At 38.0% G+C, this 72,089-nt stretch overlaps 1 protein-coding gene across 4 annotated transcripts; it reads right to left on the reverse strand.

The window, feature by feature from the left end:
- Nucleotides 1-24,990: 24,990 nt before the first annotated feature.
- Nucleotides 24,991-50,024, reverse strand: LOC132145523 (CYFIP-related Rac1 interactor A-like). 4 transcript variants are annotated; one of them, XM_059556623.1, is made up of 13 exons: nucleotides 49,710-50,024; nucleotides 39,610-39,702; nucleotides 36,486-36,566; nucleotides 36,019-36,098; nucleotides 33,620-33,741; nucleotides 31,956-32,061; nucleotides 30,214-30,350; nucleotides 30,002-30,079; nucleotides 29,411-29,527; nucleotides 28,848-28,927; nucleotides 28,600-28,726; nucleotides 26,921-26,991; nucleotides 24,991-26,823 (listed from the first exon to the last, which is right to left on the reverse strand). In XM_059556623.1, exons 4-13 carry the CDS (start codon nucleotides 36,089-36,091, stop codon nucleotides 26,760-26,762), a joined length of 975 nt encoding a protein of 324 aa, XP_059412606.1. In that variant the 5' UTR covers nucleotides 36,092-36,098; nucleotides 36,486-36,566; nucleotides 39,610-39,702; nucleotides 49,710-50,024; the 3' UTR covers nucleotides 24,991-26,759. The 4 variants fall into 4 exon arrangements, with proteins under 4 accessions (XP_059412606.1, XP_059412607.1, XP_059412608.1 ...); XM_059556624.1 differs by lacking the exon at nucleotides 36,486-36,566; XM_059556625.1 differs by lacking the exon at nucleotides 36,019-36,098 and having other exon boundaries at nucleotides 24,992-26,823; nucleotides 49,710-50,022.
- Nucleotides 50,025-72,089: the final 22,065 nt, after the last annotated feature.

Raw genomic sequence — 72,089 nt, forward strand, 5'->3', positions numbered from 1 at the left:
TATGTAATGTAAGTCTCTGGTGTCACCAGAATGTGTCTGTATTAAGTTTCAGCTCAAAATACCCCACAGATCATTTATTATATCGTTTAGAAAAACCTATTTTGAGTGGACGCTGTTTTGGGGCCTGTGTCTTGAACCTGTTAACCATACCCCCCATTATAGGACTCACAGCTGAAAGTGCCCTACCTAACTTTTAACAGTTCCTTACTTCAGTGTGTTACACACATAATTTTAGTGTCTTTGAAAAGAAGACCCTTTGGGCTTTACTTTTTATCAACCAGAGTTGATAATGCTCAAAAATATTAAAAGTTATAGACACTGAAGTGCCTTTAAATTGATTGATTTATTTATTTTATTTTATATAAAAATACATACATGAAATACACAATACATGAAATCAGTCCTGGAGCATTCTAGAAAAGTAATGGGTTGAAAGTCAAATGCATCATGAGTTTATATTTCAAATCTGAAGAAGATACCATGAAAAATTTGGTTCCTATAACCATTTTTCTGAGACTGTATAGTCCCCCCCCCCACCCCCCAAAAATAAAAAATATTTGCCAACTGTATTGAAGGGTTCTATTTTACCATTTTACTCATTACTCATTAAACATACCACTGCATAGTTTTTCAATTATAAAACAATAGACAGAAACGTAGACATCATATAAGTGATTTATTTGAGCACTAGAAAAATACAATAAGAATAATTTAAGAAAAATAATAAAGATTTTAACTTAGTATGCCAATTACAGAACATCCTGAGATTGCTATAAATGCAGCATTTACAATGAATTCTGAATTCGCGTAACAAGCCGTCATGAGAGAGCACCAGAATTCAAATAAACAATCTTCTGCCTATCTTTCACTTTTTTTAGTGGATAGTCTCATTCTGTTTGACACTGTACGCTACAAAACCATGCCGTTTTTTTACTACCAAGACGCAGTTTCTGAGCGTGAGTTATTCCATAACGGACACAAACAATACTGTCCCTGAAGAACTGAGACATAAACAAAGGTATTATCATCCATATTACAACGCTATTGCTTCGTTGGACTAAACGTGCTCCATTTGATTTCGTTCAGTGGACCTTTACCTTCCTAACTAAACCGGGATTTACAGCTGTGGATGTGTTTATGACTCGTTATAACGACGAATCTGGTATGTACTGTGTTTTGATTCTTCATGTTTTGATGTGTACTGCTTACACAAATCTAGCAAATACATTCTTTATAAGCTTTCCATTTGAAAAACAGCGATCTATTGCAATGATGTATAGTTTGTCAAGATTAAATTTGTCCCATTTCATTTAATCTATTTGTAAATATTGACACATGCAAACAATGAGAGTTCAGTGCGCCCGTGTTTGGGTGTGGCTTAACAGGTTAAATGCAAATGAGCTACTGCTCCCCGCCCCCTTTTCCAGAATAGAGCTGCAAGTTTGTCGTCAAGTTTGATGACTCCTCACTGGAGGAATCTTCCAGCATCATCCTGCTGCGCTTCACACAAGGCGGTGTACTTGAGTGTCTGAAGATGCTTGGCAAAGGCTACTCTGTGAGTGCTGTGGGCCCTTCTCCACAGATGGTGGATTCTGCTGGGGGACTACTGGGCCGTTGCTCAGCCTCAAAGAAGCTGGGCTTATCGCGAGTCCTGGTATCAGTGACATTGCCATCTGAGGGTGAATAGGAATCAATATCGATCAGAGGTTCCTTAAATGTTTTTTTTTTTGTATTACTACAAATGTTTACCAAGCATAACAATAAGGATGGGAGCGTAGAGATCGTCTTTTTGCACAATATATATATATATATATTTTTTTTTTTCCTATTCAACATTTTTCATTCACGTGTGCATGTATGTGAATGTGGCAGTATCTGTATAATTACCATCTGAATGACTTATAATCAGCGTGTGATTACTGACTATGATAAATAAATTATTCTTTAAACTTTTTAAACTGAAATTTAGATTGGATTATGTGCTTTTCTTTTTTTTTGTGTGTGGCTCTAAAAACCTGCAGCTGGGTCAGGATCCATTGCTGTCTGCCAGTCTGTCTTCTGAGCTCCACTGCTTCCTAAAGGTGCAAGTTTTTTGTATCTCATATACTGGGTTCGAAGAGAATCCCTCCTTTTCCAGAGCTCTTTCTCTGAAAGATAAAGTTTAATTTTACTATGTTGATTTTACATTTGCTGTACCAACAAGAGTTTTTTTCGGTTTTATTTGTTTTATTTATTTATTTTATTTGTGGATCTAGACGCTAGTACATAAAGCAACTGCCTGTGTAATAAACCAAAATAAGTCTTTCATGATTTTTGGAAAGCACACACACAAAATGCTATGTACTATGCACATGCGATCAGAGCAAAATTAATAAATTTCTGCTCAAGACATAAAAGCTCAAAAGTATTCTTACCTGATATAACAAGCTTGTTTTCGATCTCACGCCATGAGTTTGCTTTCGCCACTCGGTTTGCATATCGTTTTTCGGCGATGTCGTTCAGAGCTGGCCTCTCCTGAATCGAGCTGATCAGTTCATCTTCAACTGCCTTGTTACACAGTCATGTCGTTTGCAAATATTTAATGAGAAATGCAAAGAAATGACAGCCAACTTCTTTGTGGTCCCTCTTGACTTAATTTGCTTGGTTTCGCCACTTCCGTTTTTCTCCTCATGCTTTGATTCGCTAGCTGAACCATAGCTTAACAGTCAATAAGAACTCGCTCTCTCGCTGAATCGGGCAGACATGAGCCCGTCGAGAGCCGACGAGTGGAACAAACCAAACAAACTAGCACGACTGTCGCTCGCTGTTGGCCCTAAATTGAAAAACGGCCGACCGTCGGTTTGGTGGTTTCCGGGCTTTACAGCTCGGACCTGCTAAAAACATCTATTTTGGCTCTGATTATCATGTTTATTGTGCTGAAATCATGCGTTTTAACCATATTAGTTAAACTATATTAGTTTAAGCTTATATAGGGTCTTCTGAGAGCACACATCCAAAGCACACAGACAGAAAGCGTCTGTCACAGCATATGAGTACACTAATAAAAATACTGGGTTGTTTCAACCCAACCCAACAAATATGGACTAACCCAACTTTTGGGTTATAAATGTAATTTAAAAAATTATCCCAATAGTTGGGTTAGTCCATATTTAACCCAAAGTTGTGTTGAAACAACCCATATTTTTTAGAGTATACTAATACTAATACTAATACTAATAGTATACTAAGCCAAGATCTCATTTACACACAAGTTTGTTAAAAACACGAGTTACAAAAACAGTCGGTTATGTCTGTGAAGGTTTTAGATTTGTGTGGCCGCAGCAATAAACAGCAATTAAATCAATAAATCCACTGCTCTGTTGTCTCTTCTGAGGCTGGGACTCTAAACCGTGTTGTGTTCTCGTCTGTGCAGCCAAAAACAGAACTGTTAGCATGTTTTGCTCAAGCTTTTGCCATGGCATTAGAACTGCCAACTGTTGTCGCTTCCAAGATAAAATGACAGCACTGTGGGTGGAAGCTTACAGATTTAGGGGTGGTAACATTATAATGAGATCCCTTTGCCACGTCACCAAGGGAGCAAAATTAGACGCACTTACCAAAACAAAGTTACTGGGTTAACCTGCAAAACTGCATTTATTTTTTGAATTTCCTGGAGAGAAAAAAATTGACACTATTTGAAAGATTTTAGTTTATCAAAAGTAACAATATTTAAAACCAGAAGTTTCCAATAAAGTTAAAAGTATTTAAAACATTGCTGTATTTATTCGGTACACATGCATAATGAACCAAAAGATTTTGGGATGAATACGTGTACCATTTTACCCCTAGTAAAAACCCAAGTATACTTTGGGCTTTTGAAGGCTGCTGTCTATGTAGGGAGCAGAGCAGATTCGTAGTTTTGCCTGAATTGTGGTCTAGTCTTCTATATATCATCCTCTTTGTCGGAGTAGTTTGGATTAGATCTGGGTAGTCAGAAGCAGTATGATCGCTCTTATGGTCGTCTAGCAAATCTACAAAATAATCCTAATCCACTTAGACTAAACACCAGACCATCTGGAGCTAATATACACGCTACAGCCAGTCAGGCACAGATGCTGATAGTAACCTAACACGCAACCAACACAATACTACAGACATCTGAGCATTTGTGGAAAACTGCAGTGTTTAATAGTGAACACTATTAAACTATAAGCCCTCATAATGAATACTGAAGAGTGGATCATTCCTTGTTTTTACCCAGAATGGTGTGAAAGTGTGAATAATATTTACCAGAAGTTAGAGTAAGGGTAGCAGTAAAGTTGTGGCAAGGTTTTGACACAAACATTGCAGTTTGTAATCGCTTGTTTTTACCATAAACTTACTTGAGAGCCCGTAATACGGGACTGTGTTGACATTCAAAATATCCCTTACTTCAGCACTAGCACTTGTTTTTAACACCGTAACGGTGCTGTCAACTGGAAAACACATCATTTCCTGGCAGAAGACATCATGTTATCTTCATTAGAGAGCTAGGAGATATTTCTCAGATTCAGCCCTAACCCAAACACACAGGACTAATGCCACACTTTGGTGAAGGCCAGGTTCGCTATCTTTTCACATTCATGCTCTCAAGGTTGTAATTTGTGGCATTTCTTCACATTTTTCTTGGCCGGATTCCTGATGGCTATTTAGTCTGGTTTTAATGTTTATTGCATTGTTGTTTCTCAGCCGAATGAGTCTGGAGTGAGTTCAGTTTGGACGGAAATGAGGGAAACCCATCAGTATTGTCTGGACTGTGTAACCTATCTCAATTAAGCGTACATTTAAACCATTGTTCAGTTCCTCTGTGCATATGTGGTGGTTGGGACGACCCGTTTCCTTGTTTGATTTGGCTCCCAGCCTGTCTGCTACTTTGTGCCCCCATTTGACCTCGATCTATAGGTGTCCTGCCACTTAACAATACATTTACGTCTGTAACGCTCTCGCTCTACAATTCCCTAAACGCTTTATGGATCTTGTTTTTCCAACCCGTAGAATCTTCATCAGAAAGCCTCAGGGTATTGTTATCTGAACTTGAATTCCACACATCTCTCAGCGTGAATGTCATGCAAAATAAGCAGAAAGACTCATATTTATGAAGCTTGTAGCTCATTCCTGTGGTGAGGGAAGGACCTTGCCTGGTAATGTCTCAATAACTGTGGATTGGACACACTGTTGTGGCATAACGTGCTCTGTTGGATAAGAGACCGTCAGTTCGCAATAACAACCTTTACCAGCATCACTGCAGGGAACCATCTTGGCCATGGTTTTGGAGCAGCATGTTCCCTTCTAAACACCTAGTGGTTTTTCTCTGTATCTTCCTCTCTATCTCTTCCTCTCTGTATCTTGTCTGGGGTGGTTTTTCTCTCCATCAGCACTTCCTCAGCATAAATCCTTACAGTCTTGTTCTTATGACCACAGTGTGTGGTTCGTTGAACCAGGTGATAGTCCCCAAGCCGATTCCCTGGTCTGGAGGCCTCAAATTTGCATGTACCTCATTACAACCATAAAGTAATAACAGTTAACTGACTTCCCAGGAATAAACACACCCTGTACACGTTTGAGATATGAGATGAGATGAGAAGAGATAGCCTGGGCTGCATTTTATTATGTTTTATTGATATATTTTTTTGTATGTTTTTGTTTGTGAACACTCTTATGCTCACCAAGGCTACATTTAGTTTATCAAAACCAGTAAAAACTAATATTGTGAAATATTATATTATATATTAATTTACAAACTTGTTGCCCCCCCCAGGATTCTTGAATAGGTAAAAAGTAAAAAAAAAAAAAAAAAAAACAGCGTTTATTTAAAAAAATATTTTGTAAAATTATTCATTATAAATGCATTGTCAATTGTTATGCATTCTATCTTATCTATCTGCACAAACTTTATATTTAGATACAAATTTACAGTCTTATTATTATTATATGATATTATAGTATTCATTTATTTGTTCTACAACCCGAATTCCGGAAAGGTTGGGACGTTTTTTAAATTTTAATAAAATGAAAACTAAAGGAATTTCAAATCACATGAGCCAATATTTTATTCACAATAGAACATAGATAACGTAGCAAATGTTTAAACTGAGAAATTTTACACTTTTATCCACTTAATTAGCTCATTTAAAATTTAATGCCTGCTACAGGTCTCAAAAAAGTTGGCACGGGGGCAACAAATGGCTAAAAAAGCAAGCAGTTTTGAAAAGATTCAGCTGGGAGAACATCTAGTGATTAATTAAGTTAATTGATATCAGGTCTGTAACATGATTAGCTATAAAAGCTTTGTCTTAGAGAAGCTGAGTCTCTCAGAAGTAAAGATGGGCAGAGGCTCTCCAATCTGTGAAAGACTGTTTTTAAAGTTTTCCACAATTTTTTTACGCAATGTTCCTCAACGTCAAATTGCAAAGGCTTTGCAAATCTCATCATCTACAGTGCATAACATCATCAAAAGATTCAGAGAAACTGAAGAAATCTCTGTGCGTAAGGGACAAGGCCGGAGACCTTTATTGGATGCCCGTGGTCTTCGGGCTCTCAGACGACACTGCATCACTCATCGGCATGATTGTGTCAATGACATTACTAAATGGGCCCAGGAATACTTTCAGAAACCACTGTCGGTAAACACAATCCGCCGTGCCATCAGCAGATGCCAACTAAAGCTCTATCATGCAAAAAGGAAGCCATATGTGAACATGGTCCAGAAGCGCCGTCGTGTCCTGTGGGCCAAGGCTCATTTAAAATGGACTATTTCAAAGTGGAATAGTGTTTTATGGTCAGACGAGTCCAAATTTGACATTCTTGTTGGAAATCACGGACGCCGTGTCCTCTGGTCTAGAGAGGAGGGAGACCTTCCAGCATGTTATCAGCGTTCAGTTCAAAAGCCAGCATCTCTGATGGTATGGGGGTGCATAAGTGCATACGGTATGGGCAGCTTGCATGTTTTGGAAGGCTCTGTGAATGCTGAAAGGTATATAAAGGTTTTAGAGCAACATATGCTTCCCTCCAAACAACGTCTATTTCAGGGAAGGCCTTGTTTATTTCAGCAGGACAATGCAAAACCACATACTGCAGCTATAACAACAGCATGGCTTCGTCGTAAAAGAGTCCGAGTGCTAACCTGGCCTGCCTTCAGTCCAGATCTTTCACCTATAGAGAACATTTGGCGCATCATTAAACGAAAAATACGTCAAAGACGACCACGAACTCTTCAGCAGCTGGAAATCTATATAAGGCAAGAATGGGACCAAATTCCAACAGCAAAACTCCAGCAACTCATAGCCTCAATGCCCAGACGTCTTCAAACTGTTTTGAAAAGAAAAGGAGATGCTACACCATGGTAAACATGCCCCGTCCCAACTATTTTGAGACCTGTAGCAGAAATCAAAATTGAAATGAGCTCATTTTGTGCATAAAATTGTAAACTTTCTCAGTTTAAACATTTGCTATGTTATCTATGTTCTATTGTGAATAAAATATTGGCTCATGTGATTTGAAAGTCTTTTAGTTTTCATTTTATTAAAATTTAAAAAACGTCCCAACTTTTCCGGAATTCGGGTTGTAATCTATTATTTTCCATTTCATTCTGCTTCATAAAGACTGGGAGGAATCCAATTTGTTTTATTTTGTAATGTGCAGGTTTATACATTTAACAGAACTAGATAAAAAATATTTCTGAAATATTTCTGTAAAATTTTATAGCAAATAAAATAGTTCATATATAGTATTCTATTATGCATTGTATATAACATTTCTGCATCATGTTTGTTCTGTTATCTATTTATTCATTTAGCTTCTTTATACATGAAAATCTGTAGCTGCCTTCATGTTTTAAGAACAGATTCCTTCACAGAGGAATCATCATGTTTGTGTGTCCGTGGCATGACATGTTTGAAAACCCCTGGACTAGGTTACATGCAGCTGTGACTAAGTGAAGATGAAAAGTAGCTTTTTCAGGACACATTTCTTGGCAGGAGTAGAATAACAAAAAGCTGCTTTATGTAACTGTACTCTGTTAAAATCGAGCATAGCTACTCTCCCACAACCTTCATTTGTACTTGTTCCTTTTTCTGGCCACTGTTTGTGTCCTTTGGTCAGTTTATGTGGTTGAGAAAGTCTGCCGGTTTAATGCAGGATATCTCTGGACGTGTGTTTGTTGTCAGAAGCCCTCTCAGGCTTACGGGAAGCAACCACCTGTTAAACACTGCTGACTTACTCTGGTTTAGTTTGAAAGGAGAAACTGCACGCATATGTTCTCATCCATACTTACTGCCAACTGGCTAGGCATTAGAGATTCTCAACTCTCACACTGAAGATGGACTTGAATATTTTTTTTTTTTTTTACATCTCGCTCTCTCCCTCCCTCACTTCCTTCCTGCCTTTAGAGAACTGAAGAACGAGTCTGTTCAGCAGAGGTGGGTGTAAACTAGACTGATCTCGGCCTTGGATGTTTCACTAATTTCTTAGCTCTTTTCTTTGCAAGAATGAATCTGCGTCTTCACTTCTGTTCCTCCCAAGCTCCCACTCACACACTCACTGTCTCTCACAATCAAAAAAAAAACAAAAAAAACTCCATCACAGATTTTCATAATTTTCGCCTCATGAGCAAGTTGCATTCTCACATAACTCGCTTACGTCAATGTGCTTCACATTTTCTGTTGTGTTTTTGCTGTTAATTATGCAGGAAGGAAGTTGCACTGACTAAAAGTATGATTTTAAGATATTTATCATTTCATTAGAATAAGCATTAACATTATTTAGCCTGTACTGTGTATTTGAAAGTGTTACAATTTAAAATAAGTTTTCTGTTTGGATTTATATTAAAATAAATGTCATTTTATTCCTGCAATGACAAAACTGAATTTTCAGCATCATTACTCCAGTCTTGGCACATGATCCTTCAGAAATCATTGTAATCTACCCCAGACCTTAAATTCCCATTTACACGAAGAATGATAACTTTAAAGATAACGTATTTGGTTACTAACGTAACCTCGGTTCTCTCTAGAAGAGGGAACGAGTACTGCGTTCTCTGCCGTGCGTACGATTCACTCTGGTTCTGGTTTTTTGTAAAGTGCATTTGCTGCAGCACACAGCCATAGGCGAGACTGCTCGCTCGCTCATTGGCTGCTCTGCGGCAACTGCACAGCCTATCGAGCGCAGGCTGATGCAACATCAGACCAATAAGTGCGCTTCGCGCCCTTCATGCCACTTCCCGCCGAAACGGGTGTGGCCCAACCCTATAAAAGGAGCTCGAAAAGGCTGACTAACCTGATTTATTTCATCGCCGCAGCGAACCAGAGTGAATCGTACGCACAGCAGAGAACGCAGTACTCGTTCCCTCTTCTAGAGAGAACCGTGGTTACGTTAGTAACCGAGTACGTTCTCTTACGAGAGTTCTCTCGTACTGCGTCTTAGCTAAGACGCTACGGGAACCCCATGTAAAGCGCCGTGCGCGCAGGGATCACACACCAATAAACCTGGACGCAACGCCCAGGATTTACAGTGCACAGTCACCCGAGGGACTCACAGAGAGTCCAGGACAGGAGGGGGGGGGGACCCTCCGTCCCATATCTAGCAGCACCCGTAGATGCGGCAATATGACATCACACAGTCGAGGCAAGGCCTGACCAATGTGGCAATGCGGGTCTTACGCAATACTGCCCATATAACAGTCGGCAGCGCATAACGCTCGCGATCTCAGAGTTCCAATCAGGGCCCTGATTCGACTATACCGACAGCAGCCTTGCTTGCAAGGCGGGAACCTCCAGGTTATAGAACCTGATAAATGTAGACGGCGAGGCCCAACCTGCCGCCATACATATATCCTGCAAGGAGATCCCCGTAGACCACGCCCACGACGAGGCGACGCCCCTTGTGGAGTGTGCTCTGATGCCCAGTGGGCACTGAAGGCCCCTGGAAGCGTAAGCTAACGCTATGGCGTCAACTATCCATCTGGATAGAGTCTGTCTCGAAACAGCCATTCCCTTGGAACGTCCACTGAACAAGACAAACAGCTGCTCAGTCTGTCTAAAGACAGCGGAGCGAGACACATAAGCTCTTAAAGCCCTAACAGGGCAAAGAAGACTCGAGCCTCCATCCTCTCCTGACACCGACAGGGCAGACAGGGCAATAACCTGAGCCTGAAACAGCGTGTTGAGGGATTTCGGCACATAACCGTGCCTAGGTTTGAGTATGACCCTTGAGTCATTAGTCCCAAACTCCAAGCACGACTGGCTCACCGAGAGCGTGTGCAGGTCACCCACATGCTTCACTGAAGCGAGAGCCAACAAGAACACTGTCTTGAATGACAGATGATGGAGGCTAATTGTTTGGATAGGCTCAAAAGGGGGACCCTTCATGGCCTCCAAAACCGTCGCGAGGTCCCATATAGGGACTGACGGGGGTCTGGGAGGATTCAGCCTCCAAGCTCCTCCAAGGAAGCGGAGAACACCGACCACTTCGATGCATACAGCCGTCGTGTCGTCGGAGCTCTAGCCTGAGCCCCTGGTCTGCGAGAGGAGGTCCCTCCTCAACGGCACTGGCCACGGGGCGGTGTCTGCTTACTGCATCAAATCTGGGAACCATGGTTGGTTCTTCCAAAATGGTGCTACAAGCAGTATTGAACATCTCGTTTCTCTCACCCGTTTTATCACCTGCGGAAGGAGGGAGACAGGGGGAAAGCATAAAGCGGGCACCACGGCCATCTCCGTGATAGCGCGCTTTCGTTCTTGGAAAAGAACGCGGGGCAGTGAGCGTTTTCGTGGGACGCGAAGAGGTCCACCTCTGCCCTGCCAAATCTCTCCCACAACAGCCGGACTGTTTGCGGGTGTAGAGACCATTCGCCCGTGGGAATGTTGTTTCTGGACAGCCTGTCTGGACCCAGATTCTGTAGCCCAGGTACATGAACTGCCCTCAGCGAGCGCAAGTTGCGCTGAGCCCAAACCAGGAGGCGTTCTGCCAACCTGCACAGGTTTCGGGACCCGAGACCGCCCTGGCGATTTATGTAGGACACCACAGACATGTTGTCCGAACGGACTAAGACGTGGTGGCCCTTGATTTGGGGACAAAAGCGCGTCAGCGCGTTCTCCACTGCCAGCATTTCCAGACAGTTGATATGTTGGAGCTTTTCCCGTTCTGACCACAGGCCAAAGGACGGTCTGCCCTCGAGCAGCGCTCCCCATCCCGAAGTGGAGGCGTCAGTCGACACCATCTTCACTTTCAAGGAAGTCCCCAGGCTTACACCTGATTGGTACCAGTCGTTCGCTGTCCAGGGTTTTAGGGCTGTAACGCAGCTCTGATTGACCCTGAGACGCAGCCGACCAGATACCCACGCTCCGCGCGGTACCCGCGCTTTCAGCCAGAACTGCAGGGGGCGCATGCGGAGCAGGCCCAACTGAAGAACTGGAGATGCTGAGGCCATGAGACCCAGCATCCTCTGAAATTCTCTGAGCGAAACGGTCGCGCCGCAGTGGAGAGAACTCCTTCTGTTTTTACAGAAACCACACGCGTGTGACATAGTGTTTGTGGGCACTGAGGAGTGGGCACGTTTACTATGAACTGCGCGCGATCGACTTGAGTCGCTTTTATGGGCGCGAGCCCTGTGTGAAGGGCTGTGCTTATATGTGGAGATGGGCACTGAGCAGTGGACATCGTCACTACATTTATAGCACCATCGGCCGTGGCCGGGACACCAGAAATTACACCTTTTTCGGGAAATATCTGGGTAGCCGTGATAACGGTTTTTGTGTGCAGGCAAGCGGGCAACCGTACAGGCTTGCGCATTGCAAAAGACGCTAAAACAGTCACAATCCCTGGAACAGAAACAGCGGCGCGCTTGGGTGAGAGTTTGGCCGCGGCGACTCGTACACCGGCGCTTTCCTAGGATGGCTTCGGGGCTTCCGGCCTCACCGTAATCCTCTGCCGTGGTCCCCGCGGCGCGGGGCGACGGCCGGTAGAGCGAGAACGGGGTCTCGAGCTGCGTTGCTGAAGCTGTTGTGATAACGGCTTTTGTGTGCAGGCAAGCGGGCAACTGTGCAGGCTTGCGCGTTGCAGAAAACGCTGAGACAGTCAGAATTCCTGGAACTGAAACAGCGGCATGCTTGGGTGAGAGCTCGGCCACAGCAGAGCTCGTACACCGGCGCTTCGATGAAGCAGCAGGAGGCAGGGGGTGTGGCTGAGAGCTTTGCGAGGCCGGTCTAGCACGACTCACTGCAGAACCGGAGCGCTTGCCATGTCTGAGAGCGTCAGCCCTAGATGCCTCTCAGCCACCGTAGCGGAAGCCATAACTCGTCCCATGGCTTGTGCAGCGGATTTAGTAGCGAAGCACTCCTAAAATCCGCGAGACAGATAGCCTCAGGTCCCATCTCGTCCAGTTTACAGAGGAGATCACCCTGGAATATCTGCAGCCATCGTGTGTAGTGCAGACGCAGCCTGCTCAGCAGCAGAAAAGATTCGCGTGAGCAGAGATGACGTCATGCGGCAGGCTTTAGATGGCAACACCGCTTTCGTCCGCCGTCCAGCAGAGGGTGGGCAAAGGTGCGTCGCTATCGCCTGTTCCACCGGCGGAAGTGACTGGTAGTTCCTGTTTTTAGCATCATCCAGTCTGGAGAATGCTAGTGAGACAGACGAACGAGTTCGCGCTGAATATGGAGCGTTCCAAGCCTTTGCCACCTCTTCGTGAAGCTCAGGAAGAAATAAAAAGGGGCGGGCTTTGAGAAGTACGCTCATCCGAAAGGAAACTACCATCCAGCCGGGAACGAGAGGAGGGGCGCTGGTGCAACCCACTCGAGGCCGAGACTCGTCGCGGCCAGCGTGAGCACTCGCCTCGGCTCCTTCTCGATGTCAGCTCGTTTGCTGGGCTTCTGAACAGAAAGCGCGAGATCCCCGGAGCTCGCCCAGCCCTCACTGCCCGAAGCTAGCAGAGAGCACGTGTCCTCTTCCCCCGCTGCGGCCCTGAGATCGACTTCCTCTGACGACGCGGCGGCAGACAGCGGGCGCTGCCCATCGGGAAGCGATGCAGGGGTGACCGGTGAAGCAGTGTGAACCGGTGAGCTCGGTTGAGCTGGAGGCGGTTCCGGTAAACGCTGGGAGCGGCGCTTTTTACGGCGCAGCGGAGGATGCAGGCTCGGAGAAGAATGCCAGGCGAGTCCTCAGTCACCATTGGCAACAGCTCGCAGTGAGGGCATCTGCCGTCAGCGAGCGTGAGCGCTGCATGATCCTCACCCAGGCAGGAGACTCAGATGACGTACCGGTCTCCCTCGCTGACTGGGGCTCTGAGGAGCCGCAGGAAGGCATCTTAAAAAAGACGCAAGCTCTTTTACGAGTGTGTGTTGCAGGGCGAACACACACAAGGATATAAAAGGATATAGGCGCCGGAGAGCGCAGCAGGAACGGCAGTGGAAGGCGGCGAAGGCCAGCAGCTTCAGAAGTGGCTCGTCCCGCTGAGATGCTTATCTGACGGCGCTTGCTTCCTTCGTGATCCAACGATGCGTGAGCTTCGCTGAAGAGATGAAAAATCAGGTGAGTCAGCCTTTTCGAGCTCCTTTTATAGGGTTGGGCCACACCCGTTTCGGCGGGAAGTGGCATTGGTCTGATGTTGCATCAGCCTGCGCTCGATAGGCTGTGCAGTTGCCGCTGAGCAGCCAATGAGCGAGCGAGCCGTCTCGTCTATGGCTGTTTGCTGCTGCAAATGCGCTTTACAAAAATTCAAAATTAAGGATAATTTTGTGCTTCAGTATTTCGTGAAAAGTGACTTTTCCCGTAGCGTCTTAGCTAAGACGCAGTACGAGAGAACTCTCGTAAGAGAACTATAAAGATAACGATATTAGTGATCAAACCAGCGAGCGATATTGTCTTTGAGCGCATGCTCGTCTGCTGCTTCAAATTCTCAAGCTCTTGATCGCAGGATCTGATTCTGATTGGGTGTCAATGTTTGTATCATTCATCATATATATATGAAAATACTTAAGTAATTATTTAATAATCATATGAGAAGTGCATGATTTTAGCAGTCATTACATAAAGCACTTTAACAGAGTGCTACGATTGACCAATTAGAAGCAAGCATCCCAGCTCTTTTCAAACTTTGCTGCATGTTGTTGCAGTTTTGATGATTGTGGTGGTGTGATGGCTTTAAGTAGCTCAGAGGTGTGCAGAAACCTGCTTTAATAAGTCATGTAAATGCAAGCATTTTCTGGAGGTGTCCAACCATTCCGCTCTCTGATTGGATGAAGCAGATGCGGGCAATGCAAAGTGGAATGCTTCATTTTCCAGCTAGGTCAGAGAGGACGCATGCCGCTGATCTGATGTGAGAGGCCTGCAGGGAGACATCTGAGGTTCTGCTGTCTGCTTTATGTGTGCGTGTTTGTCCTTGTGTGAATGCTGCCGTTATTAGGAGGAAACTGAAGGCAAAGAGTGCAGTTTAGAAGCATTTATTAATTACCTTGTGTTTGCACACTTAAAAAAATGTCTTGGTGGGGAACAGTATGAACCCAAACAGTTTTTAGGAGCCGATTTGCATACTAATGTTGTGTAAGAGCGTGCGTGTGCATCCAGATGCTGATTTTGTGTGACTTTTGCGTAGACTGTTACAGCTCTGCAGATTTCCTGCCGTGTTATGTAATCCGAGGGCAGTGGGTTTTTTTCCTGCGCTTTTTTTCCCTTTCCTTGAGCAGAGCAGCTCTCTCCTTCAAAACTTCCTGTTTTCCTGTTCAGTGGCCCACTGAACCCTTTCCCAGAGAAAGGATGAGAGGCACTCAGCTAGAAGATACGCCCACAGTGACTAACAGAAAGCTGGTTTTTCACCAGTTCCCCAGAGTATTACTCTGCCTTTCTGCTCGTATTAAAAATAATGTGCTTCATAAACACTCAGGATATCATAACCAGAATATGCCCTGTGCTTTGGATTCTGCTGTTTTTTTTTTTTTTTTTTTTTTGGTAATGTAGTACTGAGGTGAGCATCACTATTGTTATTCCTCATACTGTATGTAGGGATACACAGTATCCTCCTATTCAGGCTTTTAAATTGAGCAGGCATTTTATTATCAGTATAAGACATTTGTGGCCATGGACCATTGATAATTACCATTTGTAGCAACAGCCAAAAATACACTGTGTCAAAATGATAATTTTTTCTTTTATGCTAAACTTCATTCGGACAACTTTTTTTTTTTTGCATTCTCAGATTCCAGATTCAAGTAGATTCAAGTAGTTGTATCTCGGCCGAATATTTTGCTATCATAACAAACCATACATCAATGGAAAGCTTATTTATTCAGCTTTCGGCTATAATTTATAACAAAAACGTACCCTTGTGACTGGTTTTGTGCTCCAGGGTCAGAACTATAGAAAGTTTTTTTTGTTTTTTTTTTCATTTACAGTTCCATGAAGAACCTTTAACATCAATTAATTATGATGTTATTGGAAAGTTCCATTGATTCAATGGAAACTTTCCATTCTGCAAAATGTTCTTTATAGATTGAGATCTTCATGCTAAGAAAAAAAAAATTAAGAACTGTTGACTGAGTGGCTCTTTCAGGAGACAAAAAATGTTTTGTTCTTTGGTATTACTGCAAAAAAATCCTTTTGGGACTTTATAAAGCAGGGTTATTCAAATCCTAATCAATCACACCTGAGCCTGTTAATCAATGTCTTTGGGATCATTAGAAAATCACAGGTAGGTGGGTTTGATCAGGGTTGGAGCTAAACTCTGCAGTGCACTGGCCCTCCAGGGCAAGATTTGAATAACCCTGTTATGGAGTGTATAAACATTTAATAGGACAGATGGTGTGTGTGTGTGTGTGTGTGTGTGTGTGTGTTTGTGTGTTGAATGGAGACTAGATGAAGTAGGTGTGGCGGTTGGTCTTGTTGTGATTGTTGGCCCTGCAGCTTGAAAGTGTGGGAAAGAGAGCTGAAGGAATGGCTGCACTTCTCTGTATCCAGTCATGTTCCCTTCATACCACAACACTGTTCAGTCATTCCTACTACGCAGTTTGTTTTGCAGTTCCCAATCGTGTATGTATTTTTTTATAGCGTAAAGTATATTAGTTGTCTTATCTCATTGGTTTAATTGTAGCATTTTGGTTCACTATCATGCTATCATATAGAAAGTGATTACAATGAAATAATTTCCTTTGTTATTGTTATAGTGGTCTGGACTTTACTATTCCTTTACATTTAGAATAATTTTTAAAACTATAGACATGATTGTTCTCTGTCTTCCGTTTTTATTTCCACAGCGTGATGGTAAGGTTGTGTGAATTTATGAACCACTCCTTATAAAATCTTCCTGGTTTGTTAACAGTTATGACATTCGCTTCGAATATTACAATGTTTATGATAATTTTCCGTTAACTCTACAATATGTAAATCCACTTCACCAGCTTATTACTCTTCAACAGTGATTCTAAAGATCTTTCTGCACACTACTTTCTCCAACACTAAATATAGACCTTATGCATCATATTTATCATCCTTGGTGTAATTGGACATTAAATAATGACAGAAATTTCATTTTGGGTGTATAATCCCTTTAACACATAACACCAGGGTGTATTTCTTTCTTTTAAATGTAATTCATTTGTTCTCAATATCACTTTCTGTACTCTTTGTCTTTTATAAAGTCCTGTTAACAAAAGCCAAGTACTACATCATGTCATCATCCACCAGGAAGTAACATCACTGTGCAAACATCAGTAAGTATAGAGTTAAACTGTCAGGTTCTGGAAGTAAAAATTCAAGTCTTTTTTTTTTTTCTTTTTTTTTTTCATTAGGTGAATTCATTTTAATGATAATGTATAAACCTTTAAGCACAGCCTGACTGTGAGCTATAAGGTTGTAGCCAATGATATATTCCATATCATTAAAGGTGTAAATATTCATTTTAAATATTTTAAAACAATTTTATGAAAAAGCAATACAAAAATCTAACATTAATTACAATTGAAACATTTACACATTTATATAAAAAAAAAAATATATATATATATATATGTGTGTAAAAGTTAAGTGTGTATAATAAAATTCATTACTTGGCCTACATGACATATTTTGCATGACTAATGGGGTTATAAATATTTTATACTATTTTTAAGTATTTTATATGCACGATGTTCTCATTTAAATATTTAAAATACTTCAATAAATTCCTTTTTCAGCAGGTGAATTGTTTTTAACAATGATTTATAAACCTTTAAACACTGAGTGACTACAAGGTTGTAGCCAATTATATATTAGAAAGTTGAAACCCATCAGCATTTTTTTTTACTGTCATGTATAACAGCAGTTATTCTGAAACTCAGTTTCATGCTGTTGTGTAAATATAATTAAAAACTCTGAGCCTGAGTAGATCATATTTCTGGAACTACCCTTTTATAGAAGCACTTCCTTAAATTACAAACCATACACATTATTAATAAGTTACACCGTGTACAGTGGTCTACACCGGACTCCAGCAGCGCGATAATCAGTGACGCTGTCTACACTGGATACGGCGCGACCATAGACTGTATGGGTGCAACACGACAAATCCCTGACAGAAAACTGCTGCTGCGTTCTATTTATGACGTATTGAAACACATTTCAAATAATTTTCAACGGTCGCGTCCAGTGTAGACAGACGTTAGCTGTTACGGCGTGGTGCGATTACGCCGCCTTCACACTGGCAGTTGAAATCAGCTCCGTAATACGCAATACTCCCCCAGTGGACGTCGTACTACACCGCTGAAAGGCATCTGAAAGCTTCGGAAGCGAGTAGAACAAAAATGGCGGAGAGATTAGAACGATTGATATTGTCTGTATCCGAATGTGCATGTCAGGTCAGCTAAATGTGATATAGTGGTATATAGGGCTGCAACAACCCTGCACTCGAGCGAGAGAGACCGAGTGTGTCCGAGAGCGGGGGCCACAATATTTAATTATTCATTTTAATTGTATTAACTGCCCTTATAATGTTAGAAAGTCATGAAAATAAGAAAATGACATGACAACTTATCGTTATAAAATCATTTATTTTATTAAAAGTTACGAATTCAGGTTTGTTTATCAGTACCATAGCAACGCCAACTTCCGCTGGAATTGTCAGATAGGAACCGTCCATAGCCTTTCGCAAGAGTTAAATTTTTTGAACGCATCCGGATGACCAACGGACACGATTTTTTTCGCACCGCACTCGTTCGGACCTGGTTCGTAGCCATTCGCATGCGGTCTGCGAATCTCCATAGGAAATGAATGACTTCCGGTCGTTTCGTAGCCGTATTGGAGCTGATTTCAACTGCCAGTGTGAAGGCGGCGTTACTGTCGCGCAGGGCCGGCTTTGCCGACAGGCGACACAGGCGGCAGCCTGGGGCGCCATCTGCTGGACGGGGCGCAAAATTGCAGAATTAAAAAAAAAAGTTAATTAAATGTATGTATCGTATTTATATTTAAATCGTATTCCAAAGGTTGGAATCGATTCCATCAAGGGGAATCGACTCCTCTTTCAGAGTATTTTTCAGTTCAACCAAGCTTATATAGGGGAGTCTCTCTAACGGAAGGCTACATCCGACAAAGGCTGCACACATTTAAATTCACGAAAATAAACAGAAAGAAAATGAGCCGGCTCTGATCATTTGAATTTTAGGATGTAGCCTTTCGTTTCAGAAGCACAATTCACCTAAGCCATAATTACAACAGTTGTGAGATAAAAGATTATTTTCAATTTTATACCATCTGTCATCTGATTGACAGAGCTCTATCAGTCATTAATGTTCTGGTTATTTTGTTTCAGTGTACGGTTTATTAATATTGTGCAAAGTATACAAAGTAAACTTCATCATTCAGCTGAACTGTGCACATTTATTTTAGACACTTCATGTCTTATTAAATTAATGCGATAAACGCATGTCCCTGCTGAGCTGGGCTATGACTAATTTCACGGGCAAAGCTGAAAAAACTAAAATTTTCATATCATCAATTTTTTATTTTTTTTTCAGCTTCATATTATAGGAAGGATACATTATACGACCTAACCTGCAGTCATCATGGTGAGATTAGGTTCCTTTTAATCAAAAAAAAAAAAAAAAAAAAGAATTGGAAAAGAATCGAAAACAATAGTGAGGAGTCGATTCCGGTCGATTCCAGGACCAGGAATCGGAATCGATTCCAAAAATTGTGGAATCGAACAGCCCTAGCGTCCGGTTTAGACACCGTGTAACGCAGCTCAAATGGCACCGCATAACTGGAATGACTCGTTTATTAAAGACTATGCGCGCGCGCACAGACTCAATCCGGGAAAAATCCCGCCAAAAACCTCCCCGTACAGATACACAGTGTATTGCAGGAATAGTTGAGGGAAAAACAGTTTTTCCTCAGCCTTGAGGTTGAAGATATCAGTTTTTTTTCTGTGTAATTGTTTACCTGAACAGTCTTTCCTCACCGTCTGTTTAGTTTTGTCAATATATGGGTCAATATGCAGTAAAAGGCACGTGTGTGTGTGTGTGTTGGTAGCATCTGTCTTAACAGCTCTGCAGTAGTTTTTGTGCCCTGCATTCTCTTCCCCTCTTTAATAAAAAAAACTTTATTTTTCACCCTTTTTCGCGCCAAAACCAAGGACAAAACAATGTGGACGTTTATCATTTCCCTTTAACCCCTACAGCGCTGTGTGTGTGTGTTTCTGATATGTGTGGCATTACTGTCTACTGTACAAGTCTTTACACGGGGTGTGTTTGTTCAACGCTATCTCCTTCCTCAAGCCGTGTACGATAGTGTCTGTGGGTTTTCAGATCAAGGCTGAATGTTTTCACCCGTTGCCTGGGTACAGCGGGGCCGTTGGCCCCCGGTTGCCGCGGGAGACGGGGATGGGCGTGGCCAGAGCTGGTCTACTGCAGTTTAGCTCGCTCTCTTTGCCGCCACCAGTTCCCGCCATGAGGGAGGGGCTTTGGCACAAAGACAGAGAGGAGGATTTCCCGCCAAATGCCTCATATGTAAATAAGCCCGGGTGGGAGGGGCATTCAGCTGTGGCACGGTTAACTCTTTCAGTGCTGGAATGAAGCCTACATAACCCCTAAGCTCATAAAGATGACTTATATAACCACACCGTCTCGCCTTATGTTCCATGTTATGTAACTTACGAACCGAGCTCTCACAGCATGTATGTGTCTGTGAACTTCTAATGTAATTAACAAAGAACTTGTGTGAGATTAATGACTACCCTGTCTGGAAATGTATTCTTATTTCTGGGCTTACATGTAAGGGTGTTATGGTCTTTATTGCATATTAGTGCAGGAAATTAACATGCAGAGCTCTTAAGGTTTTGTGTAGTTGTAAGTTTGTCTGCTGGGTTTTGATCTGAATGACTTTTCCATTACTATTAAGTTGATTTCTAAAGTTAAGGTTGTGTGAATGTTTTGTGTTGGCTCTGAGAGACTGTCTTTGTTGTAGACTTCTCAATGTCCTGCTGCGTTACCTCAGGGAAAGCCTCATCTTTTCTGTTTGCAGAATGAGTTCCTGTGCTTTAACACTAGAATGAGATCTGAACAGTCACAGACCCACAGGAAATAAAGGAATGTTTCACCCAAAAATTAACATTTTCAAGTAACTAACTTTTCATTTTTGAAGAACCAGCAGACTGCCTTTTACAGACTGCTTTTTTCCGTAAATAATGAATGTAAGTTGTGAATACAACAATTCATGATTAGGAAAAGTGTGTGTAATGAGGCTTATCAGCAATGCAATTAAAAATGTTTGTAATTTTTAAATGCTAAAAAATTATGCGTACATCAAATTAAACAATGCTATGAATGTGTTTTATTATTATATATTATAATAACTTATAATATTATAAGTATTTGACTTTATAAATACTTAAATATATTAGAATACAAATAATTTGTAAGAAATTATGTAAAGGTTTAACTATTCATTTTAAATTGTTAGAAAATGAAATGTAAAAACAAAAATGCCATTTTAATTTGAATTGAAACATTTACACATTTATACAAAAATAATTTTATATCATAAAATTTTGTATGAATGTGTACATTTGAATGGTATAAAATGTATGCATTATATTTGTACATTATAACTGAAAATGTTTCAATTGCATATATATATATATATATATATATAGTTTTAGCGTAGTCATTTTTAAATACTTAATCATCTTTAAATATTTAAAATGACTTTTACCTTGCTTCCTTGGCTCTGGTGCGCTGTGTAACCCCTCTGTTGTTACAGTTGGTGTGGGTGTGGACAGGGCAGGTGGAGGTGATGACGGTTGGGAAATAACCGCACTACATTAAAGCCCCGTGCCAAGAGTTCCCTCAAACAATAGAAAAAGGATACACACAACAACTACATTGTTACCTAGACTGGGAGTTATGGGAGTGTACTGATAATGCAGACTAATCAAACGCAGTTAAATATTACAGACGCACGCTTCCATCAACCCCTAAGGGCCCCTGTCGTAAAAAAACACAGCCGGTAACTGTCACAGGGTCCATGCCCTCCAGATAGAATATCTCACACTTTACTTCCCTCTCTTCCTGGTTTTTCCCTTGATGTCGGGGGTGGAACGGTCTGGTTCATGTTGGGCCGGTTTGTTCACCTGCCAACGAACTAGCTAATCGTGAATTTACCTGGAAAACTCTCAAAAATACAGCCAAAGGCAGCTCCCATGTGCAGGAAGTGTGATATAGCTTTCTTAGAGTCTCGATGGACCGACGTGAGATGATGGACTGTCTGCATCTGTACTGGGTCAGCACTGGATGTGTCTAGACATGTCAGCTCGGTTTATGACAGGATAATCAGTCACTGATAAAATATTTATTTTCAAATGGATGTGAGTCTTGAATTTACAAAAGTACCAAGGGCTTCAATAAACATCCAATCCACCTATAAATAATGCAGTGCCGATGACTAGTGAGCTTTAGTTTGTTCAATTTTAATTACATTAAGGGTAAGTTCAAGAACCAAATGGTTAAATCGTTAGACAGCTGTTTGTCATTACTCAATTAGGTTAACATATCATATCACAAATATGAACAGAACCTGTGTTGGTGTGTTTTCAGTATGAAAAACATTGTGCAGAGTTCTTTTATTTTAGTTTTTTCTGAATTTTTACAAAGGCCTGTGTATGAATCATATATGTCCACTTTGTCTTGGCTCTCTTCACAGCTTTCCAATAATAACTGCGCACGTCGTCTCATCTTCTGTTCTTTTGTCCCAGATTACTAAAGCTTTCTCTGCACTAATATCAGCCTGACCTTCCTCAGACTCACTGGGGCTTCTGTAAAGACGTGGTAACATTTATGTACACATGAAATATGTGGGTGTAAATGTTTTGATAAGAGCTGAAATTAGGCTATAAAAATTTAAGGGCCCCTTGGTACTGTAGGGCTGTGAATATAGGCAAGCCAGCTCAATTTTAGTACGTTGCTTCCCCCTTGTGGCTGAATGTAAAACTTAACGACACTGTTGCTGAGATTTTGTGCTGCATTAAAAAAAGTCATGTTTTTGGAAATAGCATAACAGGTTAAATACACGCTACTGCCAAAATACCCAAATACTAGTGTTAGCCCAAGAGGAGAACAATACCTTTACATGAAGCTTTTTTTGTCTACTGAAAACCAGGTGTAGGAAAAAACACTTAAATCTTACACATTGCAGTTTTTCCACAGTAAACTCATAATTTGATGCTCAAACTTTAGTAAGGTACGTGTTGTAGTGGTTATATTTAGATAGGTGTAGCAATAAGACATCTTAAATATAGTAATGCAAAATAACTCATTAATATGTGCTTTATAAGTAGGCTACTAATAAACAGCCAGTATGCTTTTAATATGCATGCTAGTAAGAAACTGGTTAGTGTTCCCTAATTAAAAGCGTTACCTCTATATAATACTGTTAGCATAATCATTTGACTTAAAAGTCGAAATAAATTATTTTTTATAAATTTCAGATTGCAGCAGTGTTTGGTTTGTCTTTTTTTTTTTTTTGCTTTTTTTTTTTTTTTGCTTAAATACCAGCAGTAGTGTGAATTCCATAAATCTGTGTGCAACATGATCATCTAGGTCCTAAAATAATTCTTATTCATTTTGTTGTATATTTTGTTTTTTAATTATATTTTTTGAGTGATAATATAGTAGGACTGTATACTGTATATGTATCAGTGTGTATGTGTGTGTATATATATATATATATATATATATATATATATATATATATATATATATATATATATATATATATATATATCTCAGTATATATATATATATATATCTCAGTATATGCTACTATTGAAAATTTGGGAACAGTAAAGTTCCCAAAAGTGTTTTTTTTTCTTCTTCATTTTTTGATAAGTCTCTTATAAGTGCATTTATTAGTATTTTTAACAATTTATTTTTAAGCTGAATAATGGAAAATATTAATCTTTAGCATCATTATTCCAGATTTCAGAAATCACTCTAATCTGCTGCTTTGATGCTTGAATATTTTTTTCATGAATTTTGAAAACAGTTGTGCTGATTAATTTTGTGAAAACTGATTCTTTATTCTTCAAAAGAACAGTATTGATTTGAGAATTATTATTTTTTTTAATTTATGTAACATAATAAACTATCACGATTCATGATTTTATTACAATTCTTTATCATGTTGGTTTTACTGTTTTGTAAGTTGTCTGAGTATAACAGTCGAACTAATTTCCCTATTATAAAGACAAAGCCTTACAAGGTAACACAATATAATAAAAGAATGTCGGATATTTAGGCCAGAGTGGGCAAAGATACAAATCTTTGTCATTATTTTATGCATTTAAAAAAATTATAAGAACAAAGATAGACATTCAAATAAAACAAACAGTGCTTTATTTTTAGATACAATAGGTGTATTTAACAGGAGCATTGAAGAAATTGAATGAACAAATATAAGAATAAAACACTACAGTATATAGATTGATTCCTATTAACACAACTATATTAAAGATTTTCAGTCAAGAGCAGTGAGGGATTTTTCTGTGTTTTGGTGTTTTATTAATATTAAAGGTATAATTTACCCAAAAATAAAAATTGTCATCAGTTCCGTGATGGTGTCTTATTTTTATACCATTTACTCACAAAATGGTTTTATACCTGAATGTTTCTTTCTCCCGCTGATAAATGCTATTTTGAAGAAAGTGGAAGAAACATCAGTGATTTCCACAGCATTTTTCCCCCTCCTACTATCAAAGTCAACGTTTGGTTACCCACAATCTTTAAAATATTTTTTGTTTTCAGCACAAGAAAGAAATGAATACAGGTTTGGGACAACATGAGAGTGAGTAAATAATGAAAGAAATTAAATTTTAGGGTGAACTATCCCTTTAATCACAGTCGGCAACATTGTTGGGACTGTCCCTTTAAAACCTGCACGCATCTAATATACATACACATATACACATATACAAAAGATAACTTCAGTAATCAGGCGCTGCTTGACCGTCTTTTTAGTGAGTGTGCTTCAGGTGTAGGTTGCAGTTTTGTGATTGCAAATAAGTGCAGTGTCCCATGAGAGTAACTCCACCACTGATGTGAATGTATGTGGCGTTGCATATTGAGACTGCGGTTGGCAGAACTGTAGCTGATAGAATGTGTTCTGAAGCACGATACTACGATATTTCTTCAAAAGCAGATCGTGGAGACATTGTCCATGATCAAAAATCGTAATCTCGCACACCCCTAGTGTAATGTCCTCAGAATACAGCACCATGGACAGCAACTCATTCATTCAGTGTGAGTCAAAACTTCATTATCCACAAGACTGACCTCATTCAGCCTTAAAAATACATTGTTTGATGGTGAAGGTGAAATAACCTTTTATGAGAAGAATATTCTGAGAGAGCAGCTCAAGTCAATGACAAAACGCCATGTTGAATGTAGTAAATGACAAGTTTATTTCTTGCACAAAATGTACAAAATAACAAGCAAATGGACAGCACCCCTGGCCCCCCACACCCCCCCCCCCCCCCCCTCCCTGTTTGAATTCCCCGCTGATATGAAGTTGAAGATCTGGAACAAATGTCTACGGCAAGTCCGATGTTCCAAGCCAAAACGCATGGTTTTCTTAGAGACAACACATACCCAATTCAGATTCACCGAACAATTAAATGAATAAAAACACCATATTTACAGTCTTGTCGGAACTTTTACAGCATGCCATCTAAATATTCATACAGAGCTTTTGTTTTGCAACAGAACTCCATATAGAAAACGTATTAGAAGATCAAATCAAGTTCGACTAATGGCGAGAGACACCCAAAATACAGCACTGCGTTTGTCACGGTTGTCATCTTTATGATTCATTCTTTTGTTTTTCAAACCCACATCTTTTTTTCTTTTTTTAATTCTGTAATTCTAACAGAAAGAATCTCTACTGAACATTTGTTTAGGCCCTTAAAAACTCTTATTTACACCAAGTGTTTTGCAGCTTCAAGTCTGAGTGTATATAATGTATCGCAAGATTTAGATTGTGTTCATGATTAAACGAATCACTCGGCACATCACTTCTATTTATTCTAGGTAATGTCGCAGTCTCATTTGGCAATGATTTGCTTGCAGGCAATGCATTGCTTTTACTTTTGGATACAGAGGAAAGCAAATCCACATCGCTGTGTTGTCGTTCACAATGGTGTGATTTGGTTTATTAGTTCCTCACTTTCTACAGATGATGTATATAATATGTGGATTCTGAATGAGACGCAGTGGTACGAGAAGCAGCTATGGCACAGGGCAGAATGTGTGTTTGCGTCTGAATTACGGTTTCATGGCTTACTTGCTCCATTTAGCATCCAAACTTTATAAGAGCCAAAAAAAAAAGCTATTTAAAAGATTGTTCGTCTCATATGTACAACTTGCTTTTAACCTCCACAGACGAGCTCTTAGCATTATCCCATGTCTCTTACATTGGTATGAAGGCATTTCAAACGATCGTGTTCGCAGTTGTTGCCTCGGTAGAGTATTGCTGTACAGCACTAGTGAAGAAGTCTAACAAAACGCTTCATTTCTATACAAAACTATCCTGTGCTTTCCGAATATATACAGCTAGATGGTTATAGTACGCGTTTGAGAGATCTCAAGTATGTGATCTTTACATTTATTCTGTAACAGACTTTGTGCCAAAGAGGAAATGCCATGGACTGCAGTTTTACCAGGAAACCCACGATTCCCAGAATGCACTGGATGGAGCGTATAGAGGATAATGAGGCAAAGGCGTTACAAATCAAATCGAGTCTAAACGTATGACAATGTATCTGAGCTATACACTGTTTCAAGCCACGTTAAAGTCTTTTCTGTGAAGTGGGACTCCTTTTCAAGTGTGCAAAAATACTTTAAGACGTAACTTGGAAAATGAACCATTTTGTTGGTGGTTTTAAAGATCACGTTTGAATTCAGTTCCTAAAAGTTTAATATGCTTTTGTAAGACCTTTATATTTGTATCGGGTAGTTTTGTTTGCATTTTGAATTTGAATATACATATATATATCTCTATTTTTCCTGCTTTTATAAAATGACACATGATGATGAACCATCAACAATCTATATATATATATATATTTATTTATTTATTTATTTTCATATTCCTTTCTCTTTTCTAGAATATCTTATTTAATTTGAGATCAAGTTGCATTATGCTCTTGTAAACAAACAGGCTTCAGGGGTTTGCCAGCCGTCGTCGTTTGTTCTCTGACAGTCAGTCTCTTTCTCTGCGCTCGCTCTTTCTCGCTCTCATTGAAGCAGGGCCCTGATTTGTTTAGAGGTGCTGTCATCATTTAAATGTCTTGTTGTATACCTGGATGAAAGAAATAAGCTTTCAGGTCATGCATGTTCTACACACATTTTAGTTTTTTATCCATGTGCAGTTGGGAGGTGTTGTATTGCACACTCACCTCAGTGCATTCAACAGTCCCTCCACGCTGTTCGAAGGCTGCTCTTTCAACACCTTGATGCAGCCCTTCATCTGCAAATGCACACACACATGCATGCAAAAATACAACTTTAAAAGAAAGGTCACCGCTTTCTGTCCCTCACCCCTGACTGTGATCATGGACACCCACCCACACACCCAAAAAAAAGCATACGTGAATGACCACAAACCCCTCTAGCGCTGCTCTAGATTTAGAAATACTACAATGTGTGGCGATACTAGGTAGAATCACCCAGGCTTCTCGTCTATAAAATGAAGAAATAGGTCTCATATGACCAATAAACACCATAAAAGTAGGCCACATGACCTGAGTGCCATAAGTCACACAATAGATTTTGTTAAAAAGAAGTCTCTTTTTGTGCTGCATTTATTTGATCAAAAATACAGTAAAACTATTACTATTGTGAAATGTTAATACAATTTAAAGCAGCTGTTTTCTATTTTAATACATCTTCAATTGTAATTTATTCCTGTGGTTCTTGTTTTCAGTGTTGAAAAGTTATGCTGCTTACTATTGTTGTGGAAACCATGAAACGCTACTTTTTTTTAATTTAAAGACATTTATAATGTTACAAAAGACTTACATTGCAAATATGCTGTTCACTGAACTTTTTATCAAATAATCCTGAAAAAGAAATACCACAAAACTTTTTTCAACATTGAAAATAAGAACCATTATTAATAATTGAGCCCCGATAATTGAGCAGCAAATCAGCATATTAGAATGATTTCCGAAGGATCATGTAACATGATGCTGAAAATTCAGCTTTACCATTACATAACTAAAATCACACAAAAGCTATAATACAACTATGGCCATTCTTCTCAATCATTTTCTGTAAAGGTGAGCATATTTTATGCAGTCCTCATTCACTTTCATTACATGGAAAAGAGTGGATAATCTGTCTAACATCATATATTTCTGCAGAAGAAATAAAGTCATACAGGTTTGGAACAACATGAGGGTGAGGAAATGATTTCAGGGTGAACTGCGGAATTAAGAAAGTATAAAATATATTCACAGAAACATGCAGAAGTTGCATTTGACTGTAGACAATTTAGCCACATTTAGATGTATTAATTTTACTGCATATTAGACACTACCAGATAAAAACATTAGATAAAAACTAATGATACTACGCTTCACTTTTACAAGCCGCAAACCAACTAATCCGAACTGATTGCACTATATTTTCACACTTTTTTTTATGTAAAATCATTTTCTAACTGTTTTAAATTCATTTTAAATAAGTAAATATTTTAATAATTTTTAAAGTTTTTAAATGGCTTGTTTTCTTCTTTTTTTTCTTCATTATTATTTTACTTTCTTTTATGTAAAGCACTTTGAATTACCATTGTGTACGAAATGTGCTATATAAATAACCTTGCCTTGCCTTGGTCCAGATTTTCCCAGTTCATCACATTAACTGTGAATGTGATCCACTAACATCCAGAAAGTGTCTAGATACCGGTATATTTTTTTTCAACAGTACAATGTTACTATATAATGTGAATTAGTTTGCTAAAAAAATAAATGACACTGAATTTGATATTTTGTTATAGTACAATGACCAAGTTGTGGATGAAGTGTCCAAATACTTTTTGGGTCCAGTGTACCTGAAACTAATAAAGCATTCTTACGTCAATCTTGGAGGTCTTGGCAAAGGCACCCACTGGATGAACATGGTCATAAAGGATGATGACGCCCACCATCACGCGCATACAGAACAGCATGGTGTCTGTGTTAGTAAAACGGCACCGGTACTCCCTATGGACAGGAAATAGTGATCACTTTAAGCAAAACTGAATGGATTCTGGATAACTGACATATGAAATGTTCAAATAATCATATAGTTTTATTGAAAAGACGTTGAATCAGATGAACTTACGGAGTCTCCAACATAACACGGCACACGCAGGCCATAGTGCTCAGGCAATCTGTGGTGTCCTCAATTGGCAAAGTCTTGTTCTGCAACATGCATAGAAGTGAACACCGGTAAGAGCCTCTAGAGGGCAACGACATTTCTGTTTTCTCCATTTCACAGGAAGTCAAATGGTTGGAAAAATACCTATATTGAACAAGTCAAAACTGTCATTCAAATGTATTTGGATATAATATCTGAAAGTAAAAACTTTAAACTAATACGAGCTAATTTTTCCCCATTTTTCTTTCTATATTCCCCTGACATTGACATATTTGGATATATGTAGGCTACTCTTCATTTAAGGGAAAGTTCACCCAAAAATGAAAATGCTGTCATCATTTGCCATTGCCTTCATATAGTATGAAAAAACTACTGTGGAAGTCAATAGCTACAGTCAACCGTTTAGTTACCAATATCCTTTAAAATATCTTCTTTTGTGTTCAACTCACAGGTTTGGAACAACGTGATAAGTTTTTTTTTTTTAACTATCCCACATTTGCAGAAGATTGGGTGAAATCATGAATTACCTCAGATACAAACTTAGTCGTGGCGTTGCTCAGAGTTTTGAGCATGGGTGTGGCTTCGGCGTAGAAGAGCGACATCCGATTGGCCATTTCATTATTCACTTCATTCTCAGCTTCTAACTGTAATGCAAGTGTAAAATATCGGGTCACATGATTAAGCTTTTTCTTAGGTAACACATTAACCTTCCTATACAAATGCACTCTCTGCTCAGTCGATTATAATCACTTTGATGTGTTTCTTTTTAAAGGCATGCACACTAACAATGATTAGCTCAAACTGTTGGTTGCTCATACATGCATTACACTATAAAACTGCGTCATGAGGCAGATCACATGAGCTTCACTCTGCATTTGAACTTGTTCACATTCTTAACAAGCTTTGTCATTCAAACGAAGTTCCCAACTTTAATTGGAAATTTATGACTTCTTTTGTCGGAGTGAATGCTCTTATTTCAGTTTTTCTGCTTCAGAATTTCATTTTTAATTCAGTGTGAATTACCACTTGCCATTTCTTTGTACCGTTTGTGAATCTTGTTTTCTACAGCAAATTATATTCAGTGTAGTAATATCAAGTTCAGCAGATTGTGAACTTACCTGCTGGTTGTTCAGCCGATTTCTGCTGATGGTCCTCCTATAGTAACTAAAGTCATTCTGTATGGCTGGATTTGTCATCTAGTAAAGACAGGATTCAGAAATGTCAAAAGCGTCTTCAGTGTAGATTATTAAAGGGGCTTGACTGAGTGCAGATCTAAATAGTTTAGATGAACACATGAAATCAAAGTGAATAATGTGTGAGAAATGCTCACCTTGAGCTCATCAAAGCTGAGAGTGAAGTGTAGAATCTCTGCGAACTGTTTGGCGAGGGCCTGCTCTCTCTCCAGATGCTGCATGGGAGCGTAAGGTGGGCTAGTGAGGGCCTCCAAAAGACTGCGCAGGGCGTTCTCTGCAAACACATGTTGATTACAGATTTGATGGTCCCTTACGTATTATAATCATTTTTCTGCTACAATTTGTCTTTTCATATTCATTCACAGTGAATGCTGTTGTCACCCCTCAAGATTTTCGAAGCCTTTAATCATCAGTTTCACCCCCACACACACCTCTGGCCTTTAATCTGATTTGTAATCCACACGGCGTACCTGCTTAATGTATCAAAAGTGCAGCACTGCAATATGTGTATTTGCTCTGCATGGTTACCAGCACAACAGTTACCATTGTATCTGCCTCTTTTGTATTTTTGTAATTGCTGCAGTTTCTGGTAAGAACCTGTGATCCCGTCAGTGTTGCCTGGATACTAGAGAACGTTGGAATGACTTCTAACTGCAGTATATGACTATGATCATTAATGCATGTTTCTGGCTGCTTTTAAAACTCATTTAATAACCAAACTCCAAACCGATGTATTAATAGGGAATAAAATTACCTGCAGGCTCTAAGCTATCCCAGTTATTACATGGTGTTAATACAATTTTATATTTAATATTACATCCTTTTTTTTTTTTTAAATAACCCATTGTATTATTGTTGTTGCTGTAGAATGTTCAGTTTTGTAATCACAGGAATAACTGTTTAAATAATATTTTTATACTTCTATTTTATTGTAAATACAGCCAAGTTACTTTTTCTATGGTTACGTTTCAGTGTGTGCTTTAACTGGATATTTCTGAGGTTCTAGTCATCCATCAAAGATTGCAATAAATAAATGAAATTCTCCCAGGTCATATTACAATATATGACAACTATGAAAGCAGGATCAGGATGTTTAATCATCCAGTATAATCATCATTATACAATTTTTTTTTTTTTAAATGACCACTCAGCAGTATTGAATCAAGTATTCCAGAGAGACATTTCATAAGCAGTGCTAATGCAGTTGTATCAATATTATCACTGCATTAACATTATCATAGTGAATTCATGCTGCAGGTCTGCGCTGTACTGTTTAAAGCTGTTTCCTGTTTGCCGTCTAGAAGACGTACTGTACAGCTTCACCGTCAGAGCTAAGCCATGTCTGAATGTCATTAGTATGCCTAAGCATGTCTCCAGAGGAGCTATCCTTTTTCTCTCATCAAATATGCAGCAGTCCTACTATAAATAAGAAGCTGATATGTTTTATCTGGAGGCCTACCGAGAAACCTGACTCTATCAGCCAGGGTCCAGATATTGCGGATAGCAGGATGTGTTGAGGAGGGTGGGGCCTCTTTTTACCTTTCAGGGAAAAAGCTTATCTGCATGTTATCTGTCTGGCCAGAGATCTGTGTTTCTTCACTAGTCAGCACTGCTGTGAAAAAAGAGGCAGCTGATCGACTATTGCAAACCATAAACTGAATTGTCAGCGTGCATGGGAGGCAGAAACACAGCCTCCTCTACGCTCTGCTGCCGCAGTTGCCATGCCAACTCTTTACGAGGTCAGCTGCAGAGGAGGACAGAAACGGATGCTTGCAGCACTCGTTGTACACACGGTCAGTGCGTTGGACGACTCGTGCACGCAAGGCCCATTACATGAATTTAAAAGAAGACAATTGGAAAACAACGGCCACCCACTTACCTAGCCTGAGAGAAAATTCGTAGAATCTCTTGAGCTTGGCCACTAGGGGGCAGACTGCATTCCAGGCTTTCTCCTGCAACTGGAGGTCATTGGGGTTCTGGATCGCCTGGAGGGAAGGACGAGCGAGAACAACTGAAAACACAGCCTTCATTTACACCGACTATAAAACTCAAGGTCATCTGTAGACTTTAAATGAACTTGCATTGTGCCATTTATTCAGCAATGTGAAACATTCACAGCTGAATAACTACTGCACATTTGCTGTTTATGGACCAGAATGATTGAAAACTGCTCAAACCTTATGCTTTATTAATGCCTAGGTGCTTTATAACAGGTGAATTGACTCCTGGCTCAGGATGAATAAATATCAGTGGATCTTTCTATGGTACGCATCACTATTATTCTAGTTCTGGGTTGTAACCCAGACAAAATACTCAAAATGTATGTTTTTTCACTAAATTAAAAGAGTGAAAAACTCTACTGGTACATACATATTTGAAAAAAATTAATACTTTTATTCAGCACGAATGCATTTAATTGGTAAATGGTGAAAGTAAAGACATTTATAAAGTTACAAATGACTTCTATCTCAAATAAATGCTATTCTTTCTAATCTTTTGATTTAATTGGAAAAGGTTACTTTGGATTAGTTTTTAGCTGCAGTGTTCGGTTTTCTTGCTTTAACTGGGTACTTTTGAGCTTCTAGTCATCTATCAAAGATTTTATGCTCACCATGCATGAAAGTAGCATCAGTGTATTGTAATGTATGATGGTGAAATATCCAGTTTAACACTCATTATACAAAACTATATGATCACTCAATGACATTATTGAATTAAGTATTCCAGAGAGATATTTCATATGCAGTGTTAATGCAGTTTTAAAGAAATGAATTTCTTTTAAAGAAATTAATACTTTTATTCAGTAAGGATGCATTAAGTTGGTCAAAGGGGGAAAAAAATTTTAGCCTACAACGTTACAAATAACTTCTATCTTAGATATAAACTGTTCCTTTTTTATCTTTATACTGATTGAAAAAGAATCTTGAAACAATGTATCACAGCTTCCACAGAAATATAAAGGCGCACAACTGTATTCAACATTGATAATAATAAATGTTTCAGCAGCAAATCATCATTAGAATGATTTCATTAGAATGATCGCGTTACACAGAAGAGTGCAGTAATGATGCTGAAAACTTAGCTTTGCATCACCGCAATAAATTGCATTTTTAAGTATATTCACCTAGAAAACATTTGTTTTAAACAAAAATATTTCACAATATTAAGGTTTCCGCTGCATTTTAAATTATTGAAAATTTTGAATGATAGTGTAAGCTATATTAAAATAGGGTTATTTCATATTGATATTACTGTTTTACAGTATGACAAATGACAGTTTTTATCTATTTATCTAATTTTTCATTAGTGATTTGCACTGACCACAACAATTGTACTATACATGCATGATATATCATAACATGCAGCTTTTAGATAAGACATGTTCAGTTTATTTTCAAACAAGGCTTACAATATTATACTGGAAGATGATAAATGGACAATATTTTGACTTGGATGAGTAAGCAACCACCCAGAGCAATCTAGCATTGTAGCAGCAGGTTTTGCAAAGGTAAGCACAGCTAATAAATGTAAAAATAGCCCCACCTCTCTTATTTCTTGTCCTGCTCCATTGTAAGACTGTAACTCCGCCAGTATCCCATGGGCCTCTTCCAGCACGGCACTAACCTGATTCCACACGGCTGTCTCTGCCTCTGTGGGCTGAGCATCTGAGGGCAGAAGTCAGAAACAGTTGGTCAGAATGTGACAGATATATATATATATATATATATATATATACATATGCCTAAAATATACACTGTCCTCTTTCAGTTCTTTGGCCAACCCGAGTTATGGATCACCTTTGTCACACTATCACACTGATATCATTTCTTCTTGTCTTGATGGGTTTTGTTTTGGATATGTTACATCAAAAAAACTGGACCAATAATTACAAGAAAGTTTCATGGTGTGAGTTAATTTGGTGCTAACATTGGATCTTCTTTTGGCACCCAGAGGGGGAAAGCGCTTTCCAACGAGCTTTGAAAGATAGGATGCATAAATCCATATGGATTAATCTGGTAATGATGATGGTGTTATTGTGAGTCGGAAGTACATGAGGAGGATTTGGGTTCTGTCAGTGTGTGTCAGGATTTCTTAGGGCTGATATTAACAGCTCCGGTGGGAAATGTCGATGAAAGGCCACGGCCAATGAAGCAGCTCCATATGGAGTCGCTGGCGAGGCTGGGATGGGTTTAAAGAGTTGTGTCAGCTTCCAACACAGCAAGCATCAGGCATTTGATTAATAAGCTGATGATAGCAGGCAGGAAAGCAAACTGAATTTCATCCTCTGGTGGACGTCTCTATTTAGCCTTCGGTTTTTAACCACATGATACGCAATACATCCAAACAGTGTCCAAAAAGCTGATAAAAACATCACAATAATCCACAAGTAATCCACACAACTTCAGTCAATCAATTAATGTCTTATGAAGTGAAAAGCTGTGTGTTTGTAAGAAATAAATCAATTATTAAGATGGTTTTTGTTTTCATAACATTTCTTTCACCTTTTTTTTTTTTTTTTTTTGGTTTAGGCTTTTTTACTGAACGGAGGTAATTGTGGATTATTATTAAGATTGCTCAAGCCTCTGTATGGTAAGTGATCTGTGAAGCAGGCCTGATTTACAAGCACACTTTATCTTGCATCCAAGCAGAGGGGCTGTAATGTATATACAAGCAGTTAACCCTGTCAGAGCTTCTTGATGCATTTTCTCTGTCAGTGTTTGACTGAATACACACATAGCTGTTTGTGCTATCAGCTGAGCAAACATACTTCAGTACAAACAAACACACTCTAAGCTTCAGTGTAATTGCCAATGGCTCCTCCCATTCATGTCACCTCCGGGTCTGTTTGCTTATCCTGCCCGTGATCTTCAAAGAACAGAGTCGGAAGACAGGCTACAGTAGCAATGTGATGTTTGCTTTCCCTTTTGCACACTTTTATTGTGCACCACACACACCTTTTGGTTAATCACATTTATCAGAGCCTCAAAGCCTGTTTCCATGCCACTTGTGTCTTGTATTTGAGATATTGGCTTTTTATGAATGCCATTAGTGGCACACTAACCCCATTTCAGAACTGAGGAAATGTAAACCAGTGCGGTGTGTAACAGGTGATCATTGTTTCGCTATCACAAAATCACAAAGTACAGATCAGGAGAGTGGCTGCTGTCCTTTTTTTTTTTTTTTTTTGCTTGATTTCAACATTTTGATATTACTACTTTATATTATGCAAATTCTTAGAGGAAGGGCAGCCTACATTTGATGTTATAGACTGGACAACAACTACTCTAAGTCTTCCGGGTTCTCACACTTTCAGGGACAGGAGTTTTATTTCCTCCATAAAAAAGGAGATGTTAGGCATGTAGCTGTTAGAGGTGTCATAAAAGAAAGGAGGGAGAGATGTGCTTAGGTAAGGGTTAAAAGGGAACATGACATCAGAGAAAAAGGAAATTGAGGCTCCCCTTTCAATAGGCAGCTTCCATTCCCACTTCCTTAAATCCTCAGACTGGTTAATAATGCATTCACATTATGCACACACACACACACACATCCAGATGCACAGGACACACAGGAACAGATTATGGAGCCAACACACTTTACAAGTCTGCAAAGGTTTTGGCAAAAAAAAAAAAAAAAGAGATAAGGTAAGTGTTATGTGATTATGCTTTCCATCCCACTCTAACTGCAAAAAACACAAAAAAAAGCATGGCATTCGTACAACAACCTTTGGTTCAGCGAATCATAAGCGACCTGGAGAGGAGCGCAAAAAAAGTCATGTCACAAATCGAGGTCACCGAAAAACCCTTGAATACCAGGCATTGATTCACAAACAGAGGGATGGCGGAGAAAAGGAAGTGAAAATGTAGAGGATAGCTAATGAGGAGGAACTGTGATCAAACGGGAAAGAAAAGCAAACTCAAAACATAAGAAGCTGATGGTCTCACGTTCAAAGTCAAGGAAAACTATTGGGCCATGCTCAAACTCGGTGCAAGCCAGCAGTTTCAGGAGATTTCCCATGATCCCCCTGGAACAGAGAGAAGGGAGATGCACGTGGGTCATGGGAGATGTGGCAGACGTGTGTCTGGTGTTGGGTGTGTGTTCGTGTGAATGTGCGTGGAGTCTGGGATGGGGGTCGGGCGTATAGGGTGTGGGGGATGGCCTTAAGGTGTGGAGATTCACGGGTGATGTTCATATGGTCACACTGAAACTCTTCCTTTCTGCTCTCTTTCTATACATGAATGGAAACGAGTGAACACAATTGTAAAGAGACCAAAAAAAAACTTCAGTCTGTCTTAATCCACCTAGAGGATGCGTCTACACCTGCTCAACCCTGATACCTCCATCTCCAATCACACACACATACACACATTCGAACACATGTACACACACCATACACCAGCGAAAAACTTACTTTCAAAATCCAGGAAAAAATGAGGACAGTTCTCTAAATCCTTGCCAAGGACCTTAATGAGGTTCCCCATGGCCGGCAAACCTGGGCAAGGAAGACAAATACATACAGTACAAAGAAATACAACCTAGATGATACTCATTAGCAAGACTTCAGTGTTTATTTTCACTGCAAAAACACTGGATTTTGTCATATGCTGTGACAAGAGCTAGACTGTACATTGCATAAAGCTGAAAAAAGCTGCTAGTTTTTTCATAGGGTAGACTGTAATAAAAGAGGCTGTTTGGGTCTGAAATAATTCAATAGAATAACCCTTCTGACAAAGTGCTGTAACACTGCTGTAATACAATGTTTGTTGTGGAGACAGAAAAAGAAATACTTTTTAGAATCAATTTTCCTTTCTTTTCTTCATTATATCAGTGTGGTAAAAATGAATGGATGCTTTTAAAGATGTGAATATTATGTTGTTTGTTGCAATGCAGCATTTAAATATAATACAGGAAAAGAGCAGAAATAACCCAGAGATCATGACACAAATAGCACAAGCAGAAACAAACACCTTTTGGTGGTGATCTAGCATCGTGTGACTTGAGATGTACAGTAACTATAAATAATGGCTAGGTATTATTAAATGAACTCACATTAACACTGTGTAGTAGCACATAGCTGAGGTCTGCCTGTCCTAACCAGCTGTGACTTAACGTTTATGGCAAATCTTCCTGTCCATACTGAAAGTGAAATTGCTATGTGTCATGACACTTTTATAGCTAATCAGTTATTATGAAGTGGAATTTTGGACCAATGAGATTTCACTATGGGCGGGGCTAACCAGCTCAACAAAACATAAATAGAAACTAAATGATTGACAAAAACTCTGATTTGCTTAGAATAAATGTTTTTGCTGCTCGTCGCTTTATTGCATTGCATTTGGTTGGAATATAATGTTGCACCATCAACATAACCATTTCGTTTGTTAAATCAGTTTGCATGCTTTTAATATCAACTGCAGTTGGCAATGGACACCAAATGGTGCAAATAAAAGCTTGCAATAGAGGAACAATTCTGGACAGACTAGTATATAGAAACGTTCAAGAAATAAAATAGCTGGATTATCCTGGCACTGATGATAACGCAAAACCTATCATGGCATTTCCCAAGACACACAAATGCGCATATTGGCAGTCTTTGAAATAAAAATCTGGCTGTTACATATCTAGGCTTTTAAATCTTTCATTAAAAAAAAAAAATGCATTTAGCAGACGCTTTTATCCAAAGCGACTTATAGTGCATTCAGGCTAACATTTTTTACCTAACATGTTCCCTGGGAATTGAACCCACAACCTTTTACGCTGCTAACGCAATGCTCTACCACTGAGCCACAGGAACACTAATAAAATCTCATATAAAGCCATATCCTTCGCTTATGGCACACAACACAAAGATGGCTCCTCTCAGCCTGTTTATCACTTAAGAGGCAATATATATCCCCCTCTGCCTGTCTCCTGGCAACCACCAGTAGAGCCCTGTTTCCATGGCTGGACCACATTGCCTCTCCCGCCTTTACTCTCTCTATCTGAGGCTTTCATCATCTACCAGCCAAATCCTAGTCTAATGTATATGACAGTCTTTCTGTCTCTCTGTGTCTATCTATCTATCTATCTATCTATCTATCTATCTATCTATCTATCTATCTATCTATCTATCTATCTATCTATCTATCTATCTATCTATCTATCTATCTATCTATCTGTCTCTATCTGTTTGTCTGTCTGTCTAGTGTTATCCCTTGTGCCTCATTCCAACAGAAGCTCTAACGTAAACCTCAGATCCATCAATCTTTTGTCTCCCCAAAGCTCTCACTGAAATACTCAAACTGTCAACCAATAATAAATCTTCCGTATCTGTCACGTCAACAAAAAGCATGCATCTTGACACATATGACTGTCCTTTACTTACCAGCCAACAAATGTTTGCCTTCCTTCTTCCGACTTCCCTTAATAAAGCCTCACTGTGCTAGTCCTCTCAGTTTTCGAGTCTGTTCCTCCGCTGTACTCCTCCTCCAGAGCTGTCCCTGAACCCAGCTGTGAAGAGTCAGTCTTAATGCGGCTGGTGCCGTAGAGCCCCACAGAAACCCTCTCAGCCTTACCAACAGTCCCCTCTGCAGCTCTGCGTTCAACATCGCTCTGCTCTTTTCACACTTCTCTTTTCTGACAGCTATTTAAAGGCAGGGCTTAATTTAAAAGAGCCTGTTGAAACTGTTTCTCCGTGGTACCACTATACATGTATGCTTGGTTTAGATGGGGTGAGAGGTTAGAGAGCTGCTGGCTTATACTAGTGCAGCGGTTTACCGATAGCTTGACCTTTCCAATTGCAGTTTCCTGTGTACAAAACATATCCTCTACTGAATTTAGAATTAAACAGCCATCGATTTGTGCTCTGTAGTAAAAGAAAGTACCTAATATTTTGTAGTTTTTGCTATTTTCTGGTTTAAAATGATCAGTGATATAAAATTTATTGTTTGGGCTAAAGTGGAAAAAAGGAAATTCATTAAAGCAGACTTTGTAGAACTAAACATTGAGAACAGAGCCCCAGTGTATTTCGTTATAAGGAATTGACCCTGGTGGCAGCTTGTTGGGCCAATCGAAATGGATCGCAACTGTCTGAGACAGAAACTAGAGCAAAACCTTGTGCTTACACAGCATTATCACACTGTCCCTTTCTGACTCGCTCAGACTGGTCCAGACCTGACCTAGGAAATGCATATTTATTGTAATGCCACATGCAGGATGTTGCATAACTTTAACACTAAAGCTTTTGTCTCAAATATCTGTTGGCTTCATTACTGTGTAAAGATATGAATGGCAGACTGCACTAAATAAGCATGGCTTCAAAGATGGAAGCTAAAATCTATAAATGTTTCTGCATGGCATCTGTTCATAGGCTATTTTTGATTGGAGTTGTGACACTGTTTGTGTTGAAACCGATGAGAAAATCTGCGCCATCACAAAGTGGGCAGACAGAATGCAGTTGCTTTTAGACACTTTTTTGCCTTTTATTTTCACATATTTTTCTCATGCATGGTGCCATATGGCATGACGAATATGGACAAATTATTTTTATTCCATACCTTTGCTTGCGATTTTCCTCACGGAGCACTTCACTGCATCAAATGAGAGCCTGTAATTTTCTCCTGCAGTATCACAGCATCAGCCTCCGCTACCTGAAAGAGAGAACGAGAAATAAAGAGAAGGTCAGATTAACAAAAAAATGCAAACAACAAGGCATCACATTTTTCCTGCCAAAATCTCTCCATATGTTTTGACATTTTTGCTTCAGAGATAATTAAGCCTTTTAGGATTTTCTTTTCTATTAATGACTTTATTTTCATGCAAACCTCATCAAATCCTCATTACTGTTAAAAAAAAGCACAAACAATTTATTTTGATTTTGATTCAGAGAACAAGATTAGTGCAACCCATCAGTGCAAAAATACATATAATACCAACTGTGAAGCACTTATTGAGAATAATAGGACTAATGGAGTAATTTGAAAGAAATTTGTCTGAATGAAGAAAATTATAATGGTTCTGTAGGCTAGGAGTACTTATTTTCTTTAGGCAAAACATGAGTCTTTGTTAAATATTTGTTACCTGCACAGTGTAATAACAGGTCACTGAGATGTATATTAATTTGATCACAAATCTTAATGTTGGGTTATGGATGTGCTTACATACAGTGGCTTGTTTTAAAGCAGTCAGTCAGGAAGATAATATAGTGATAAATCTCTGGGGAGGGATTCATGGGATACATTCGACAGGTCACAATCTGATTCATTTCTTGAGTGGCACGGACAGCCACCAATCTATCATCACACACACACACACACACACACACACACACACACACACACACACACAGTATCACCCTCCAAATAAGGAGGCATGTAAAGAGTTAGCTCAATGCATTATGCAGCAATGTCCCTCATAAATCTGAGGCAGTGTGCAGCATCATGCAGCACACAAAGCAATCTGCTCACTGCAGTGACTTTATGACTGATATGATCTTTATTCATCTAGAATAACATCTTGGGATCATTTACCACACTAACATGACTCAGGATCAGTTCTACTGTAGTTCCACTGAAGTGTGTTCATTTTAGATGTTAACATACACAGCTTAATGTGCAGAGACTAACAAGTATACAATTTGTAGGATAATTTCACCTACAAATGTAAACACTATGTATATGTCATTGAATCTACCAATTAAATTACTCTTTACTGTAAGAAATAAATAATGAGGTACACTGATTATGAAAATGTTTACACTACCGTTCAAATGTTTGGGTCGGTAAAACTATTTGAAAGAAGACTCTAATGCTCACCAAGGCTGCATTTATTTGATCAGAAATATAGTAAAAACAGTAATATTGTGTAATATAAATGCTATGGTAGTTAACTAAAATTAAAAGTGAAACTAAAATTAAAACCATAATAAAACCACATTTTTTTTTTTCATTTTAATAGCTTAACTTGATGCACTAAACAACTAAAACTTAAATTAATAATGTATAATAATAATAAAAACACTCTCTAAACTAAAAATGACAAAACTTAAAATTGTCCTTAAAGTCACTTTTGAATAATTTAATGCTGATAAAGTATAACCATTAGTCTATAACCAGCAGTTATTACTTTATAAATGGTACACATGGGCGTAGAATACGTAGAATGGTAGTGTATAACAATATGTTTCTCTTCAGAAGTCACTAGCAATATATAAAGTGCTAGATGCATGCTGTGGAGATTCACTCCAGTCCAGTGGAGCTGAATTCACTGCAGCATTAAGAGACTTCAGACTTATTGACTGTGCAGAGGTCATCCAGGGTCACAGGGGCCAAGAAATGTCTTCGAGAGCATACCTAGTGCATAGATCAAGCCTGTCCAACCCCCAGAAGAAGAAGAGTGTTTAAATATCAAAGGACAATGTTGTAAAGATTTACAATATATGTCTGACTGATGTTCATGTCACAGTGAACAAAACACAAGGTCAAGCATTTCTTAATGAACTTTGACCTTTGCCAGCAACATCCTAACAATGTTGCGGCAGGACACGGTCACTTCAAAAGGACTTTATCTAAAGGACTTGCATTACAATAAAGAGCTCTCTGAGAAACTGCAACAGATGTTCTCTTCTGCATTCACTCTTTACAGAAAGCTCTTAAAGTAGTTTGGGCCGTTTAAACCCCATTTATAGTTCCACTTGCACTAATGCCACATTTATTTTTGTTTTATGAAGCAGGAATTAGTGAGAATAGACTCTACACTGTTTAAATGAGCACTTTTTTAATGAAAATACCCCAACACAGTGGCTCATGAAACATGACCAGAAAAACTGAAATCTCATTTACAATCAGACTGCACTTTCAAAAAAAAAAAAGGTGCTAAATTAGGAGAACAACAACTAGCCACGGGGTAAGTACCCTTAAAGGAAGAACTTTGTACCTTATCTAACCTTTTAAAGGTGTAAAGATGTAAGATGTAATCTCAAACCTTTTAGGGTTAAATAAGACATAACATTGCCCCTTTAAGGGTACTGGCAGTGACAAGCTGTTGTATTTAGAATGGTACAAAAACACATTGGTGGAGCATTTGTTCTGCAAATATTGTAGGCCCTATAAATTGCTTCTGATATTCCTCATTTGTAAGTAAAAGCATCTACATGAATAAATGTAAATACATGAATAGGTACAATGTTTCTATTCAAAATATTGTCACAATGTACATTCAGGCTTAATGTGAATAGGTTTTAAGTATGTGAAAATACTTTTTGCAAATTAGAGTCAAACTACAGTAAAAGCCTCCAAGCCAACACATTATTAACCTTGAATGAGGCACCTGTTTGATCGGGATGTGCTTTTAGAAGGGGCGTCTTTTATTTAGGATTTTAATTCATAAAGGTATTATATATGGGTATGGGATAAACTAGTCCACATTATTTTATCTGTCTTTATCAAAAATGGCTGCTAAAATGATTAGAAACATGCAAACATGTTTTGAAAGCACTTTCAGACTGAGATATTTACAAGAATAATGAGAGTGTATATGGATAGTGGAGAGAAATAGCTTTTTCACTTTTATTGTCAAGTTTTCTTAAATTTTATTCTTAGATCTTTTTTCTTAGAAAATAATGAAATTTTTACAATACTGTATTAGCAGAGATATATGAATGAATATTAAAGAAATAATAGGCCACCTAAGTGTATTGTAAGTAGACATAATAATGTCCATTTAAAATTTATATTTTAATGTACATTTTGAAGTACATAACTACATTTCATTGGATTTGTTGACTAACATACTAAAGCCCATGTAATGTACTTGATTATAATTTTATCAGTGCAAGTCAAGATTCCATTTAAAGTTAATATAATTTAAATGTAATTAATTACAACTTAATCATTTCAAATGTGTAATCAAAAACATAATTAAATGAACAATATAAAAGTTTCATAAGAAATGGGAATTAAGTACATTTTATATTTTAGTGTAACATAAATCCTTGTCAGTACATTCAACGTTACCATATTTTAAATACAGTAGAATTATGAAATTACATATAAACATGTTCTTAAGTCCTGGGTGAGAAAAACATTGTAAAGGCTGATTGCATTTAATATAACTTGCATCTAAACGGTAAGACATTTAGGACACACTTTATTTTAAGGTCCAGTTCTCCCTATTAACAAACCATTAACTACAACTTTTGCCTCAATGAACTCCTAATTTGCTGCCTATTAATAGTTAGTAAGGTGTTAGGGATATAGAATATGGTCATGCAGAATATGTGCATTAAAAGTACTAATAAACAGCTAATATGCTAATAATAGGTATGCTAATAAGCAACTAGCTAATAGTGAGAATCGGTTTCTTATACTTAAGTGTTACTGAAATTTTCATTTATTTACAATTAACATACAAGTAAGTGTCCAAAAGCATCGCATTAAAAGTACTGTGTGCTTAAGTGTACTTCTATTTCACAAGGAAATTCAGGGAACTTCTTTTTCACTTTGCCTGTCCCTCTCACTTCCTGTCTATGACATGTCCAGCTTTTTTTAATGAGCATCATTATAGCTTCTACAGTGTGTGGAGATAGCATTAGCCAAGCATGGCAGGTCCTCAAAGAGAAATGGGTATTGACAGCGGGCTTGCCTCCGGGGCTTGATGGGAGATGGCAGTGTCAGTGCCGGATGAAGCTAATGAATGGAAACCCAATGCTACAGATGACAGGGTTGAGGATGCTCGGCCATCATCGGCCCCTTGTCACCTACACCAATATTAGAGAATAGCAAAACGTGCTAGTGCAGGAAGCGGGAAGAGGAGAGAGAAAGAAGGGAACAATTCTCCACCGCCACCCCTCCCCCATGCTCCCTCCATCCACATCGCTGGAGGAAAAAAGGCTGAGACCGGAGAATAACACACAGGGCAATTGCAAATTAGCATTGTGTGCCTTTGCTCAAGGGCTGACAAAAGATAAGAATCAGAGAATCTTTCATAGTTTTGCTCATTTCCTTCTGATGAGTGGAATTAACTATAGCACAAAATGAACCTTTAGATTTTGGAATTTTCCGATGAATTACATTTGAAGGACCTTATTAGCAAAACGCAATGCAAAACAATGAGCAAACAACAAACCAACTGTCAGGGAATGGATAAATGGATTCCACTGTTTTGCTTCATTGTCTCCTTAATAGAAATACTGCAGCAATATCCAGATCCATAATAACCAAATTCTACCCTCAGGCTCATTTTTATCTTGTTTTTAAAAATCAGAACATCCCCTGAGAGTACATGATGTGTTTAATAGCAGTTTAGTCAGCAAAACACCAGGAAGCATCATTAATAGAGTGACCATTTGCACAAAGGCACGTGCCCTATGTACTGTGGTATTGCTGTCTTCCCCCCTTTCTGAAGGGAAAACAAAAGACGCTACTGCCATTGGGGTGATTGAGCTATTCTGGCAGGTCATCAAACCTAAACCCAATTGCACTGAGGTCTACCTGCCAGTTTGTGTCTGTTTTACCCATGTCTCACTCCCCGTGTGGAACACACCTGCTCAAGGTCAGGGAGCAAAACCAGGTGCTAAATATAGCAAGAACGCTTGCAATCTCCTTGGAATAAATCACACGTGTTTGTTTGATGTCTTCGTTCAGAACCATTCTAGAAAGACTAACATGAATTTCCAGCGCCCAAAGCTGTTATGCTGGTGGACTGAAGAAGTCTTGCTGGGACATCAGCACACTAGCATCTTGTCCTGAGGACCAGCATCCAAAAAACATATGATAGTGACCAGCTATGTGGGTCCTTTCATCAGGGTTGCCATGCTCATCAAAAGGTTTTTGCAGTATTCAAAACAGAAGAAATATTAATTCTGAAGTAGTGACTTTGCTTGAAGATCTACCCTTCACATTAATACCATAATTGTAAGTAGTTGTATTTTATTAATTAGTAAGTACGTTTATTTATTTATAATTTTCATGCACCACTGTATATGAAATTTGGGTTACACTTTTTTACAATAAGGTCCCATGTTAAAGCGTTTACTAATAACCATGAGCAATACATTGGTTGCAGTATTTATTAATCTTTGTTAATGTAAGTTCATACAAATACAATTGTTCCCTAGTTCATGTTAGCTCAGGTCCATTAAATAATATAATAATAGAACCATGTTTATGTCTGCAGACATAACTTTTGATTTTAATAATGTATTAGTAAATGTTGAAATGAATATTAAATACAGGCAAGATTAAAAAAATGCTTTATAAGTATTTTTCATTGTTAGTTCATGTAAACTACTGTAATTAACTAAAGCATTATCGAAATTTGCTATGTAAATAAAATCGCCTTGCCAAAATATTTTAGAATGTAACATACAAAAATGTACTTAAAGTCAGGCACTGATATTTATTATTAACATGTTGCCTATTCCTTGTATTAATTAAGCGTTTTTTATTAAACCAATGTTATTGCACAAAACAAATATTTATCCTCATTCCAAGTGAACCTCGTTTAATGCTGTCTAGGTCATATGCTTTTGATCTTGGGTTGTTTTGTTCAAGTTTTATTTTTTTTTTCAAAATTGTGACGTACTCTGTGAATGTTTTATTTGCCTTTTCCTAAGTGACAGAAAAATGTACACCAAAAAAGCAGTGTGGTTGGATGCAGAGCTCAATCACAGAGATGCTTTTGATCCCCATAACTAATGGAAATTTCAACATGACCCAGTTTAAAAACTTGTGTCTTTGGAGCGAGGATATTTGGGTTTGTGTTAACTTGCTCCTCAAGCTTCTGATTGCTCATCAAAGCATTTGGTGGGAAGTCTTTTAGCAACTTTCCTGCTCTCGCTGGTCTGATTTTGCAGGGCAGATAGACAGATAAAAGAGGATGAGAACCCGGTATCAGCTCCACCATCACTCACTTTGCCTCTGCTCCACAGAGCCTGTCTGCCAAATGAAAAGTCTCAGTCTTGTTTTAATCCTACATTTTTGTTATTCTGTCTGTTAAGTGAAGCTACATAGTTGAAGCTTAATCATTTTAGTATTATAATTCATGCAAGACTGTTCCACTTTCAATTTTTCGAACAAATTTTGATGGTTTTGGACATACAGTACCTCTGCAAATCTCTCATATTTTCCAAATGTGGTGACGCACTGATAATAAAATGCATACAAAAGCATAAAATGGTCTCAGAGACTATCCACTGTCATCTAGACACATCATGCCCTTCTGAAAGAGATCGGTGAGTCTGCAGCAGTGAAAAGTGTCTGGCCTGTGCATGCTATGGGTGCGTCTCACATAGCGCTGTCTCAGCCGTTGCTCTCGCCACAGGCCTGTAGGAAATCAAAATGTGGACACAGGTCGCCGTGACCTTATATAGTATCTGTAACCATTTCCTGTGACAGTTGTTCTGAGAAATGTACATATAGTGTAGCTACTTTTTGTATGTATGTAAGAAAATGGAGTTTAATTTATGTGAAGGATTAGTGCCAAAAAACGCACTTGAAGCGAGACACTGATCGTGAAAATGGCAAAATCAATCATAATTACACTCCTTACAGTTAAACACATTGAGGGTAAATTAAGTTGCAAATTCGTTCAATTAATTATAGGTGTTAAAGAAAGTTTGATAAAAAGCCTGAACTCGTTTAGTGAGATACATTTTTAAGCTTCCTTTTGAAACTTCATTAATATGCCATAAGATCCATTGGCTCAGACACGCTATTTAAAACAGTATGTGTGTCTTTACACTTTACAATTGCTCTGTAATCCCTCATCTTTTAAATGGAAATGTCTTTTCAACTTAAGTTAGTGGTGTAGCCATTAATCCAGCAATTTCATAGCACACAGGTTATCAGTTGACTGGATTTGGTTAGATTTGATTCATTAGTATTATCAGGTCGTTTTAAATTAGCCTTGCGTTTTACTGAGGTTTCAAATTTAATCCATTACGCCGCTTATAAAAGATGTCAGCATTCTCATGGAGATAAATGGCACCAAGCTGAAGATCGCAGAGCAAGGTGTTCCTTTCAAGTCATGATGTATTTCATATACACAAAGAAGGAGTGTTTTTGTCCATACAATGAAAGTCAATGGTTGTCTGAGCTCCAACGTTCTTGAAAACTTATTCTCTTGTGTTTTGCAGAAGATAAAATGTCATGTACACCATTTTAGAGTACTGCTGTGCCCCAGTAAAATATTAATTAATTATAATATGACAATGAAGATTATTGTATACTGACCTGAGAATAATTCTTCTGATAATATAATAGTAGTGTTAAGCGATTTAGAATCAGAACTATAATGCCAGATTCACAAATGACTCACTCTGCTGATCAAATTATTTGTGATTCATTTGGAATCATTAATTTACTCAAACACTGATTTGTTTGTCACACATTTTTATTTTGTTGTTTTCCATTGTAGACCGCAATGCTTGTAAATGTATTGTTTGTCGATGATGAAGCAGCTCTTTAATGCACGCACAGCTTTAAATATGCACTGCAGGTTTAGACCATTTATATCCATAACAGCATTTAATAAGATTTTGAAAATATGGGCAAATTTTATTTTCTGCTCATTTGAGAATATGGGCAGAAAATATGGGGGCCTGGCTGTGCCACAGTACTGATGAAATGAAATGCCCCTGGGAATGAACGTGAGGGTAAACGATACAAATTATGTCAGAACTTTCATTTTTGGATGGACTGCGCCTTTATGTACCACAAAAATAAGTTTTTGGTGTTCTACACATTATTTGGCCTTTGAGCTTGATACATATGCATTATAATGCACGTATGGGTCAGGCTGCAGCAGTGATGGTGGAAGCTTGTCCCAAGGTTAGCAAAGACATTTCAACCCCCTCCTCTCCTGATTCCCACGCTCTGTGAATGTCCAGCTTCAGGCCACTTCAGGCCTGAGACACACATGACATGCCAAACTCTTTACCCTGACCCACTTAAAGTACAGCACATATGCATATTGCTCATGTGGAAGGTGGGGGTCAGAATCACTGCCACCAGTACAGGACCAGAAATCACAAATCAGCAGAGAGAAGACCCCTGAGAATGGTAAGCTACTATATAAAGCTTTAATGATTATTCTTTCTTACTGCAAGTAGATTTTTATACAATTTATCTGAAATAGGAAGACAACAAAGAGAAACCGATTGGTGCTATTCATCTAACCTTATTGTGACAAAGAAGCGATAAAGAGATGCGTGATGGAGACGAGGTTCAGACGGTCTCTGACACAGAGGTAGAAAGATGGAAAGGAAGAAATGCAGACAGGCATGTTTCCATGGGCAAAGGGGAAAGATTTGGGATGAGAAACTTGCATCATTGGCTGCAGCCAATCAGAGGCCTCATATAAAATGTTCAAAGGGAGTGTCCTAGCAACAGACAAGTAAATACATTTTCAGCCTCAGATTGATTATATATAAAGGTAAAGCATATATTTGTGATAAACTGATATGTGTATGGTGCTGACACCAACTAATGAGGTATATAATAATTTGATGGTCGAATTTCAAAACTTTTTTTTTATAAAGCATTTTCGATCATTTCTAGAAGTAATAAAATATATATATATATATATATATATATATATATATATATTCATATATATTTATTTGCATTCATTTTGAGTAGATTACACGTCAAATTTGGTGTGGTTCGAGTTCTTTTTAAGAACACAAATCTTTAGTACTTGTGCAAAAGGAACAATGATTTTATATAATGACTAAAAACGAAAGCTCACCACCCTCGCAAATTCATTACCAGTAAATGACAGATTTTGTAGCCACCCAACCTGATTTTTTCTTGACATGTCAGGGGTCTGGCAACCAAAAGCATTCATATCATGACATGCATGACCAGACTTCATATTTTAGGGCTTCATTCATACATCCACCTCTCTCTTCCCCCCTCAGGTGTGAATTTCCTCTCCCATGTACACAAGAGCGAGCGAGGATCGAAAAAAGGAGTGGTTCGTCTCTCCATTCATGGTTTCATTCATTTCTCTCAGCCCTTCACATACTACATGTTTTTGGCTACAACAATGCACAAGCATGTACACATACAACTGCATGCAGCCTAATTAGCCCTGTGTGGTTTCTGGTTTGCACCGAAATGCCTGTGCAAATGCCAACTGGGAATAAAATGTATTGTAAATGTAAATTTCTATGAAGATCAAGCTATCACTTCGCTTAAAGAGAAAGAAAACACTTGTACAGTGCGCCTGACTATTTGCCCATAACGTCTCCTTATGCCCCACTGGCCTCAGTTAATGTGAGAGGATGTGTATTGATTAGGCTAATAGGTGTGTTAATTTAATTAGCTTTACTAAAGCAGACGGTTAGTTCTACAGGACGTGTACCAGTGTGTGTGAATAGGCTGCCATGTGCTGCAGTGAAAGAGGACGAGCCCCAGTTGACCGATCATGGGGTTGAGAAAGTAGAACACCCCTTTCCCTCTCTCCTCCAATCCCTCGCTTTTTCTTCTTCCGCACCCAGCCGGCTGCGACGGATGCCGGTACAGCATCACCTAGGTATCGCGCTAGCCTCTCTCTCTCTACTCAAGCAATTAGAATGAATGAAGCAGAAATGAGATACAACAAGGCTGACACACACAAAAAGCAGGAAACAGAAATAGTTAGCGTGCCCGCTTACCGGCTCGGCGTGTTTCAGGGAGGTAACAGCGGTCCAGCTCTCTCCACAGGCAAAAGGAAGAAGAGAATGGATGGAGGGAATAAAACAAAACAGAATAAAAAGGGGGGAAAGAGCAGGGCCAGGGACAACACTCCGTTATCCCAGGGAGCTGAGACTGTGGGTTTCCCTAAACGCACGGCTAGTGTCTGCTTAAACCACAGGCTCACGCTGAGTGTGTGCGTCTCCTTCTCTCTCTCTCTCTCTCTCTCTCTCTCTCCCTTGCTCGCTCGCTCACATTCAGGCACCAAATGGTCTCTCTCTGCTTTCAAGACAGTCCTGCCTAGCAGCTGCTCATCTATGAGAAATAGAACGCTCTGTTCCTCTCTCTCTTTCTCTCTCTCACAAAGACCTCCACTAGCCTCTCCCCGTCACACCCCTCCCCCCAACTAACAACTGACTGCTGGTGTAGGTCTGGGGTTGGGGGGTGGGGGGGGTGGAGTGTGTGAGTATGCGAGCGGACCGTTATGTTTGTTTGTGTATGTAAGGGTGGGGGATTTAACCCTTCTCCTTCAGGCTGCAATAGCAGGTGTGTGTGTGTGTGTGTGTGTGTGTGTGTGTGTGTGTGTGTGTGTGTGTGTGTGTGTGTGTGTGTGTGTGTGTGTGTGTTTGTGTGTCTGTGGGTGACATGGACATGGTCCCTCTGAGAAGGTGGCGATGGGGAAGGTGAAATGAGGCATGTCTAAGTGGCAATGATAGCTATTGTTTGTGGTTGTGGTTGTCACACGATTCATACACTAATGTATACATGAAGACATCCAGCCGTGTAGACACTAGCAGGACTGATGTTAAGGGTAGATGTATTTAGAGGTACAGTAAAATGCTTGTTTAATCCAAGCAAACTACTGGATATTGAGATAACCAAAGTATCTTCTATTAGTTTTAGGTTTAAAAAAATTATTAGACTATGTTTTACAAGAAAATGGTGTTTAATTCAATGTGTTACTTGTCATTTCTTTATAAATTTTCAAGAGAAAAAATGTTTCTACACAAAATGTTTCAATGTACATCAATGGACAGCTTCCACTGTGTTTGCAAACAATTATTCTGTAAATTGACTTGCTTTCAAGTACTACTCTAAATAAGCAGATGGCAACATTTATCATTATCTTGTTATTTATCAACAATACTCTTTGCACTGACATTTGTTTTTAAAACAGTAAGTTGGTAACTATAGCAAAAAAAAAAAAAAAAGCTAGTAGTGTTTGTGTTTGTGAGATGATGTTGCTAGTCAAGAGGGACATTATCATTACAGAAAGATTCTGATTGGACATAAATTTGGATACGCCCCTAAGTGCAGGATGAGTCATGAAATGTTCTATGTTGTTACATTTTTGAAATACTAACTTAAAATCTGAGGGGTATTGCAATTAACTATTTATGCCAATGGGGTTCAGCTGGAAAAACATGTCTGGGGGTCTCTGTACTAGCATATAGTTGACTAAAAAGCCTAAAAACTCAGAAGGTGGTTTGTGTCTCTGATGGAAAAAGTACCAGTTTAACAGAGTTACTCACCTTTATTTCGTCAAAACGTTCAGGGAGATGGCATCATGTTTTGAGACGTCAGTGGGTGAGTCATGCTTTGTGGAAAAATACAATAAAATGCTTTGTAGAAGCTGAGAAGAACAAGAGCTTGTGTGTTTGTGTGTGTGTGTGTGTGTGTGTGTCAGTGTGAAAATGCTTTTAGACATGCTTACTCTCAGCGTGAGTCTCCACCAATGTAATGGTAGTGCATTAAAAAAAGACTCAGACAAATGTATATCTAATTATAGATATAAGCCTTCCTGTCAGCCGGCTCCCCCCTAAATAAGAGGATGTTCTGAGGTTTCAGTTTCAGACTTACTCGCATATTCATTCTGTTGTAATACTCATTACTCTTGCCACAGTGATTCTGATTAATCTTTTATTTAGATTTTAAATCTTGGTTTTGGGCAGACTCTGAAACCATTCACAGCTAATTTAAATACATTAATGCTTAATATTGAAAATTTACTTGTTCTTTATATCTATAATCTTGACTAGGTGATTGCTTGGACATTTCAATGCCTACCCTCACATCTCTATGATATTTTGATCTCTAGAAATGGCTTGGGTCCCTTCTTGAACATATGTCCATGGAATTTTTTGCATGTTTTACCACCAACCAGGGAAAAATGTCAAATTCTATTACATAAAAATTTAATAATACACCTCTCTTCAAACAAACTGCAGGATTTGTGACATGATTCATGTATGTTGCACACTTAGTTGATGAGTTAAGTTAAATACATTGTTAAATACTAAGCATGAGGTGCAATAATACTGATTGCCTGTTTTAGCAAGTACTGCTATCAGAAGTATGAAGCAGTATGATTGACAGCCACAGTAGCACCAAATCAGCAGTGCCTGTTCCTGCTGATGTCATAAACAGACCTGCTTATTGGCAGGTGACACATTAAAAACGAGTGGGGAGATTTCATCTGACAATTTCCTGCAAAGCGACCGTATTCTCGTATCTTTTTCTCCGTTCTTTTATGTTTTCTTATGACACGTTCTAACTTTGGAGGTGTGATAAAACTGACTGTGAATGACAGGGAATGAGAAATGAGGAGGAAGAAAAACAAGGAATGAGAAGACAGAATAAAAAATATTTACATAATACTATTATGTAATATATCTTTAACAAAAAAGTGCATGAGTCTGTTGTTTTGGGTTTAGGGGTATTTATTGGTGACACCCTATTGCATTATAATTGGTTATAACTGACTTTTTATTTTTTTTCATAATTTACTGAATAGTGTAGGTCATTCAATCACATAACAGTTTTCATAATCTTTTTTTTTTCTTTTATTAACTGTAAATTAGTGGAAAAACATGCATTACTATTTGGGATCTTTAATGTGCTTTTTTAATTGCTCACCGAGGCTGCATTTATTTAATAAAAATACAACTAAAACTACAATAAAGTTTAATATTAGTACAATTTAAAATATCTGTTTCAAAATTTTATTTGTTTCTGTGATGCAATGCTGAATTTGAGCATCATTACTCCAGTCCTCAGTGTAACACGATCCTTCAAAAATTACTCTACAATGGTGATTTGGTACATTTATTATCATTATCAATGTTGAAAACTATATAAAATATTTTTGAAGAAATGGTGAAAAAAAAATCTGGGTTCTTTTAAGAATAGGAAATTTAAAAGAACAGTATTTATTTGAAATAGAGATCTTTGCAACATTATAAATGTCTTTACTGTCATTTTTGTATACAAGTTTAGTATTAATTTCTTTATATTTCTTTAAAAATTTTACTGCTCACAATCTTTTGAATGGTAGTGTATTTTCCATTTTTCAACAGCTGAACATCCCACATACACAACGTCACGACATTTAATGGACTGCTTTAAACTATCAATTTAAAATAGCTACTCTGACTAAAGTCTATTACAGCATACATAACTCTATTCTGCTTCTGTGGAACATCCTGAAAATGTCATATAAACATTTACAAGAGAAAAATCTCCTTAAAGAGGATATTGCATCATGTCTTCATATCTGAAGCATCAGGTGTTTTTTTTTTCTTCAACACCCTCTCATTCACCATTCCCTTCCATGTCCTCTTCCATTTATTATGCAAATATAAGCTCAGTGACCTAAATTTTCTAATAAAGGGTAAAGCTGTCCTAGTGAAGATGGCTGTTTGCCAGCCTGCTTGATAGTGGTTTGGTAAACACTAGATATGTTGAATCCAAGCAGACAGCTATATTCTTGAACTCCATGCATGCTGTGAAACGATGTACAGCATGTGATACAGATATGCATTGAGATATATTCTGTGTGTACGTGTGGGAGAGCGTGCATGTCTGTGTGTTACAAGATTATCATTTGGCTGAGACAAATTAGTTTGGAGTCCTTTTCTTGTAACTGACAGTTCAAGAATAAATCTGTGTTTGTAATTTGAGGCTGTTGATGGTAATGAATGTGGAAGTGCAACCTGCTGCTTTTACATACATAGCATAATGTGTTCGGGTCTATGAATGGATGTGATGACTCATGCTAATTAGCATTTAGTTGAGTTAGACCTTTGCATGAAATCATAGCGCTCTGGTGTTCACCACTCCAACACTGAACACTACACAGAACCACCATCAGGCCAAAACTGATGCCATTATTATCCTTTAACTAATGGTCCAGTTGAGGCAAGAGGCAATGACAAATAATTGCTGATTTGTTCTGCGTAGGCCGCTACTTAAATCAAGAAAACTTTTTTCGAAGTTCTAAAGTATTTAATAGCAGCTAGACTACAAGTTCATTGGGTTTTCCAGTGGGAAGAACTGTACATTTATCACTTGTAGGTGGACAGTAGTGCTGCTAAGCAGCTAAACACTGGCATTTTTTGATAGGACTGTAATACTGCTTTCCCTCAATGCCATTTAATCCTAAAACAATAACAACTTTGACGAATCTGGCTTTTTGGTCTGTTTGTGGTGCTTTGTATCTCTGCAAGCCATGATTCAATTAAGGCTTTTTAAAATGAAAATCCTACTTTGAATGCCTTGGAGTTCCATTTTTTATTGAATAACACAGTTTTATTTTTAGTTCCTAAAGGATTAGTTCACACAAAAATGCAAACAAATTCAAAAACTCACCCTCATGTTGTTCCCAATCATCCATTTGGTAGAATGGACTTTCATTGGAGGGAAAGACATCTCTCCATTTGTTTTGAAGATTAACAAAAGGGAGTTTGGAACAACATGACCCATGCCAAAAAAAAGTGCACTTCCAATAATGTACTTAAAGTGCTTTATTTTCATGCACTAATTTTGTACTTAACACTGTATACTAAATTATGTAATATTCTTTATTCTTCTTCTTATTCTTTAGTACTTCTTAAGCAAGAACATCTAAGTGTACTCAACTGTGTTATTTTGGGACACCATGAACTAAAATATGGTTTAACATACTATCTCACTATATATCTATATAAATAAAAGATTTATTTAGATACCAATTGTAGTGCATTTGAACCCTGTATGAAAGATGGGTTCAAGTATACTACAAGTGGTAATACAGAAAAAGAATGTTAAAATCACATTTTAGTCGGTGTCCCAAAATAGCACAGTTGAGTACACTTGTTCTTACGATTATCTTAAGGAGAACAAAATAATCATTTTTAGTATGTGAAGTACAAAACCAGTGCATGAAAATAAAGCACTTGAAGTACATTACTGGAAGTGCACTTTTGTTTTCTCCTGGGGAGGCTGAGTAAATGATGACAAATTATCTTTTTGAAAGAAATATCCCCAAGTCAGGGATCTTCAACTATACCGTCCTGCAGACATTCAAATTTTACATATTAAATAATAGCTTATGATCAACTCACAAATCCCTAGGAGTTACCCCATTAAACACAATGAATTGAGGGAAAAACAGTGGAATATGGAAAAATGGTGGCGTTTTCCTTTATTTATCTGCTTCAGGTGTATTTGACTGGAGTTAGACTGGACTGGACTCTGTAGGACAGTAGCTCTCCAGAGTTGGAGATCCCTGTTTTAATGCTGCATTCCAAATGTACATGGAAGCTGGAAATTCCAAGTTCCAAGAAGGAACTTTGAAATGGAACGTCCTCCCAAGTTGGAGTTACGACTCTGAATCTCTGAGAAATTGCAATGACTCCAACTTCATAATCCAAAATTGCTGCTCAGTACATCAACAGAAGATAAACGGTAGTAATATATTGTTTATTAGCACTTATGTTTGTCTATGTCTCAATAAACTCAGTGGTGCACACAGTACTATCCAACCACTATTTGTGGACATGATACTATGATGTTATCTGTGCTTTTTATGTGTTTTAATGGACTGGCATTGCTAACAATGGGTGCGTCTATCTTGGTTTTCTGACTTCTCTACTGGAACATGATCCACTTGGGTGTGATGTCATAACTAGCTCAACGTCCGACTTTGGAGGTAAATAGAACACATATTACTTTACCAACAGCTTACAGTAGGTGATCCCAGGCCTGTGCCTGGAGATCTACTTTCCTGCAGCTCCAAACCTGTTCAAACACACCCGAAACAGCTAATTAAGATCTTCAGGAGCACTTAATAATTACAGACAGGTGTGTTTGATTATGGTTAGAACTGAACTCTGTAACTAGGTAGATCTCCAGGACTGGGAACCCCTGGCTTACAGACTTTTAGGGGCTCTGAAGATCATAATAGCCCAGCAATAATTACCTTTCTTATACTGGTCTGGTGGACTTGCATAGTCAAGATGTTCACCAGCAAACCCTTACTCGTCAACCCTCCTGGTTAAGCAAGTTAAGGTTAAAAGATGTCTGGTAGGTCCGGTAGCACACCATCATCCCATGTCAGCCATGCAAGTCTATTCATCGACGGCTTTTTTTTGGTTAGTTTGAGGAGCACAAGTCCAGCAGAAAAGCTCTACCTCTATTAGATGAAATATTTATATTTGAACAACATTTCCATGCAGTTCAAAGCTAAGCCGTCCATAATTCATACTACATCCATAATTTTTTGGGTCAGTTGTGTCATCCCATACAGTTGCTTACGACTGCAGACCAAAATAAAGTAGCCCATAGATGTGCGGCCACCTGGAAAAAAGGTCACTACAAGATGCTAGTGCACACTTTAAGGCTTTTCATGCATGTGAAATCATTGCTAGCATTCTACCAGCATTATCAGCAGATGAGGACAGAGAACTAATGGCATGTTTGATTAATGCAGGGTTTGTGACCTTGGATTCTTCTGGTTTTATCTATGGCAAGGGCATTTGTGATACCTTTAAGTCTGCACCTGTCCCCAATGTGATGTATTTCATTTATGACGCCTGCGATGGCATTTGGTTTGTGCTTTTGTGGGGGTGGCGAGCAACACAAAGAAAAGTCTTCCAATGATCCCACTCAATGAATGATACTCATACAGGACTGACGCCACGTTCGTCTGAAAATAACCTTCACAAACATGCTGTAACATGCTGTCATCCCACAGAGAAATCCATAGGCATATTAATCACATCCCTCTCTCTCCCTCTACTAAACCTATTTCCGTCCTTTTATTCGGGGCCACTCAAAGACATGGCATTATTCACACCATCTCCATCACTTGTCCCCACCACCTCCCCTTACTCTTACAGAGCTCCTCTGAACACCCCCGTAAAACGTGAGCAGATAGTACGGTCCAGCTACTCTCTCCCTGCTCTCACTCTCTCCTTATAAGGGCAAAATGCATTGAGAAAGAGCGGGAGAAGGGGCCGTACCAGCTCTCTGTGGAGAGAGAGAACGAACAGAAGCAGGGAGGGAATCGATGGTTCTGAAAGGACAGCGCCTACGAGAGCAGGAGAACATACAGTACACACTCAGAGCTACATCTTAATACATCAAATGGGAAGGACGCTGTTAGTAGTGTGGCTGAAACATTTGTGCCTTTGAGCTTTCTCAGTTTCTTTAATGCTTTCTCAGTTTCTGTGTTCATTTTGGTAGCAGGGTTTGCTAAGGCCTCAGCTATTTCTCATACCATAGTGGCATTGGGTTTAGTGATTTAAAGGGTAATGGAAACGAAGATTAAGTAAAATGTTGACATGCAGAGATTGCATTGAAAAGTGCCAATTGCACCTGAGTCAATCATTATACACATAATAGATATTCTCACTTGGCCATATTACTTATATGTGACCCTGGACCATCATAAGTGGCACGGGTATATTTGTAGCAATAGCCAACAATAGCCTACACTGTATGGTTCTTTATTTATTAATTATCAAATATTATTTCATGACAAAAATCATTAGGATATTATGTAAAGATCATGTTTCCTGAAGATATGTTGTACATTTCCTACTGTAAATATATAAAAACGTAATTTTTGATTAGTAACATGAATAGCTAAGAACTTCATTTGGACAACTTTAAAGGCGATTTTCTCTCCCTTTTTTATTTTTATTTATTTTTTTGCACCATCAGATTCCAGAGCTTATTCATTCAGCTTTCAGATTATGTATTAATCTTAATACATAACCCTTGACCCTTGTGACTGGTTATGTGGTCCAGGGTCACATATGGCATTATAATTAGACTGCTCCAAGGGCAAATGTTTACAAAAGTTTTGTGTGTGTGTGCATCGCATGCTTTTTCACTGATAAATGTCTATGTGGCAGTACAGTACATTTTGTTGTGACATTTCAGACTGGTCGTCTCAAATCAGACCTCACTGTACCACTACGTCGTAGTGAGGATAATGAGGTCTGCCCTGACTCTAACACCTGTGTACTGTCAGGATCTGCTCTCAGACCACAGACCTTCATCATCACACATTCAGCCTCACAGAGAGCACAAAGATGGAGCAGTTCAATATGGGAGTTAGGGATGGGACGATAACCGGTTTTATCGATAACCGTGATAAAATGTGCTGAAGGTTAGTAATATCGTTTAAAAATGAATTATCATTAAAACCGTGTTTGATTATCGCGGTTTTAATAACTCGCTATTAAATCATGTCCAGCCAGCAACAGTCTGATGCAAGCGCAGCGCACAATGTTTTTTTGTTTTTTTTTTTCGAGAAGGAATGGCGAGTCAGTGACTTTTCTATGCTTTTCTATGCTTCTACACTTTTCGGAGTATGACACAGCATGTTGTGACATGCCAATATGCTCATATAATGGGGAGTTGAAGGGGCTGTTCATCCTAAAAGGAAAATTCTGTCAATGTTTACTCACCCTCTGGTGATTTAAAACCCTTATGATTGTCTTTCTTCTGTGAAACACAAAAGGATTTGTTTATAGCAGAATATCCAAGATGAAAGAAGAATATCCATGGTTTTCAGGGCACACAAAACTATCATATGAATTCAGATGACTTGTTGCAAATACCGTATACAATATGCTACTTTTACAATGCTATAATGAAGTTTTATGAATGTGACAGTTATCTGCTTTCATTGTTTGGAAAAGAGTGTGATTATTTCTTAATTTTCCTTAAAGTTTTACATTTTGGGTGAAATATCCATTTAACCATTTAGAAAATAAAAATGAAAAAACAGAAATTTTTTCTTAGTAATAGCAATAAAAATAATAATTATTATTATTATTTAAATAAATAACCATTTTATTTTTCAGAGAATGATGTCACAATTCATTCATTAGTTTTTTTTCATTCGTTTTTTTTAGTTAATTGAAATCATATATTTGTAAAATATGGGTACATGTGTAATTATATGAATCAATTTCAACTAGTGCTGTCAAATGATTAATCACATCCAAAATAAAAGTTTTTGTTTACATAATATATATGTGTGTGTGTGTGTGTGTGTGTGTGTGTGTGTGTGTGTGTGTGTGTGTGTGTGTGTGTGTGTTTATTTGTTATGTGTAAATAAATACACACATACACATGCATATTTAATAAAAATATATACATTTATGCATGTAATTTATGCATTTAATATATATACCGTATGTGTATGTATTTATATATACAGTACATAATTAATATAAACAGTACTCATACATATATTATGTAAACAAAAGCATTTATTTTGGATGCGACCAATCGCGATTAATCGTTTGACTGCACTAATTTGAACACAAAACTAGAGTGTCATATTAACCAACCTTTTATACAGGTAGGACATCGAGAAGTATTATGGTCTGATTGTAATTCCACTTCAGCTAATAAAGGTTCCACTGATTAGACTCTGCAAATCATATTTAGTCTGGTTTCCATAGTCTAAATTTTCAACCAAAGAATTTATCCTTTTTTTTGCCCTTTCTTACACACTGTTTAATTCTTGTAAGCACTATTGTGACTGACCTGTGAGTAGTGTATTTAATGATTCTAGTAGTAGATTCTGCTGTATGCAGTTAAGAGCTATTGAGTTTCCTTGCTGTATTGACTGTACTGGAGCTGGCCTGTGAGAATACAGCTGGGATTAATGTTACTGCACCAATATCATCTCCTCTCTGCCCACAGCATCTCAGACTGCTGCTGCGGAGGCTTTGTTTCAGAGTCTGTCTACAGTTAAGGCTTGCTTTTGTCTAAATGTGAAGATTAAGTGTTTATAGTTTATAGTGTATGTGTGTGTTTATCGCATGCTAACACATTCTTAATCCTCTCTGTCGAACTGAAAATAGAGTTCAGTAATTGTTTATTCTAAGAAGGTTATGATAACTGACAAGCCAGAGTTAGGGGTGGTGGTAAACTGAAAAAAAATGGTGTAGGATTTAATTTAAAACTATTTTCACTCAGTAATGGCTGGTCAATTCAACTCAAATGCACTTGATGGAAGAACATTTGGGCTGAGTTGTATGCAAAACATTGTGGCAAATGGACAAATTAAGTTTATGTTCAGCTTTAGAGCACTACTTGGGCCTTTGTCTGAGACTGTATTAACCCAGTTGGAGAAGATTTTCACACATTTGTTACAGTATAGATGAGAAGAGAATATAAAGAACTTGGGTAGTAAATCAGCACCGTGGGTGTGACAGTGTTTGCTGGTTTTTACTTGCTTCCCTTTGTGGGTAGTTGTCAAATGGAGACCTTGGAAGTTTGTTTGTTCAAGTTGGTTTGTGTGTAATCCTGAACCGAGCGGGTGAGAATGACTTGTGTGCTTTTATTGTGGTGAGGTAAAGGAACGAAAGCTCTGGGGGATCTCGGCTTATATTGATGCACTGCAAATGCAAATCTGTTTAGTCACAGGTTCAACGGAGGAGGCCTGTTGGAGGAGATCTGGGAGTTAGACCTTAACTGACTCTATTAAAGGGATAGTTCATCCAAAAATGAAAATTCTGTTATTAATTACTCACCCGCAAATCGTTTTAAATCCGTAACACCTTCGTTCATCTTCAGAACATATAGATATTTTTGATGCATTCTGAAAGCTCTTTGACCCTCCCATAGACAGCAAGGATACTACCAGGATCATGGTCCAGAAACATAGTAAGGACATCAGTAAAATAGTCCATGTGACATCAGTAGTTCAACTGTAATTTAATGAAGTTACAAAAATACTTTTTGTGTGTAAAGAAAACAAAAACAACTTTGTTCAACACTTCCGCTTCATGTACACAATGCATGCACGTGCTGACGCATGTCCATGTTGATGTATGCAGCAGCGCAGTGTGCATGTGTTGTTTACATGAAGCGGAAGTGTGCGCATGTGTCGTGATACTCTCCAAATTGGAGGCAAGCCACAGCAGACTGGATGAGGAGGAGAAGAATTGTTGAACAAAGTTGTAATTTTTGTTTTCTTTACGCACAAAAAGTATTCTTGTAGCTTCATAAAATTACGGTTAAACTACTGATGTCACATGGACTTTTTTTTACTGATGTCCTTACTATATTTCTGGACCATGATTTTGGTAGTACGTTTGTTGTCTATGGAAGGGTCAAAGAGCTTTCAGAATGCATCAAAAATATCTTAATTTGTGTTCTGAAGATAGGTCTTAGGGTTTGGAACGACTGGAGGGTGAGTAATTAATAACAGAATTTACATTTCTGGTTGAACTATCCCTTTAATGTGTATAATCTCCTTGGTACGGCTCACAAATGAGTGTGGGGTGGGACTGTGGAGACCTTATCTTGACAAAACATCTGCTCTACTAATCTCTATTAACCCGTGGGCTCTCCATTTTTCCTGCATCTTTCTGGGCTTGCTTTGAGCTTCCAGTAAGAGTCCTGGATTTCAGTGAGAACCTCTAGGGAGACCAATCTCAGGGAAGAAATATCAGGGGGATGCAATATGGGAACATTCAGAGATAATCCTTGCGTTAGCTTCAGGAACTGCCTGGAAGAGGCATAGTCATACTCTTATGTAGAAAGTGTGGATTACTTTAAGGACTTGAGAAGTGTGAGGGGAGTGTCATGGAGGTTCTGAGTTAGTGATCAGGAAAACATCACTATTATAACAGTATTTTTCATAGTTAAAGAAATAGTTCACTCAAAAATTGTACTCACCCTCAGACCTTCCAAGATGTAGGTGACTTTATTTTTCTTCAGTAGTTCAGTAAAGAAGATTTTTAGATGTGGTCTACAGTAACTGTGATCCTTGGTGATTCATAAAATGCAAGTCAGCATTTTTTGAGAATAAAAAAAGGCATATCAAGGAATACAGAATGAATACCTATTGATCCTGACCAGTGTTGGGGGTAATGCATTACAAGTAACGCGAGTTACGTAATCAGATTACTTTTTTCAAGTAACTAGTAAAGTAACGCATTACTTTTTAATTTACAAGAAAATATCTGAGTTACTTTTTCAAAAAAGTAACGCCAGTTACTTTGTATTCCCATTTTTAGACTGATAAGCCTCCTGTACCCATATTGGGAGAAATCGGAAGTATGGAGGCGTTGTGTGCGCTGTGTGAACATGATGTTACTGTAGTTCTAGACTAAATGTGAATGTGCATTAATTCATCCTACTCACAAAAAAACAAAAAACAAAACAGATTTAGTATTCCTCAAAATTAATCAAAACAGTGAAATGCTAACTCAGAATATGACGCAAACCTGCAATAACTAAATATATTAAATAACACAAATGTATCTATTCCCATTTTATTAACAGTGTCTTTGCTGCTGACCTTTAATGATCCAGTTCAACCATACTAATAATTAAAAAATGACTTTAGATAAACTAACAATTGTGTTTATTGTTTTTTTGTTATTGCTGAAGAGTGTTGAACCTTCTTCTCCTGTGTTCTACTGTACAGACGTGAATTTACTTTTCCTTCAGCCTGAGGTTTATTCATTACACTTTTTGGTGTGAAAGGGCTTTTACATTTGCTATAAATAGAACTTCTTATATTAAAAACAATCAAGCCCTGCTCATATTTAAAAAGTAACGTGAAAGTAATGCAAAAGTAATGTAACACATTACTTTCCATAAAAAGTAACTAAGTAACGTATTTAGTTAATTTTTTAGGGAGTAACGCAATATTGTAAGGCATTACTTTTAAAAGTAACTTTCCCCAACACTGATCCTGACGATACACTAAGGTCTTATGAAACAGAATGATCTATCTGGGCATGAAACTAAACTAAAATGTATTTATAACATAAAAGCAACTCTAATTTATTTACAACATAATAGGCCAAACAGTTTAAGGAGTAACAACCATTTTAATAAAGTTGGCAGGTTCAGGTCATGTATTTTGGCACATGGCTCATTTCCAATAATAAACTTTTGAATTTGGGATTTAAGTTTATTTTTTCCCTATCTAACAATTATCTTGTAGCATACTCCCCAAACAAAATAAAAACACTGCTATCAGCATTTAAATACTCCAATTAGTTAAATTAAACTTACTGCAGAAATATATATATATACATTTTATTTTTATTTAATTTTTTTTTGTAACATAAGATGTAGCCTCATTACACAGCATGGCACGAAAAACCAGTGCAAATTTGACCTTTGTTTTATGCAAGAATTCAAACAAGTAGTTCATGTTAAGTGGCTGACATTTTAGGCACAATGTTGTCAATGTTGACTGTTCTTGTTTGGGTTTGGTTTTGATTCAACTATTTTGAATTAATTGGGTCAATGATTCAATAATTTATTCAAAAAGACAGCGACTGCATCAGAAAACTTAGGCAGGTGACTTGCTGCCTCGCTGCCGTATCAGGCAATGACTTTGCAGCGTTTTTGCACGAAGGCACCTCATGAAACTGATTTTGCACAGGCTTCTGAAGCAGAGTAATGGTTTAATGATCTACATCAAAATATAGAGCGCTTTGGTGATAACTAAGTGGATATTTCATCACTGCAATATTAATTTCTCCCTAGAAATGACATAAAAAGTGGAAACAGTTGATCAAAAGCATACATTTACACACAAACTGACTACTGACTGCAACTTTCAGATGCCATCTTTATTTTTTGGCTTAACTGTCACAGAATGGAACGCACAGGATTGTGGGATATCAAAAGCAGCAAAGGATACATCTGTGCTGCCTTCAGAAACCGGCCAGATGAAGGCATCTCAGGAGACAGGAACTGAAGCTAACATTAAATTTGGATGTGCCCTGATGCCTTTCTCCCTTGGAATGCGTCCTCCCAAGGCAGCATTTTTCAGTTTTCGGATGCAGCCAGCATCATTGAATGAATCAGGCGTCTGAATGAATCGTTTAAATGAATAACTCAATGACTCACTCAGTAAGACAACACATGCCACCTACTGACTGGCGATTTACTTTCAAATTTAAAAGTGTTTTTTTTTTCTTTCCAAAATTTCATATATTAAAAAAATGATTTAAAACATAGCGTCATAATATTTATGCAGGTGTATTTTTGCACTGTTAATGCATTTCAGCATTATTAAACTGTGTAAATGCATCTAAATGCCATTAACTTCAGCTGCTTCCGTTTCTACTGCAGTTAAAAGATCAATTTTGTTGATACTGATTTCATTTGATTGGTAACAGCCCTGCAGTGTCTTATTATAATAACTAAAATGATTAATAAAATGTAAGAATTTGAAAGGCATGGTGTTCACAGTCAGAGCTGGCACGGTTTCATTCCCACGCTTGGAAAAAGAGGTGGAGATAGACATTTGTACAGTGACTCATAGTGAGCTTTCATGCATCATATCAGCTATAGCTGCGACGGGGTTGAGCACCCACGTACTGAACTGTTTTAAATGCAGAAAGCCTGAGTAAACCTCTGATCATCACTGTTATAAAAATATGCACCTTGACACAACATAAATGAGAGGCGGGAAGATGAAGTCAAAGGAAGGAAAATGAAGACAGACGAATAACAAGAGACTCTCTTTTTGAATTATGATACGTTATAATATTTTGTGTGTATACTCTCCTTCTTTCTAGAGAGAGAAAAATGCAGTCTAACAATGAAAATGTGCCACCTACACATTTACTCTAGGAAACAAACTGGGTGTGTGTGCATATACAGTTTTGTGTGGATGCGCTTAATTGTCCACATTTGCAGAACCCTGCTTAAAAAAAATAAAATTAGATTGATGAGTTCGTTTTATGGTGCTGTATACACATGACATGTATTTATGTGTGCACATCTGTAAGAGTGAATTTGTGCATGAAGGAGTGTATTTGCATGTGTGCCCATGTGTGTGAATGTATGTTGGTTAACTGGCTGGAAAAGGCCCCCCATGGTGAGTTTAGGAAAAGCAGCTGCTCCCATATGGAAACAAACTCAGTTTTGTGCTCCACTTCATCACTGCTGTGATTAGAGACGGGCCTGACCTACAGTTAACTAGAGCACTGGGTCAACAACAATGTGCTCATCTGTTGAAACATTTTGGCTGCTCTTTGCTCCATCTGGCATGACAAAATTAATACCTGTGGCTCCTGATAATACACTGAGGTCTTATATCATTAAATCAGTCATTAAAAAACATTGATTCATTGAGGAATTAATTAAGTGAACGGTTGCATCCAAAACTGCATAATTCCCTACTATGTTGTAGGTGAACAATATGTGAGACAATGACCAAATTCACAGTATTCACAAAACAGTAGCTGAAAAGTCCCTGGATGACCAACTATTTCTGATTAGATAAGGCTATGTGAGAGGACTTTGGATGGGAGTTAAGCGACACAGCTGACACATGTTACATGACTGTGACAATATGATGAATGTAGTAGCCTACATCCAGGGGCGATTCCAGGATTTTTATTTTAGGTGGGGCTCAGCCCCCAAAGAGGGTATATATATATATATATATATATATATATATATATATATATATATAATGGCAACATCATTTTATAAAGTATGCATTCATATGTGCTCAGTTTTCACAGGAGGAAGCATGTGGTTTAATGTGGGGTGAAAGCAGCAAAAACTTAGTTTAGCCTAAAGTAGATGTGGAGCTGTTTGCTTCCCCATGATATTTTGTAAATTGTAATAAACACACACCTTGTCTTCTGTTCCTCGCTCTGCACCACTGCGGTCCATGGATTGAAAAAGAATGGGCTGAAAGATGGGGAGGAGCCGATCAAAGTCTGCCGCCTTTTTCATATGAAATTTAAAAAGCACTGAGGCGATCACGAATCCGTGTGCAGTTTTTGGAACTGCTCACAAAATTTAGGAGGGATGAGTAGTCATTTTATAGCCCCCCTAAAAATGTCCTAGCGACGCCTACATCCAAAATACATTCATACTGTACACATTCAAAGTATATAAAACAGATTTTTTTTTTACAATCATTAAGTAATTGCTTATACAAAAGAAGTATTAACTCGGAGAGTATGCGATTAGACCTAGCCACTGTCTTTGGGTGAATCATTGAATCGTTCACTCAACTGATTTGTAAAAAAAAACACTAATTTGTTCAAAAACATATGAAAAGGTATCATGAGTGAATCACTGAATCATTCACTCAATCCATTCATTCAAATGCTGATTTATTCATGAATGTGAATATGAGTGCACTTGGATTTAACATTACAATATTAGTGTACATGTCTGTGTCCCACTTTATATTAGGTGGCCTTAACTACTATGTACTTACATTTAAATGAATAATTTGATACATACACATATTGTGTACATACATGACTTTACATTGTACTAATATTTAAAAAATACCTGCATGTAATTACATCTGTAATTAATTACTCTGACGACCCATCCCTTACACCTTAATCCACCCTTTAACATACTGCAAAATAATATGAACACAAGAACATTAAACTAATTTTTGATGAAAGTACATATTAAATAAGGCCACCTAATGTAAATGTTTGATGATGTCTCTCGCTCTCTCTCTGTCTTTATATATACTATATATATATATATATATATATATATATATATATATATCAAAACACAATAATTCCATTTTGATTAATTTTGAGTAAAAATGTGTTTTCTTTACCAAGAAAGTGGGAAGATGAAAACCACAATTTTTTGTTTCAATATTTCACATAGCACCTTTAGGTTATAATAACGTTAAAAATTAAAATCCAGGTTTTGATTTTCAAAGATTTATTATAATAAATAAAATGTAAAATAAAATATTTATAAAATAAATAAAAAATAAAATGCAATAAATCCATTGAATCAATACGAAAGTTATTTTTCATATTGAAACTGATGAAACTACACAACATAGTAAGTTGATCCACATATGACAGCCTCTGAACTTGGTCAATACTAATTATATTATATCATAATCAATACTTATATAAAGGCACTGGACTAAAAATACATCCATTAGTCATCGCTTCCAAAACAAAATTCAGCGGGTCATCTTGTTAATGCTATAAATTAATTACAGCATAAAAGTAAATTTCATCATGACCAAGAACATGAACAATATCACAATAGACCACAGAAATTCCTAAATGATATTTCCCTTACATTCAAATTCCAAAAGTGCATTCATCTTTGCCATGTTACATTTATTTAGTTGATTAGTCCTATGTGCTGAATTAACAAAAAATATTAATGGCATCAACCATTCCATGTTCAAAGTCACTTAAATCCCCTTTCTTCCCCATTCTGATGCTCGGTTTGAACTTCAGCAAGCCGTCTTCCCCACATCTAGATGCCTAAATGCATTGAGTTGCTGCTTTATGTGGTATCAGCACTATCAGCCTGCAATATGTTTAACTGAACAGATTCTGGCAAAATGCCAAATAATGGTTGGGTTCTATCGGTAAAGAAAAAATTACAGAAAAATACATTAAAACTTTCCTCCAAAAATGCAGTCAAGGCATGTTGGGTAAAAAAGTCAGAGAATATTTTGTTTAATTTATTTCCACCTTAAATTTAACTTATTTATTTTTGTTTTATTTTTTTTTAGAGTGCCGGGGCCTGCAATGCTGTTTAAATGAATATGCAGTGCATTATGTATATAAAACTAATTTTAACTGGAGTTGCATGACGCAGTGTGTGTGTGAGAATGGAGTGCTGTTTTTTTTTTCAGCACAGTATTCACAACCTCTTTTTTTCACTTTCACTTCTCTCTGGGGAAAAAACGTCTCTCCCCTGCCGTGCTAGAATTGGCCGGGCCTATGAAAAACCCAAGTCATGATGACTGTGGGAGGTCTTTTATACAGCTGGAAGCTATGAGATTGTGTTTGATGTTGCTTTGCAATAACATAGGCATTTGAAGCGCTTTAGATGCATCTCTCCATCAGATCTGAGGATGGAACGATGGCTACATAGAGGCATAAAAGCACAGAGGATAAAACCAGAGAACTGAGAAGTGACATCAGGAAGATTGCACACTCTCTATGTGCTTGTCCCTCTCCATTAAGCGTGTTCAACCATAATGAGAAAACACACAACTATGCAGAAATACATACCAGAAGCCCTCAGTCCCCTTAGGAAAATTGTATTGCTCATGACTCAGGAGACACAGTTACAGTGTGCTTCATTTAAATATCAACTTTGTTCGAGATGTTTCTCCTAAAATGAAAAAAAATAAAAATAAATTGTACTTGTCTCCCATCAGGCTGTTTAACTTTGCAAAGAAAGAAGATCATACATGCACCTTTCCTTTTTAATCTCTTTAGCAAATAATCACTTCCCAATCATTGTCACCATCTCTGAAAGGACAAAAGAGTCAGTTCTAATAATGTCATTAATTTATGATTTTACATGCTGAGAGTTTATTAGATGTCACTGTCAAACCAGTCAGTATTTATGAATAAAATATAAATATAAATATGACTTAAACTGATCGTCTGTCACGATGTGTTTTCTGAGTTTTTTCTGACATTCTAGAAGAGACATATGAGATTACAAGGGTCATATTCTACAGCAGAAGGGGAAACGGCATCTTTCCTCTTCCTCTCATCTGCACATGGATAGTTTAAATCTAATTAACTCTACTAATATCACACACAGTACTAAATTCAGCTTCTATTTAATGAGTTCTAATAATACGGTCATTAATATCTATCAAGTTAATTGAGCCTGACTGCATAACACAGATGTAGAGTTGATATAAACATACACACTCAGCTGGTACGACCTGAAAGAGGAGATATGTGTTTCTTAAAGGTCAGAGCTTAAAAGCCAAGTGTAATGTGTCCTCCTGACCCTGAAGCAGTCAGTAAGTGAATGAAGGTGAATGAGAGTGGACGAACAGAGAGGCAGTTCTTTATGGCTTGTTTAGATCAATACTGTCTTTTTTCACCTTTTTTACCTCTTGTTCGACCAGTCTGTGTTCCCTTTTCACTTGTTTATCTTATCCGTTTCATCACTCTCTTCTGTCACCTCAGTATTTATTGTCTGGTTGTTGTTAGTGATCACCTCAGTTGTTGTCCTAATTTTCTCAGGATAGCTGTCCTTGGCTTACTGGAAGAAGGTGTGGGACAAGGAAAAGAGAGTGAGAGATGACCCCTGCTAGAAAATGACCATTCATTCGTTCATTCATGCATTCATTCATTCATTCATTCATTCATTCATTCATGCATTCATTCATTCATCCATTCATTCATTCATTCATTCATTCATTCATTCATTCATTCATTCATGCATTAATTCATTCATTCATTCATTCATTCATGCATTCATTGCTTGCTTGCAACATATATAAATCACAAATGTATAAATGCCCGAGATGGCCTACAACTTGATAATACCTTTTTAAATTGTATTAATTTAATTTAATGTAATTTAATTTACCTTTATTTAATTAAATTTTTATAGTGTACTTTATTTTATATTGTATTTTGATAACTTTTTATAAATAGGTTTTACTGTCAAATATTTACCACACTGAAAAATGTATGTCTCAGAGTGGGAGATTCGTGTAAAATAAGTCCAAACAAATAAAGTTAATAACAATTAATAATAAATAATGATAATAATAATAATAAAATAAAAAAAAAATAAAAGCTGCACATTGTGTGAATTTTTGTTTTCATTTTATTCTTATAGATTTTATAAAATAACTTTATTGTATAATAGCTCAATTAATATTATTATTATTTATTTATTTTTACTTTTTTTTTTTTTTTTACTGTTCAGTAGTACCACACTTAAAAAGTATATGAATGTCCCAGAGTGGTCATATAAAACAACAACAACAACAACAATAATAATAATAATAATAATAGTAACAATAATAATAAATGTTGTACATAATATGTATGTGCGTGTGTGTGTGTGTGTGTGTGTGTGTGTGTGTGTGTTACAAATATACATATTTAAAGAGGGAGAGATTTTTAAAACAAATATAGCACAAACACACTTCTTAGCCAAAGCATTGGTTAGGCCCACCAAAGCGGATGTTTTGCAATGCTGAGCATATTAATAATCATTGTGCGGGTGCCTATAAATCCAGTGTCTTTGTCACTGATGTCATGTGCTGTTTTCGCTTGTCTCAGTGTCTCATGTAGGCATCTGTATTTAACCCTCTTCACTGGCATTATTCTATTATAATCCGCTTCGGTGCCCTAACAGTGCTCTGACACCCCTGAGGCTGTGAATCTGAATGTGAGTGTGTGAGTGACAGGAAGGGGTGCAGCCCGAGCCCCACACACAATGCTCCATATGGAGACCCAATGGAGAGGAGGGAAAAGAAAGACGCGGATGACCAAAGAGTGACACACTCAGTGATCCACACAGCGAGCAGCTCCTCAAGGCGTGTGATTTTTGGGCGAAGAGGTCTGCTCTGAGATGGAGAAGGCCTGTAAGAAGCCCAAACACACAGACACATGTGCTACTAATAATCCAAGTGTTTGAAGAGACTCATTACAAAGACACACACTTCTGCAGTCCTGCGGGCGGCCGTCCTGGCACTGCTCCACCGGTGTGTCTGTGCGCCGGGCCCCGAATCTGAGGGAGGGAGGGAGGGAGGGTTGTAAGACAGCTGCCCCTCTGCCACGGCCAGCCTCCTCCAACCGGGTATCAGTCATGGCACCATGCCTCGCTCCCTTTCATTCTGAGCTTCTCCACGTGGTGCATTCAGTCCAAACATACTCGTCCCTTCTCTTCCACACAGACGTCACATAGAGCTATCACCAAGGCAACTGTGGTGTAGTGCGCGAGCCTCATTGAGCCGGTTTGTTCTGTGCACGGCCCACGCCCTGAGCCCACACTCAATACTCACCACAATCAATCAGTATGTGAGTTTTAGCTCTCACAATACACTCATAGTTCAGCAGCACAGCTGCAGATTCTGCCCATCAGGACCAGCAGACTGGTGTGTGTGTACTACAGTGATGCCCATTCAGGGTTGAAAGAACTACGGAGACACTATAGAAATCTATTTTAAATCTGAGGTGACTAATACATGGAATGTTTGCATTTATACATTTCTTCCGTCTTTGTAAGTGATTTTGAAACAATTTGCTAATCCATAAATGTCATGTGACAGGAAATGTACCTCCTGATTGGCTGATGACATCACAAGACTGCAGACAGCCAAAAAGTCCTTCATTAGCAAGAATCAGAAGGTGTGATATTAAAGGAAAATATTAGACCATTAATTATGTAATTTATCAGGAATACATAATTATTATGTACATACCCTTTATATGTGTGTGTGTGTTTGTGTATATATCACACACACACACACACATACATATATGCACACTCACTCACCTACTCACTCACTCACTCACTTTTTTTCTCTTTTTTTTCAAATTTTCATATTAATAATAAGAAATGTTCATTGAGCAGTTAATAATCATTACAATGATTTCTGAAGGAAAGAGTGACATAATGATGCTGAAAAATAAACTTGACATCACAGGAATGAATTACATTTTAAAATATTTCGATAGAGAAAAAGTTGTTTAAAATTTGAATAATATTTCACTTTTTTAATCAAATAAATGTAGCTCATAGGAAAGTCATATAAAAGCATTGTGTGAAAGAAATTTAGACATTATTAACTACAAATTGTGCCCTGCACTCTCAAATCTAATTTGTGTTTGTACATAATAATCTTGCCGCATGGAGATGTACCTTTTCAGGTTTGTTGTCAGTGTCAGCGATTGTATCAAATAACACATTGTACCAATTTTGAATTTAATATGTATAGTAATTCGATGTCCCAGTATTAATATTTTAACAATTGTACTACGAAAGGCCCTTACATTTTTAATGTGTTTCTCATATCTCTCCATGTATTTACTCAGTTTACTTGTTCACCTTATTTATTTGTACTATTTACTTGCTCATTATCTCATCATGTTTATTTGATCAAGAAATGCCATGCTTGATTTCATTTTAATGAACCCAAATAACCACCTACAAAACAAACATTAATAAACTGATCTCTAGCTCCCTCTAATGTTCAGTCTCAGATATATCATCTTTCTCAAAAATATACATGTGCCAACATATGGGGGAACCAAACACAAATATTTATATTTTCAGTAGTTTCATATATGCTCTTTATAGCGTCT

Source organism: Carassius carassius, chromosome 8 (genome assembly GCF_963082965.1).
Source record: "Carassius carassius chromosome 8, fCarCar2.1, whole genome shotgun sequence".
Classification (NCBI taxonomy): domain Eukaryota; kingdom Metazoa; phylum Chordata; class Actinopteri; order Cypriniformes; family Cyprinidae; genus Carassius; species Carassius carassius.

Coding starts and splice junctions, on each gene's coding strand:
- LOC132145523 (XM_059556624.1), bottom strand. CDS start 36,091: ATGGGAAATCTCCTGAAACTGCTGGCTTGCACCGAGTTTGAGCATGGC. Junction 33,742..36,018: donor AGTTTTCCTTGACTTTGAAC/GTGAGACCATCA, acceptor TTCTGCCCTCAG/ATGCTCAGCCCACAGAGGCA. Junction 30,080..30,213: donor TCAGCTTTGATGAGCTCAAG/GTGAGCATTTCT, acceptor TGTCTTTACTAG/ATGACAAATCCAGCCATACA.